This window comes from Mobula birostris, chromosome 19, assembly GCF_030028105.1.
Source record: "Mobula birostris isolate sMobBir1 chromosome 19, sMobBir1.hap1, whole genome shotgun sequence".
NCBI lineage: Eukaryota > Metazoa > Chordata > Chondrichthyes > Myliobatiformes > Myliobatidae > Mobula > Mobula birostris.
This window is the reverse complement of record NC_092388.1, coordinates 50,223,262-50,295,350: the sequence shown is the minus strand read 5'-3', so window position 1 is coordinate 50,295,350 and position 72,089 is coordinate 50,223,262. Positions and strand designations below refer to the sequence as shown.

General features: G+C 40.7%; 1 protein-coding gene across 1 annotated transcript; it reads left to right on the top strand.

Moving 5' to 3' along the window:
* Nucleotides 1–51,609: 51,609 nt before the first annotated feature.
* Nucleotides 51,610–54,115, top strand: id4 (inhibitor of DNA binding 4). The gene is made up of 3 exons (XM_072283565.1): nucleotides 51,610–52,170; nucleotides 53,080–53,143; nucleotides 53,429–54,115. Exons 1-2 carry the CDS (start codon nucleotides 51,823–51,825, stop codon nucleotides 53,125–53,127), a joined length of 396 nt encoding a protein of 131 aa, XP_072139666.1. The 5' UTR covers nucleotides 51,610–51,822; the 3' UTR covers nucleotides 53,128–53,143; nucleotides 53,429–54,115.
* The last annotated feature ends 17,974 nt before the right edge of the window (nucleotides 54,116–72,089 follow it).

Below are 72,089 nucleotides of genomic sequence, written 5' to 3'. Positions count from 1 at the left end.
CCCAGATCCTTCTGCTCTACCGCACTCCTCAGTGCCCTAGCATTCACCGTGCAAGACGTAACACCTAACACCTGTGACCCTAACACCTGTGTCACCACTTTCAAGGAATTATGGATCTAGATTCCCAGATCCTTCTGTTCTACTGCACTCCTCAGTGCCCTAGCATTCACCGTGCAAGACGTACGTACCTTGGCTGGTCCTTCCAAAGTGCAAAACCTCACACTGGTCTGCACTAAATTCTATCTGTCATTTTTCAGTTCATTTCACCTGCTGGTCCAGATCCCACTGCAAGCTTTGGCGGTCTTCTTTGCTGTCCACTACACCATCAATCTTTGGGTCATCCACAGGTTTGCTGATCCAGCTTACCACATCATCATCCAGATCATTGATATAGATGACAAACACTGATCCCTGTGGTACACCACTAGTCACAGGCCTCCAGTCACAGAGGGAGCCATCTATAACCATGTTCTGACTTCCGTGAAGCCAATGTCTAATTCTATTTACTACCTCATCTTGAATGGCAAACGATTGAACCTTCGTGACTAACCTTCCATGCGAGACCTTTCAAAGTCCTTGCTAAAATATATGTAAACAACATCCACTACCTTGCCTTAATCAACTTTCCTGGTAACTTCCTCCAAAGACTAAGACTGGTTAGACACAACTTAACACACACAAAACCATGCTGCCCATCCTTAATCAGTCCCTGTCTATTCAAATACTTGTATATCCAGTCCCCTAGAATATCTTCCAATAATCTTACCACTACCAATTTTAGGCTTACTGGCCCATAATTTCCCAGCTTATTCTTACAGCATCTCTTAAATAATGGAACAACATTAGCGATCCTCCAATTTACTAGCACCTAACATGTGGCTAAGGATGCTTTAAATATCTCTGCTCTGGCCTCCCACAGTGTCCAAAGGAACACACAAGGGCCTGGGGATTTATCCACCCTAATTTGCCCCAAGACAGCAAGCACCTTCTCCTCTGTAACCTGTACAAGGTCCATGATCTCACTGCTGTATTATGTCATATCTATAGTCTTTGTGTCCATCTTCCAAGTGAATACAAGATGCAGAAAAGATCTCTTTCACCTCCACACATAGACTTCCATTCTGATCTTATAGAGAACCAATTTTGTCCCTTGCTATCCTTTTGCTCTTAATACATCTGTAGAAGCCCTTAGGATTCACAATCACATTCTACTAGAGCAACCTCATGTCTTCCTCATTTCCTTCCGAAGTGTCCTCTTGCATTTCTTATATTCAATCAAATGCCTCATCTTTTCCTGCCTGGCTCTACCTGCTATGTACAAACGTTTGTACTTCCTTTCTCTTAACCAGGGCTTCAATATCTCACCAAAACCGAGGTTCACTCAACTTGTTATCCTTGCCTTTTATTCTGACAAGAACACACAAACTCTGTATTCGCAATATTTCACTTTTCAAGGCCTCTCACTTACCAAGGTAAACTTTTGCCAGAAACAACCTATCCCAATTCACACTTGCCAGATCCTTACTGATATCATCAAAATTGGCCCTTCTCCAATTTAGAATCTCAACCTGACAATCAGACCTATCCTTTTCCATAATTACCTTGTAACTAATAGTATTATGATTACAAGATGCAAAGTGTTTCCCTACACAACTTCTGTCACCTGTCCTGTCTCATTCCCTAGGTGGAGATCTAGTATCACTCTCTCTAGTGGGGACTTCTATGTACTGATTAAGGAAACTTTCTTAAACACACTTGACAAGCTCATTCCATCCAACTCTTTTACAGTATGGGAGCCCAGGTCAATAGTGGAATGTTAAAATCACATACCATCACAGCCTTACATTTCTTGCAACAGTCTGTGATCTCTCTACAAATTTGATCCTCTAAAATCCTGCCAACTGTTGTGCGGTCTACAATATAATCCTATTAACATGGTCATACCTTTCTTATTCCTCAGTTCTACCCATAAAGCCTCACTAGACGAGCTGTTCTGTTAGAGTACTGCCGTAACATTCTTCCTGCCTAGTAGTGCCACCCCTCCCCCTTTAGTCCCTCTCACTCTTTCATGTCTAAAATAAAGGAACCCCAGAACATGGGGCTGCTAGTCCTGCACCTTCTACAACAAAATCTCACTATTTGCTGCAATGTCAAATCCATGCCCTAAGCTTATCCCCCTTTCCTACAATACTCCTTGCATTGAAATAGACACAGCTCAGAACAGTACTCCCACCATGCTTGACCTTTTGATTCCTGACTTTGTACCCAGGCTTAGCAACATCTTTGTCCACTCCCTTGCTCCCCCCCACCCACCTACATGAAACGTTGTCGCAGGAAAGCAGCATCCATCATCAGGGACCCCACCACCAAGGACAAGCTCTCTTCCTGCTGCTGCCATCAGGAAGGAGGTACAGAAGTCTCAGGACTCACACCACTAGGCTCAGGTACAGTTACTACCCCCTCAACGATCAGGCTCACGAACCAAAGGGGATAACTTCACTTGCCCCGTCATTGAAATGTTCCCTCAACCAACTGACTGGCTATCTCACGTTCACAATAATTATTGCTCATTTATTATAGTCATTTCTTTCTTTCTGTATTTGCAGTTTGTTGTCTTCTGCACACTGATTGAACACCCAAGTTGGTGCAGCCTTTCATTGATTCTATTGAGGATTTATTGAATACTGCAGCAAGAAAATGACTCAGGGTTTTTATATGTGACATATCTACTTTGAGCTTTGAAAGGGCAAAAATGCCTAATCCAATCTTATTTGCCACATTATGGCCTTGCTCCATCAGAAATATTCCATTGTCCCACCCATCTTTCTTTACTACCAGATCCAATGAATGGTCAGACAAAATATTAACTGTTCCTTTTTCCATACCCGTTGCCTGACCTATGGTACTTTCTGGAATTTTCTTTTTATTATATTTCAGATTTCCAGTATATGTAGTTTTTTTTGTTATTTGCATAACTATTGGCTTCTCCCATTCAAACTTACATGAGGCTATTTTAAGCATCTTATTAAAGCAGATTTAGTGCATTATCATTCTCTAAAATCTAAGTTTTATCTGTTTAATAAATGAAAAATTTTAACATACCTCCCACTTACAATCTGCTCACCTTGTCACAATTTTAAGAATTACCAATTTTATAGTGAACATCCTATGCAGATACGTCACACTGCACTTACACTCTCTCACCATCTGTGGTGCTAAAGCCTGAATTTTTCATTGTACACTCCAGCAGTCTGTAAAATTTAAGCTCCTACACATCAGCTGCTCCTCCCCAACTGTCATAATTTGAAGTTATTTCATAATTTGATTTTAGAGGGACAAAACTTTAAATGAGGTACCAAATGACATGAGTCAGGCTTACTCCAATTATCCTATCCATTCAAAGGCCACTTCACAAAAACAGTTGGTTTGCTGCTTCACTGAATGATGAGAAATAATTAGCAGGTCATGCAGCACAAGATCAGTTAATATTTTGGGTTTAAAACCGTCAATCTCCTCAACAGTTGATGCCCAACTTTGAATGTTTCTAGCAATTTCAGTTTTGAAAGAAGATCTAGTGCTTTGTTTTGCTTTTATTTCTGATTTCCTGTATCTGCAGTATTTTATTTTTTAAGTTTCTTGTTTGCATGACTGGTTTGCGCAAAACTATTTCCACAAAGACATTTGGTAAATGATAAAGAGGCACAGTGAAATTTTGTTACATTTAATCTTTTTTATGGTAACTATTGTAGTAAATACATAAAGCCAGTGCTTTGTATTCTAGTCATTAACATTGATGTTATCAATATGGAGGCAAAAGCCTCAAGATCAAAGACTAAACGTGGAGACCCAAATGAGTCACAAAGGTCTGAAGGAGACACGAGACCTGTCCAAGTCCAGAAGTCAAAGCCTGAAAGTCAAATCCATGATTGGCATCCCAAGTTGAAGCCCAAAGTTGGAGGTGCGATGTCTGCATATTTGAGAATCTGGAACAAGGACTGGAGATCCAAGATAGCCTGGCCCGGGCTTGGAGGCCTGTCTGGGTGGAAGATGAGCTTGTTTTGCTGTGTGGAACAATGCGAGCATCGTATATTTGTGCCAGAAAGTGTTCCAACACTTGTGGGCAGCCACCACCTCATCCTCGAGTGTGCTGGTTGTTAACACAAATAATGCATTTTACCACATGCTTATATGTACATGTGATAAACCTGAATCCAAATTTATACTTGGGCTCAATTCAATTGAACAGCCTTAACAAATGAAAAACATATAACTCCTCCAAAATTGTTTCAGATCATACAAGTTTCAAGAATAGTTATTAGAAGAGAATAACTTCAGGTACCCCATTGAAATCTCAGAAGGACTTGGTTGGCTCCCACGTGGCTTAAGTCCATAAAAGAATGAAGTTTGTAAAACTTGGTGAGATGGAGAATGGCACGCTGACATGAAACTGCAGATCTGTATCTTTCAGTGAAGCAGATAAAGAATTTATGATGTTAATCAATTTTCAATAGTTTCAAAAGCTGCATTTTTAGGCCCAAAAATTTCCCCACCACCATTTTTTCTTTGCTCCTCCAAGCCCCGTCTCTTCTGCGCACAAGCCTCCCTTCTAGGTTTTGAGGGATTTTCTCCACACTCCCCCCCCCACCAATGAATGGGTGGCAGGCACTTGTGAGTTATGAATTTTAAAGTATTTATTTTATTTTCACCAGTGGTGGACAATGAAGGGAACTCTTTGACTCACTTTCACAGCTCCGTAAGGATCTCAGATCAGCACATTCCAAACAGATTGGAGTCTGATCACAGCAGTACAAGATTGTATCAGAGGCTCCCTCAGAAAGACAGGGAGCAGATGGCCAGTCTTTAGCACTCCTCCCCTCTCACTGTGCACTCTCTAGGTGATAGCCAGCAATGTGGGAATTGTACTCCCAAGCCCAGCGTATTGATTCCTGAATAGGACCACCACTTGCCACAATCCTGTAGGTATGAACCTCTGCAAACAGATGGTGAGATCATTATGAGCAATTAGTTCTTTTAATGTATCTGTGGGACATATTCACAGAATGTTATGAACATGTACTGAATGTGTTACAAACTAGCCCCTCCTCAGTATTAACACTCATTCAATGTTATATAACAGAAACTACCCTCTGCACATATCTCATTACTTTCTGCTTTCAGTTAGCATTTTATGATGCATTTTAAATTATTGAACTTTTCCTCCATTAGCTTTTAAGATCAGTGGCACAAAAAGCATTCCCCCACCCCGACTTTTATCCCTTTAACTATAATAGAACTCTAAATTTAAAAGATGACATTTGACACAATGTTCTGACCTGGCTCTCAAAACTTTCCTAAAATACTCCCAATTACTTACTTATTTGAAATGGGGCATGGTTGTCACAATATGACAATAGTGTCCAAAGAATGGCATCATGAATTTCAGGTTTTTGGATTTCTCATTTATCTCTTCCTCTCATAAAATGCCTCTGCATACCATCAGGACTTTCCTTTTGCTGTCCAAAATCAGTTGTGAAGGAGCACAAACTCCAGATTGTGACAATCAAAGCATTGATTATCTGAAGAGGATATCATCCCGCACATACCATTCCCAAAGATAAGCTAATGAGCATTCGAGTGAGATCATCATAAGCAGAAAAGCCAAATTAGCATGTGCAACATGGTGGACGTAGTTATATTTGTCACCTGGTCAGTAATCTTGTCAGCTGATTACTTCACTGTACATTGAGAAATTTTCATCTCACTAGCAAATAACTTGTCCACATTCTGCTAATGAGCTAACTGCATTTAATTCGTATTCTTCTTTAAATGGATTGACAAAGAAATTAGCTTTTTTTTACTTCCTGTGGCCAACTCTCAGCCCAGGATTTCTACAACCTCAAATTGCATCCTTTCTTTGTTTGACATCTGATCTTCCCCTGGCTCGCTATGTCTACTAACTGGCTATTTCTCAGTCTGGACTCTAGGCAGCTGAATTTGCCAGACTCACATAAATTAAACCATTCCAGCATATCATGTGAATACTTACTTGAACAAATCTCCAAGGTCTCAGGCTGATGCGCAAGCGCCTTTTGGGATGGAGCCTGCATATGTATTTAATTTGCATTCTGAACACACGGCTATTCTAGTGATAAAATCCTTTCTGCACTAAATTTGTTTAATCTAGTTTATTCGCAATTCATCTTTGTCTCAGAATAAATTTCTTTTCCCAAATCCGAAAACAATGCAGACATGCATCATGTTATAACGTTACTATACGCAACATAGCTACTGCAAAACAACTTTGACTTCACATTACAGAAAATTTCTTACACAAAGTTATAAAGGAGCAAATATTAATAAAGTTATTCTCTTAAGGCTCTGTCAGCTCCAGCTCACTCCAAACATGAAGTGATTGATTTAACAGTTGGAAGGACCCTAAAGTATCAGCATCATTCTCCACTGTTGTTGGACTTAGATTTTCTGTTGGACTGCAGAGGAGTGTTGATTAGTCACTCAGTATCCACGTCACAAAATGCTGACCAAAGGTCAGTACCAAATTTTACAGTTCAAATTATTCACTGTATTAAGATAATACTGCAACTTTCCCTCGCCCCCTCCCCCGTATGAACATATGAGTGACTCATGAATAAAGTGACCATTGTCCTTTCACACAAGTGACAAACAGGGACGCAACATAACAATCAGGAATCATTTCAGAATACAAGTTAAAGATGATATTTGCTTCTTAAAATAGGTGTGGGTCTCATTTTCCTTGGTTATGGATTTGGCAAGAAGCACTTTGTAAAGTTCTATATATGGTGGTAACATGCCAGATTGGAATGACATCTGTGAGCAATCTGGAGCTGTACTATTATCATTTTCTCAACAATGCCGCTTCTGAGTCAGAACAGCTGTGGATCCAGCAGCAGCTACTCAGGCTCAAAATATGTGAGTAAACTACAGATTGGCCATTGCTGCGTCGCAGGCAAAGATTAAAGATAGAAAGGAGAACATTGGAAGCCAATCTTTTTTTGCAACTCTTTAACCAACCCAAAAACATCTTTCTGAAAGAGGCTTTTTCTTCTCACAAACAGTACAATAAGGCAAAGATACCTCCTGCGTAATCAATTCCATGTGCACAAAGGCAACAACTGGTGAACAAAATGGCAATATTTTAGAAAAGTGCCAACATTTCATGCAAAAATGAATCCCTGTACTCACATAATGGCCAAGTTCAGAACTGAAAAGAAAAGCTTTGAACCATTCAGGTTTATTAAACTGCACAAAAACCCCCAAGGATGGTTTTGACTTTTTGTTAATATTGAAGGATACCCTGCGTATCCTGAGAAACTGGCATAAAGTTGAAAAAGATAGTTCAGTTGCTCAAGTGCTCAATACACATCAATGAATTTAAGGAAATGCAGTGACAAACAAGGACAGTCAGTCAAGGTAGTTCTCAATTCCAACAGAAGAGACCTGGTGTAGCATTTTAATATGTCCAGGGCCAGATTTAGTGGGGCCAGGGCCCCTGCCGACACCGTAAAATGCTGCTGTACCAAGCAAAAAAAAGGCAAGAACAAGAGCAAAGGTCTTACTGGTCTAAATATCACAGCTGTGGACCAATTCATTGGTTTAGTACAATACATAGGCTATAAACTTACAGCCCTTAAAAGGGAGGACAGAAAGTAATGCAAATTCTTAGTTTGAAGGACAGCCTCTAAAGCACTCAAAAATTGACCTAGGTTTAGTTGGCTTAGTAAAGTTATGAGGGAGATGGAGTATGATGTATCCAATCTTAAATCTTTATTTAGCTATTGTTGCACATACCATAGGCCTTATTTCTCAAACAATGCCAAGGCATTTTTATCTGGTATTTTTCTCAACTGTGTGTTCTGAGAAAGTAAAATGGAAATGAGAGACAAAAAGGCCAAGAGAGATGGCACTATGGCAAACTAGGAAACTTGACAATACTCCAACAATCTTTTTGAAAAATGAGATCTAGCACATACTAACCTATTGCTGTGCTGTGTGGCTTGCAGAGTAAAGACCACTTATTACTTACTAGGTTTGTAAACATTCAACTATTAACCCTTTGCCACAAAAACAGGAACAGCATTGACACACAAGCCTGGATATTTACAAAGTCAGATGCTTGTTTTTTAAAATTAAAGCCTAGTTCTTCTGGATTTCTTCGCAGCAAAGTCCTTGATCAGATCACTAAATCCAGTTTCCAAACAAGATCAGTTTCAAGTGACAGAGTAAGATGATTCAGCCTGTCCTGTCCCATTGTGGATCTGAGCCTATTCTTCACTAGTTTGAGCTTGGAGAAAGATCGTTTACCACTTGCATTTGTGACTGGGAGAGTCAGGTAAAGCCTCAAAGCAATGCTCACATTTGGGAAGATAACCTGCAAATTTTTTTCTCTGAGGAAGCATAAAAGCTCTGCTGAGGATGACATACCTTTGCCACTTACAAGTTCCCTGAAATGGACAATCTCCTCCACAACACAAAACACACCGCTGGTGGAAGGGGAATATAAGAGCCATTGCCTTAATATGTACTCACCATTTACGAGCTTGTGTTTGAAGTGAAATTTGGAGAAAAAAAACATCTCTGCTGTTTGTATACTTGTTCTGAAGCTTTGATATCCACATCCTTACTCTGGCAGGACTCCAGCCCTTTCTTAGCCCAGTAGGCTCGGACTGAATCATCTAACGTTTCCTTTACCCAGCGAGCAGGATCAGTGCTGTAAGGATCCTTAGTAGCGGTAACGTTAACATTAATGGCAATCCGACTTGGTTGTTCGGAGGCCTCTGTGGTTGGGAATCCCAAAGTCATGCTCTCTGCCTCTTCAACATTAGCTGCTGACTGTGGCAAGGACGGTGGTCCTGTGCTAATGCTGGTGCTAGTGCTAGCTGTTGAACAAGTCTCCATTTGTCCACCGGTCTCAGACTGTGACAAGAGCCATGGTACTGCTGCATCATTGAGAACAGGTTTAAAAAATTCTGTCAATTTCAATGTCTTTTTTAATGCTTCTTTCTCACGGTCCTCTTTTTCTTGTTTCTTTTTTCTTTTCTGTGCTCCACTCTCGTATTTTTTTTTGTCCGCCATGATGATAGTTACCTATTTTGGGCCCCTCTGCAGCTCTGACCCCTGGGCTGCAGCCTAGCCTAAAGTCTGGCCCTGAATATGTCCAATCCTCTATCTATGAAACATTTTTCAGAAGGCCTGAACTCTAGCTCCTGACCCATGTAGCAGCATAGCAAAATTTGTCAAATGTTTTTTCAACATTCATTTGCCTTGTCAGTCACATAGCTCTCCACTATACAGGAACAGCCATTTCAAAGATCAATGATCCATTATCTATATATCTACCTGTGTCCTCCCTCTCACCACAATTTAAAAAAGCAACTGTGATGTACTACAACAAAAAGGCCAATAATCCAGCACAATCAGAACTGGACTGGCAGATTTTGAGGACTAATGTACGTTATCTCTATTAATATCCCGAAACATTTTTAAAACCAACATTTTAGATGTTACAAGATATTATAATTTTTCCAGTGACCCAGTCAAGTTACAAGGGAGCACTGGCATCTGTACTTGGTGAGTGTGGAGCATGCAAGCATCACCTGGTGAACCAGATGGAGATTTTTTGAAAGTCGGGATCTCAGTCTCTGACGCTGATATGAGAGTATCCTTCAGAAAAGTAAATTCACTGAAAGCATTCGGTCCAAATGTGTGCTAATCAACTGAGTGTTTACGGACATCTTCAACCTCCTGCTACAGCAGTCTGAGGTACCACAAGGCATTAAATCATACCAGTGCCAAAGAGTATGGTAACTTGCCTCAACAACCATCATCCAGTACACTTACATCCACCGATTAAGTACTTAGGAGGTTGGTCATGAAGCATATTGATTCCTGCCTCAAGGAGTGATCTGGATCTGCTCCAATTTATCTACCGTTACAATTGGCAAACAGCAAATGCCACTGTATTGGTTCTTCACACAACCATGGAACACCTGCACATTGAAAATGCATACTGTACATCAGGACCCTCTTCATTGACAACAGCTCAGCATTGAACACCATCATTCTCCTAAAACATCACCGAGTTCAGGACCTGGGCCTCGGTAATTCCCTCACTGATAAACCCCAGTTAGTACCAACAGCTCATCCACGCTCACCATCAGCATAAGCGGGCCACAGGGCTACGTGCTTAGCCCACTGTGCTACTCACATTATATCTGTGATTGTGTAGTCAAGCACAGCGCCAATGTCCTAGTTAAGTTTGCTGGTGTTGGCCAAATCAAAGTTGGTGATGAATCAATACTTGGAGGGAGATTGAAAATCTGGTTGAATGGTGCAACAACAACATCCCACTCAACATCAAAACCAAAGAGCCGACTGTTGACTGGAAGAGGAAGAAGCTGGAGTTGGAGGTCCACAAAACAGTCCTCATTAGTGGAATGAAAGTGGAAAGGGTCAGTAGTTTTAAATTCCTTGTAATTAACATGTCAGATGATCTGTCCTGAGATCAGCACATAACTGTCATACAAAGAAAGCATGGAACTTCTGCTTTCTTAGAAGATAACATTGATTAAGTATTTCACCAAAAAGATTGATAAACTTCTACAGATACAGTGGCAAGTATTTTAACTGGTTGCATCACCAACTGGTATGCAAACATCAATGCTCAGGAATAAAAAAGGCTGCAGAAAGTGGTGAATACAGCCCAGTCCATCATAGGCAAAGCCTGCCCCATCACCAAGTACATTCACGTGGAATGCTGCCTCAGGAACACACATCAACCATTACAGACCCCACCATGCCCTCTTGTTACTACCTACAGGAAGGAGGTACAGAAATCTTAGGTCCCACTCCACCAGGTTCAGGAACAGTTATTACCCCGCAGCCATCAGGCTCCTGAAGCAGTGTGGATAACTTCATCCACCATCACTGATTCAATGACACACACAGTCATTTTACAGCTCAGTTCCTCCGTATTTTTATTTACAGCTTTTCTTCGATTGCACATTGATTTTACTTTGATTATATACGGCAATAAATCAGGAGTGAATTTGATCTGAAATCTCTAATCCTAACAATCCAAACTTCAGTTCTTGCTCCTATTTTTTGGTCCATTAAGCAAAAACTATTGCACCTAATTTAGCACCAAATATTCACTTTATTAATGAACATTTTTCCTCATTCTCAACAACTCTGGAAAGAGGTATGTTTTACTGAAGTGCTTTTAGAACAGAAAATGGAAAGGGCAACAGAGTGACACAGCTAATAAGAGCTGCTGCCTCATAGCTCCAGTTCCTTGGGTTTGATCAGGACTTCAGTTGCAGTCTGCATGGGTCTCTGCATGTTCCTGCTGTGACCATTGGAGTACCCTTAGGTGTTCTAGTTGAAATAGATCATGACTAGATGGAGCCAAAAGCACTGAACCTTTTAGTACCCTGCTAATTACAGCCTGCTAATCAGAAGAAATTCCTCCTCATCACATTGTGAAATGGATGACCCATTTATTCTTAAACTACGTCACAAGACCTAGACATGCAAACTAAGCTCCCATCTTGGCAATTCCCTTCAGAATCCTGAATATTTCAGAGAGATCATTCATTCAATACCCAATTATTAAAGACCTAATGTGCAAAAATCAGTAAGGAGGGCGTAAAAATTGATGAGGAAGGACAGCAGTAGGTAACAGCCACAGCAGCAGAGAAATAAAACCTGCACTTAGTCTTTTAAGCTTTTTACAAACCTGTAGCTTTAACCTAGAATCTGCAGCCTTTGAGACAGCATTCCACAGCAAAGACAGAAGGTACATAAACTATGCACGTGAAGACTGGCCTGGACAGCTACATGATGAGCACTTCCAAAGATACTGCAATATGATGTGTTAGTGCCAACTGGCACATCCCAGGTTGCAGTGCGTGCTGAGGGATGCACTGAGGCTTGGTGTAGCCACGTCAAAGGCTTAGAGGGAAAGACTTCTTCTGCTCCTGGAAGGCGAGGGGCTTTCAATCTGGCTCCTCCATTGTTGTATTAGTGTACCACTCCAGGGGTGGGGGGGAACCATGTGTTGGAACAGTCCTATTGGTTTTAAGGAATGCAATAAAATACAAGTACTTAACACACTGACTACAAATATAAAAATGAAAAGGCATTGGACAGTTTAGTCTAGTAAATGTTTTATTACAAATAAAGTTTATTTTGATATTAGAATACATGCATCAATAGCTAACTACACAGAAAGGTTGTGAAACAGCACAAGACAATACCCCAATATTTTAAATCATTTATTGTAGAAAAATGTCATACAACACACCTCACAAGATATTTGTCCCCAAATCAGAAGCATCCACTAATCAGTTTTCAAAATCCACTTTATTGTTGAATTAAGTAGATACACCCATGTCAGAAGCCAATCGTCTGAAATCAGTTGTGCAGGATACTCAATCTGTATTGCAAAAAGATGGTTTCAAGACACAAATACACTTGATTGGTGAGTGTACTTTCCTTGCAAACTTTTTGACAACATGGAAAAAAAATCACTGATGTTTGCATAAACAGCTTTAATTAACATTTGGAAAGTAGACACAGCTGCTGGGTTTGACTGAATGTACTTTTGTTCTGATAAAAACAAACTTTTCAAACACCTCAACAGCACTAAATAAACTTGCACTAGACTGAACAAACCAGAGTCTAAGTACAACAAAAGTGGCGACTGATTCCTGACACACTAAACTCATTTACAGTCAGTAAATCTTGTAAAACAAGTTCCAACAACTTGCTCCAATTATAAATTTTCATGGTATTTTGAAATGAGGAAACTATGAATATCAAAAATCACCACGAATTGCTACTTCAATTTATTTCCACTCAATTATTCAATAGATAAATTCAGTAGCCGGTGTGGTATTGAAGTCCGATTACCACAAGAGCACTGTCCCAAAGTGATTGAAAACTGAAATAGCCGAAGATGCTGAAAATCAAAGAAGCAGCAAGTGCTCGAAATACTCAGCCAATTAGTCAGCTTCTATGGAAAGAGATGCTGTCAATGTTTCAGATCTGTAACCCTTCATTAGAACTGGGAAAAAGCAATACAAGTTTGTGCTGAGTAGAGAGAAAATGGAGAGGGTCGTATTGAACAAAGAATGTCAGTGATAGGAAAATAAATGCTGGCAGGTAAAGTAGCATCTGTCAGGGGGAGGGGTTGACATTTTGAGTTGAGACCCAACATCAGGCTGGGATTAGAGCCTCTACATTTTCTGTGTCTATGTCTGTAATAAGATGAGCTGGAGTGGCTTAACAAAGGCAAGTTACCAGCACACTGAGATTCTTGGTCTCGGCAATATGTTCTTGCTATCTAAGTAAGAACCAATTTTTACCTGCCATTTTTCTCTCTTTTCTATAGTCTGACCTGATTGAATAGTATTGATAGAACTGAGCTGACAAAACTCATCAGGCCAAATGGCAGCCTCATCTTTCCAAGCAAATATATTATGAGCCCAACCTCGCTGGACCTTTTGGCTCCTATTTCTTTTGGCCAGTAATGGACAAAGTACTACGCACCTCATGGACCTCTCATAGAAAAAATTAATCTGTCCTCAACAAGATCTAACCAACCCCCTCTCTGAAGGCTCAAATGACAAGACTCAGTTTATCGTACTTTGGGCACATCATGTGAAGAAACAGCTCCCTGGAAAAGGACATCATGCTCAGCAAGGTGGAAGGACAACGGAAGAGAGGAAGGCCACCAACCAGATGGATGAAAAACACAGTAAGGACAGCTATGAACGCAACATTATCTACCATGAGCCCTCTTTGCAAGGATCAAAACTCATTAGGGCAGCTATCCACAGGGTTGCAATTAGACAACAAGTCAATGGCACTTAACAACAATTTATTGGATGTGCAAGGTGTTGAGGGGAACAGAAAATCTAGATTTTGCTTATATAGGGACTAACTAAATATATACCCCTAGTTATATATTTTAAGTAAAAGCTGGAATAACAACCACCAGCCAGCAAACCTGCAGGTAAGCATCAGTTAACAGGTCTAATGAACTGCCACCATAAATGGTGCATGCAAGAAGATTGGGTAAGTACATGAATGGGAGTATGAAAGACTATGGTCCAAATGCAGATTGATGGGACTAGACAGAATAACTGACTGCTATCTAAGCTGATGTTTCTATGCTGTATTGCTCTATGAGTAACAAAATGATTAAGAACATGACTCTGCAATTCCAAAGCCACTTCAACAATATCTGTACTGTATCAGAAAGAGGACTTTTTAAGTCTCCATTTTTTCTAGTGAGTTTAATGGGCAATATGCTACAAGGACATTCTTAAAAAAAGAGAATAACTGGATGGCTGGTGACAAGGGACACATATATAATCAAACAGCAAACTTCTCTTCTGAATCTGTTGGCTGATTTACACATCTGCGGCTTGTCCCATTTCTTGTCCCAAACTGCAAGGTCACCAGTCATATCGCATACCTCTTTGGCCAATAAGCAAGAATAGTTTAAACTGTTACATTATCTTTCCATAACCTCATACAAGGTTATCCATTTTCATTGGTCAAGAAAACTTTAAACAACACAATGAGACAGGAGATATATGAAAGCACTTCAGATTGCTTTGCTGAAAAACTTACTTATAAATTAGTCTGAGTGGCCCAAGAGAACACAAACACATCCTTTCTTCCTCAGATGTCATTTGATGGGTAATTATTAATTTCAAAACTTTAGATTTCTCTGGAGCAACTACCACGAAGTACTGATTGAGGCAAATGTCACCCATTGCAAACTGCCTACTGCCCAACTCAAAGCTGCTGTAGAACAATTAAATATTCTTTGTCGTTTAACAATAATGGATTCATCCCGTTTTAAATTATTCAGGTGATCAAGAAAGAAAACATAGCTTAAATGTACAGGCCCTCCCAGGTTATGAACATCAAGTTTTAAGTTAAACATAATAAAGTCTGCATATGCTGGAAATCCAAAGCAACACACATAAAATGATGGAAGAACTCAGCAAGTCAGGCAGCATCTGTGGAAATGAATAGCCAACATTTCAGGCAAAGACCCTTCTAAAAAAAATTGAGAAGGAAATGGGGGGGGGCTGAAGGAAGAGATCAAATTTATGTACAGCCTGTCTATATAAACAAGTATGTGTATTTGCTAGCTAGTGCACAGCTGCAAGTACATTCTGCCATGGGTGGGGGGAAAAGAACACCATCTCCATTCGCAGTTGCATTTCTAATTTGCAAATTGTTCAGTTACAAACCATTTAAACAAACAGAACCTTTTTGTAACCTGGGGAGGAGCCACACAAGATTTATCAGTCCAATAGCTTTCCTAGTCCCAAGATCTCCACGATATTTAAATGCCCAAGCATTTCATTTTAAAATATTCCAATACAGATAAAAACCACAAGATACAAGAGCAGAATTGGGCCATTCGGCACGATCGAGTCTGCTCCACTATTCCATCGTGGATGACCCATTTCCCTTTCAACTCCATTGTTTTAGAGCACTTACAAAAGTCTTCAAAGTTGTAAATTAGATATTCTTGGTTTTTTTTAAATATACAAAACATTCATCGACTTAATTCATCCCCCCCCCCCATCTATTGACTCCAAGCCTAACACTATGTGTAATGTGGCCCAAAGACAGCATTAGTTTTGTCAGATATTGTTAGAGGAAGACTACTGCACTGAAGCACCAGGGCCTATTATGGAGAAACTGAGTATGCTAGTAGTATCATCAGTATGCAACAGGGCATTACGTATTACACAGGCTGGATTTTTTCTGGGTGACCCAGTTTCTTTCCACATCACAAAGTGGTTTGGTAGGTTAAACTGGCCACTATAAATTGCCCCTTGTAAAGATTCAGAGTTGTACAACAAAAAAAAACAAGCCCCTTCAGACAGGTGCCAATCTAAGTGAATCCAATTTGCCTGCATTGAGCCCATAAATTCCTAACCCCCAACTCTGGAGAACTCCCATCCACTGCCACCAAACACGCAGCTCATTTACTCCCTTACTGCTACCTCCTACCCAAGATCCACAAACAAGACTGTCTGGGTAGGCCTACTGTCTCCGCCTGCTCCTGCCCCACAGAACTCGTGTACTCATTTCTCAATTCCATGCTATCTCCTTTGGTTCAGTCCTTTCCCACCTACATCCACCCTTCCCATGCCCTCCATCTAATCAATATCTTTCAATTCCCTGGCCCCATGACTGCCTCATTTTCACCATGGACATCCAGTCCTTACATACTTCTAAACCCTTCCTCGCCCCCCACTAAATAAAAACGGCCCCAGTTCTCCACTTCTTTCTTGACAAAAGAAAAGAACCAATTCCTGTCCACCAACACCCTCCTCAGTCTGGAAGAACTGATCCTCACCCCCAACAATTTTTCCTTCAGTTCCATTCACTTTCTCCAAACTCGAGGAGTAGCCATGGGCATCTACATGGGCCCCAACTATGTCTGCCTCCTCACTGTCTACATAGAACAGTCCACGTTCCAAGCCTTCCTCAGTGATACTCCCCAACTTTTCCTCCGCTACACTGATGACTGCTTCATGCACCCATGCTGAGCTCATCAATTTCATCTCTAACTTCTACCCTGCCTTAAATTTACTTGGTCCATCTGACACCTCCCTCCCCTTTCTCAGTCTCCAGAGACGGAGACAAACTGTCAACCAACTTTTATAAACCCGATTCCCATGGTTACCTTCACTATATCTCTTCCCACCCTATCCCCTGTAAAAATGCTATCTTTTCTCAGTTCGTTTGCCTCCCACACATCTGTTGGTAGGACGGAAACATCTGTTTCCGTTCATGGACATCCGAGCTGTCGTCCTCCTTCAAAGAGCAGGGTTTCCCTTCGCTCACCATTGATGCTGCCCACACCTGCATCTCCTCTAGTTCCCAAACATCCACACTCACCCCATCTTCCTGCCGCCTTAATGATAGGGCTTGTCTTGTCCTTACCTACCACCCCATCAGCATCTGCGTTTAACACATCACTCTGTGCAACTTCCATCTCCAAAGTGATCCTTCCATTGAACATTTTTACCTTCTCTCCCCCCCACCCCCACAGGAACTGCTCCCTCTGATTCCCTTGTCCATTTGTCCCTCCCCACTAATCTCCTTCCCAGCACTTAACCCTGCAAGCAGTCCAAGTGCTACACCTGCCTAACTATCTCCATTCAGGGCCCCAGAATGTCCTTCCAGGTGAGGCAACACTTCGCCTATTAATCTGCTAGGATCGTCTATTGTGCCTGGTACTTCCGATGCAGCCTCCTCAACATTGATGAGACCTTCATAAATTAGAGAACCGCTTCTTCAAGTGCCTCTATCCCACTCGTCAAAAGTAGAACTCTTCGGTGGCTAAACATCTTAACTTCAATTCCAATTCCCATTCCAACATGTCGGCCATGACCTGCCAGATTCTTACAAAACTTTTAACACTGTCAATCTGTGGGCACATATGCACCCTTCTCCTTCATTTCCCCCAAATGCGCATTTTTTGCTAAATTTAAAGAGAGCTTGAGGAAGGACAACCAGTGAAACTAATCCAAACCCAAGGATAAGGCAGGCAGAGCCAATACCAGAGAAATATTACACAATCATAACATCTCCAGAGCAGTGTTACAAGGTATTTAGAGGTGACAGAAATTTAATCCTGGGCAACAACAAAAAAGGGCTCAAATATGCAATAGCCCAAATTTAAGAACTACAGAGTAGAGAAATTTCAACCACAGTCCAATACCTTCCCAGGCCTTGGCTTAATTTGAGCAAAAACACTTGAACACCTCAAAGTTCCTCATTAAAGATGGTGAGTTGACACCCAGGCTAAGATCACAATCACAGCTGGATTGTACTAACCATGAAAATAAATTAAGACTGAGCAATGGGCAAGATGATGTGCTTTATGATTCACACTTTTAAAAAAAAACACAAAAGCATGATGTAGAACCAAGAAACCTTTAGATTTCTAGTGCATTCCCTTAGGAGAAAACCCCTGGTAAAAAGCAGCTGACCACGCTTTTTACTCAGTAGTAGTGGCTAGAAGGAATAAATTCACAAACCTCAAAATCAATGTAAATCTAAATAGCTTTATTAAAACAATAACTCTCGCTCTAGGTTATTTAAAAAATTTGTTAAACATCATTTGTTAAACCATCGTTAATCTACTTAGGAAGTGGCTTGTGGTGGCAAGTACAGTGGAATGTTACACTATCCCATTATCAAAACATAACTATCAGATCTGAAATTAGATACACTCTATTCAGTTTTTCCAAGTCTCTTGGAAAGTTAACTCAGCTGTCATTTAAATTTAGTTCTTTTAATATTTACTGCTGCAGGGAAAAAAAAACATGGTGAACACTGAAAATTCACTTTCAATCCTCAATATTTCTTAATTGCATAAAATGCTAGCAAGTAAAGAATCAGGTTATACATTCAGTACAGAAAATGGAAATACACAACTCCTTTCTTTGGTAAATCACCTAATTGGCATGGCTGCTCAATTTTCATTAGTGATATACACAAGTGGATACTGTGCATCTCTCTCTATACCTAGTTGTGTAGTTCAGAGTAGTACCTTATAGACTTACAAATCTAAACTCGATCGTTATTTCAACACACAATGTGAATAGGAATTTGGTAACTTCTGTCGGGCCAAATGGCCTGTTCTTGTCAAAACCTCTCTAATGTTCTCCCAGGAACACAATTCCAGAGTCACGCTACAGTTTTGACAGAAACATCTTTGTTGCTCTTCTACAAGCCAATAAATTCCGATTTCCTCTTGGCTCACATCTTACAACACAGCAAATGTACTCCTCCCCTGAAAGTAAAATAGCAATAATTATAGTCTGACATAAATTCAGTCAAGTTCCTTCCACATTCACCTACATTAATACAGGTGTATTGACTTTTTGCTGGATGATGAGTAAAAGAGCAGCCACGTCGTATCGAATGGCAGAAAACACACAAGAGTCTCCCACCTCCATTTCCTATGTTAATTTGAAAAACACTCTCCTCAATAAAGTTAATTTTTAAATTTTCCCCAAGCTGTTCCAAAATAGCTGCAGCAAATAGGACCTTGGACATTGGGTATTTGTCACTTCTGGCGACGCTGGAATCTGCAGCAACAAACAAATGCACTAGGTGAACTTAATGGGTCATGCAGCACCTGTGGGAGAAGAGAAATCATTGATGTTTTGAGTGGAAGCCCTGCATAATAGGATATGAATACAGTCCGCCCTCCATATCTGCGAGGGATTGCTTCCGGGACCCCACCCCCAACCCCGCGTATACCAAAATTCACAGATGCTCAAGTCCCTTATATAAAATGGCGTAGTATTTGCATATAACCTACACACATTCTCCCATATACTTTAAATCATCTCTAGATTACTTGTATTTTACCTAATACACTATAAATGCTATGTAAATAGTTGTTATACTGTATTGGTTAGGGAATAATGACAAGTAAAAAAAAATCTGTATGCAACCATCGTAGCTCTTCTGGGAACGCTGATGCTGCCTCAGCAAAAATAGCGTTCAGCGTCTGTTTTGCAGCGAGCCGTTATAGAGGCAGCGCACACGCCATAGCTTTGAACTGCATGAAATTTTCGCTACCATTGACAGTGCTGCAATGATTGCAGAAAAGTATGACTTTAATTTTGAAAGGGCACGTAGGTTTAGGGCAGGTTTGCAGGATGTTTTGAGTGCTTTCAAAGAACTGTAGGATATGCATGAAATGCGTGAACCTTCCAGTGTGCTTGCTGTCTTCCCGATTCTGGTAAGTGAAGCTACACTGTACTGTACATACATTATTTCTATTTTATATAGGCTGTGTACTTATCATATTCTTGCTTTTACTATATGTTAGTGTTATTTTAGGTTTTATGTGTTATTTGGTAGGTTATTTTTTGGGTCTGGGAATGCTCAAAATTTTTTCCCATATAAATTAATGGTAATTGCTTCTTCCCTTTACGCCATTTCTGCTTTACTTTTGGATAGCAGGAAAAACCCGTACAGTATTTTCAATCCGCGGTTGGTTGAATCCGCGGATACGGAGGGCTGACTGTACTGCCTTTTTTGTACACCACATGGAACAGTTATGCCAGAGTGATTTCTGCATTGTCACTTATGTGCCACCTGCCCCTACCTGGCCAAAATTCTTAGATTAACCTGGCCCAAGGTGCATTGAAGGCAAGTTTTCTTTTGCATTGGGTCATCTAGTTCCAAGTTTTCTTACATGGGCAGTTCCCAATAAGCAATGTTATGCAGCATGGCATCTCCACAGCAGCACAGGTAGAACGCCCACACAGAGTATGAAGCATTACATCAGTTGCACATGTTATGGAATTTAAAACACGTCTGATCTTCTCCCAACGGCATGTCAAAAGAACAGTTTAGGTTAATTCTCTTGCATTATGACCATTTTAAAAGAAAAGCAATTAAGAATGGAATCTCAAATGCAAAACACAATAAGAAAACATAGTACCACATGCTAATTTTCACTATGCGAAAGAACTTCTTCCTGCATTCAACTTGATGTGAAGTGTCACTTGTGATCAAATCAATGGCCTGTTTTGTAGAGCTTCCACAATGCTGGGGGATTATCAGAGCAAATCTTTCCAAAAAAAACCAGACACATCCCTAATGTTCTCAAGCTTTATAATCATGTTCTTCTGCCATATTCCCAGGAAGTGAGGGAGGGTGCAGGGAATTTAAAAATCAACCAAGAGCCAAACATAAACAAAATGCCAGCAGATAGTAAGGACATAAAAAAGGAAGAATTTTTTTCTAAAAAGAGTGTGAGGCTTGGTGGTGCAGAACGAAATGTCATCAAGGACATATGTCACAGGTAATAAGTGCAATACTGTTGTGGATAAAACAGAATTTTGAAAGGTGCCAATTAGAGATTTACAGTAAAAACTCAGCTAAAAGAAAATCACACTTGACTTAAATACAACTTTTATATTTAAAAAATGCAATTCCTTTGAAATGCAAAAGTGTCAGTTGCACATTTAACAGGCCTCTTGACTACAGTTTGTACTTCTGACAAAGATAATGTAAACCAAAAAAGATCAGTTTGTTAATGTAGATTAAGGATTTAAAAATAAACAGGTTAAGAGAAATAACAAATAACTCCATATGCTAAGAATAAAATAATAAATGCAGAAAATGTTTTAAATACCCGGGAGGTCAGACCACGTGTGAGGAAAGAGTAGATTAACATTTTAAATATTCTATTATTGCTTTTGTCTTGACTGACCTATATAGACAGCATGCAGAAAAAGATTTTCGCTGTACCCCAGTACATGTGATAATAATTAACCAATTTTTCTTTTGGAAGAGAGGTGATACACACAGTACTTTTTTCGCATTATAAATGAGAATGCAATTTTCTAACACTCGAGCGGATGCTTTTATGTAAATGACCAATACCACCGGGAAACAAGAATTATATGCACTTACATAAAAGACGCAAAGAAAAATCACTATACGTAGAGATCGCATTTCAAACACAAGGCAATTGATCGGAAAAGTAAAAGCCATGCAAAATTAACGGGTCTGCTGCCAAACTTAAAAAAAACGCAAGCCAAAACAGAATAATTAATGGATTATGTAAAAGTGCTTAGAACCATACTCTGCATTCTGTTGCAGAATAAGAGTGCTGAATGCACAGGTTCTTACTTACAACATAAAGTTAAAGACATTATCACGTTGGCTAACAAAGAAGCGCTGCAGTTTATTATACTTGACAGACAGGGGTTACAAGGAACCGATGTGGTGCTTTGCCCACTAGTTTCGTGGCCTCGATGATGTTAATAACCGAGGTTGATCAAGTGACCACCAGCAGGCTGTCGGCACAGTCATCTCCCACTCACCGTGCGACTGTGTCACGGTGCAGTTCAGCGTGTTATCGCCACACATAACACGGCCGCTCTCTTCAAGAATGCACGCCACGGAAAATCACATACGTACCGCATTAACTTCCGTTCATCGGACTTCAGCGTGCCAGTCACATTCAGCTGTAACAACGCGGCTATAGGTCAAAGGCTACCAATTAAGTATTTTTTTCGCAATGAAGCCGCGCTAAAAAAAAAACCGCCAAACGCAGAGTCAATCATTCAAACACAGGAATGGAGCGGAATAAAATAAGATTGCGCCACTTATTTAAACTAAACAGTGTGTTTAAGTAATTTCTTGGTATTAACCGATTAACTAAAACTTAAGCAGTGTGCAGCTGCAGCAGCTTTGTTTCCTATATATAAAATGATGTTGGCAGCAATGAGTGAAAATGCAAATGCACAGGTGTGCATTTCCCCCCTCCACCCCTCGCTATTTAAGGTTAGGGTGCAGAATTAAACGGCAATTCATCAGAGCGCGCGCAGAGGTCCCGGCTTCAGCAGCTGGATTGGATTGTGCCCGGGCTGTGATTGGCGTGCGTGTTGTCATAGCAGCCGCCGAGCCGGCGCCAGCTGGAGCGCTGTGTGAATGGGTGACGTCACGCGGCTGGCGCCGGCCAGTCTGGTCGCGCGCTCTGTGCGATCCTGCTGCCAATGAATCAGTTGTCAGCGAGCAAACCAGCGCTGACCTCAGGAATGTACACACAAACTCGCTGCAAAGACAACACAGCTGGGCAGCCAGGGGCAAGTCAGTGGGGGGAAAAGTACGCTAGATGCAGTTTCCCATCCCCCCTCCCAAGGACTATTCCTATTTCGCATCAACAAACCCAAGTGTTTTATTGCAATGTGATGGGTTCTATCAGCTTGAGCTCTAAATAAGTCCCAGACCGTTAGACACTATCTGCACATCATACCTTTATGTGTCACATCACATTGGGTTTTACCTGTACTAGCAAAGTAGAAAGATACGTAGTTACTCTAACATCAACAAAGCTTTGAGGTGTTCGCTTCATGTACGACTAGATACTGAACCAGGCTTCTAGAGATTATATCAGGTATTCCACAATTTGTACAACCTGCACAGAATGTGCTTTTCCTTGTTTATATTTCATGTCGACTTAATGCCAGGTAGAGCCCTGTGCATCCCTCCTACATCAGAATTATTATCCCTGTCGTGAAATGTTCCCCCTTCTTTTCCAGTCTTGTTGGAGGGTCTCATTTCCATAGAAGCTGCCTGACCTGAGCTCCTCCAGCATTTTGGGTGTGTTGCTCTGGATTTCCAGCATCTGCAGATTCTTTTGTGTCCTGAGATTTGTTGTTTTGCTGCAGAAGCAGCATAGTGTAATACATAAAAGTACTATAAGTTACAATAAGAAATATAGAAAAATAGGTATTGCTATAAGAAAGTGAAATAGAGTTCATTGGTTCATGAACAGTTCAGAAATCTGATGGTGGAGGGGAAGAAGCTGTTCTTAAAGTGCTGAGTGTATATCTTCAAGCTCCTGTATTGGTCACTTTTTATATACTTTTATTGTGATGCTTAGTTTTCATCCATTAATTTTTGCCATCAAAATAAAGATAAAATCCTGCATGTCCGCACAGAGTTAAAGATATTTATATTGTCCTGGGGGATAAAAGCATGAAAGTGAGAACGCATTTAAAGAAACCAATAAAAAAAAGCTGAAATGTGTACAAAATAACCTCCAAGGAAAGTGACAATCTGTTACTTTTTGCAGATGTTGAAAAACTCAGCAGTTAATGTCAGGCATATTGTCTTTGACTTACTGCAATATTGATGCCAATTTTAATATAGGGTGAAGTGTGACTATGCAAGGACACTGGTATGGGAATAATATCTTACAGAATCTAGTTTATCTAAAACTACTGCTTCTCAATACTTACAATTTGTCTTCATTGCTAGATTTGAAATTCTTCTGGGATTGACATGCATTAAAGGGAGTAGGTATAACAACAACCAGAGTAGAAATCATAATCTGAGATATTAGGAATTTCAACACATTGTTGAATAATAATCTTTGAATGTAACTCTCTGTATATGTGCACAGAGTACAAGATTTAGTGAATATTCACACTGATCCACAACTAAATAGGTAATGTAAGTCAAAAATATCTGCATTTTTCATTAATGAACAAAGTTTTCCAGCTTGATGTCAGGTAGCAAATACTGTAGTCATTCAAATGAAGTGCAGCATTTTCTAAACAGAATAAATGGATTTCCAAATCTGTGCCAGTATGGATTGTAAAATACAACGGTTTCAATTTTAGATTTGCTGCTGATTTAGATGACCAGAATTGATGTCGAGGACATTTTGCCTCTTTCACGTTGTCATAGCCTTACATCCTGAAATCTTAAAAACACGATAAAATAGATGAAGTCATCGTTTTGAAATGTGAGGTTCAAGGATAGTTCCTTGTATTTCAGGGTGATGAGCTATTTAATAAAACAGTTTATAGCACAGGTAATCTACACCACTTCCTCAATTTTAACCAGTGGAAGGCAATGGACTGTAATGAAGTTAAATCTTATAGGCATTTTGGATAAAATTACTTAACACGAGACAGATGTAAATATTAAATAAAGGTCATGAATATTTAGCATATCCCAGATAACTAATTTACAGTAGGATAATCAATATTTGTTCTCCCCTTCTCTCTGTTTTCTTTGCAACTTAAAATCTGTTTATTACAAGCTATTCACAAGTGGACATTAGCCTTGAATGTTACTTGTTTTTCATTTCACAGATGTTTCTTGATTCATTGTGTACTCTCATAGATTTCTGACTTTATTTCCGATGTCCAAAATTCTATGGTATGGTTACTAATTCAACTTTTCATTACAAATCGTAACCAATCCCGAAGTTTAGATTGGAGCTCTGCTCTGTTAATTGGCACTCTGATTACCATGGTAGCGTACGGTTAGCGTAACACTATTACAGCATCATCAATCACCAACCGGGGTTCAATTCCTACTGCTGCCTGTAAGGTGTTTGTACATTCTTCCCATGAGAGAATGGGTTTCCTCCAGGTCCTCCCACTTTCCAAAGACATACGTGTTGGGGTTAGTGAGTTGTGGCCTCTTCTGGTGACAGAAACATAGCGGCACTTGCCCAGCACAGTCCTCACTGATTTGGATCGACGCCAACGACGCATTTTCACGGTATGCTTCGGCGTACTGTACATGTAGCAAATGAACCTCATCTTCATATTCTTTCATCACCTGCACCCAGGCTGCATTGTAACGAGCACACAGTGTCTGTCAAACTGTTCAAAGCTTTCTGTGACTGAGGGACGCTGCAAAGAGTGGCAGGTAAAGTGGGTGTGGGAATTCTTGCTATAGATTTTAATTTATTTAATTAGAACGTAGAATATTACAGTATAGGTCATTTGGCCCACAATGTTGTGTTGAACATTTAATCTACTCTAAGATTAATCTAACCCTTCCCTCTTACATAGCCCTAATAGGCCTCTACCACCAGACTTGCCAGCATGTTCCATGCACCCACCACTCTCTGTGTAAAATACTTAACTCTGATGTCACCCCTATTCTTTCTTCCAAACACCTTAATATTAAGCCCCTTCATATTAGCCATTTCTGCCCTGGGAAAAAGTCTCTGGCTATCCACTCAACTTATGCCTCTTATCATTTTATCCATCTTTATTAAGGCATCCCTCATCCTCCTTCAGTCAATCCAAAAAGCCCCGGCTTGCTCAATCTACTCTCGTAAGACATGCTCTCCAGCCCAGGCAGCATCCTGGCAAATCTCCTCTGCATCCTCTCTAAAGCTTCTACATCCTTCTTATAATGAGATGACCAGAGCTGAACAGAAGATAGCAAGTGTGATCTAACCAGGATTTTATACACTTAGTGCCCACTTTATTAGCTACACCTGTACAGCTGCTCGTTTATGCAAGTATCACGTGGCAGCAACTCAATGCGTAAAAGCTTGCAGACATTAGATTAGATTAGATTAGATTCAACTTTATTGTCATTGTGCCAAGTACAGATACAAAGCCAATGAAATGCAGTTAGCATCTGACCAGAATTGCAAAGAATAGTGTTACGGTATTTACAGAATAACTGTGAATAAAAAGTAAGTGCTACCACACACAAATATAAAAGTACTGAGACAGAACAATATGGGTGCAATACTGCTTAGCGCTGTGATGAGAGGTTCAGCAGGGTCACAGCCTCAGGGAAGAAGCTCTTCCTATACCTGCTGGTGCGGGAGCGGAGGCTCCTGTAGCACCTACCAGATGGGAGGAGAGTAAAGAGTCCATGGTTAGGGTGAGATGCATCCTTGATAATGCTTTTCGCCCTGCCCAGGCAGCATTTATGGTAGATGTTCTCAATGGTGGGCAATTGGGTGCCGATAATCCGCTGGGCAGTTGGACATAGTCAAGCTATTCAATTGTTGTTCAGACCAAACATCAGAATGGGGAGTAAATATGATCTAAGTGACTTTGACCATGGAATCATTGTTGTTGCCAGACAGGGTGGTTTGAGTATCTTAGAAACTGCTGGTCTCCTGGGATTTTCACGCACATCAGTCTCTGGAGTTTACAGGGAAAACATCCAGTGAGTGGAAATTCTGTAGGTGAAGACACCTTGTTGATGTGAGAGGTCAGAGGAACATGGCCAGACTGGTTCAAGCTGACAGGAAGGTGACAATAACTCAAATAACTACATGTTACAACAGTGGTGTGCAGAAGAGCATCTCTGAATGCACAGCACTTCGAACCTTCAAGCAATAAACTACAGCAGTAGAAGACTATGAAGACCACAGAAGTTAGCTAATAAAGTGGCGCTGAGTGTAGAGCTGCAACTACTCTCGGCTCTCGAACTGAATCTAATAAATTGACTCCTAAAAACTATATACTCCACACCCACTGCTCCACCTTCTTCAATGTACCCTATCACATCCTCAAAGGATTGAATCAAGCTTGTGAGGCGTGACCTGTCTCTCACAAAGCCATGCTGATTATCCCTAATCAAACTATGCTTCTCCAAATGCTCATGCATCCTGCCTCTAAGAATCTTCTCCAATACTTTGCCCATCACTGAACTAATTCTCATTGGTCTATGATTCCTAGGCTAACCCATAATCCCTTCCTTGAACAAAGCAACACTTGCCAGTCCCTAAACATCTGAAACTACTCCTGTGGCCATTGAAGATGCAAAGATCATTGCCAACGGTACAGCAATCTCTTCCCTCACTTCCCATAATTACCTGAGGTATATCCCAACCGGCCCCCGAGACTTATCTATCCTAATGTTTTACAAACTAAAGTTTCAGCACATCCTCTTGTTAACTCAACATGTTCTAGCGTATCAGCATGTTTTATGTGTCCTCACAAAACCTTCTCTCAAGGTTCCTCTCACTGGTGAATACTTAAGGAAAGTATTCATTAAGGACCTTTCCAACATATTCCAATTCCAGGCATGCTTCCTCTTCTATTCTTGATTGGTCCTATCCTCACTCCAGTCATCCTCCTGCTCTTCACATATGTGTAGAGTGCCTTGGGGTTTTCCTTAATCCTACTCACCAACACCTTCTCATGCCCCCTTCCTGGGTGCCATGTAACTCTTTAGAGCCCTGTCTGACCCTTAATTCTGAAACCTTATAACCTTCTTCCTTCCTTTTGACTGAATGTTCCACATCTTTAGTCAATCGTCATTCCTTCACCCTACTAATCTTAGCCTATCTCAATGGAACAAATTGATACAGAACTCCATGCCCCCATGCAAGTATTCCCTAAACAAACTTCACATTTCCATTGTGCATTTCCCTGAATGTATCCATTCACAATTTTTGCTCCCAAGTTCCTGCCTAATAGCATCAAAATTCCCTCTTCTACAATTAACTACTTCCCCATTCTCTCTGCTACTATCTCTTTTCAAGGCTATGATAAAGGTCAGAGAATCATGGACACTCTTTCTGAAATGCTAACCCACTGAGAGATCTGACAGATGTTCAACCCACTGAGAGTCTTGGTTCATTGATTAGTACCAGATCTACTATGGCCTCTCCTCAAGTTGGCATGTGTGTCAGGAATACTACTTTTTGTACAAAGGATTACTAAGGATAATCAATATCAGAGAAGTTGAAATCACCCATGACAACAACACTGTTATTTTTGCATCTTTCCAAAATCTACCTCCTGATCTGCTATTGGGGTGTCTAAAAAATACTCCCAATACTTCCTGTTTCTGACTTCCACCCAAATTGACTCAAAGACATCCCTTCCATAATTTCCTCCCTTTCTGAAGCTGTGATACTATCCCTGATTAGCAGTGCCGCTCCCCTGCCAAGCCAGTTTAAACCCTCCCCAACAGCTCTAGCAAATCAGTCCACAGGGATATTGGTCCCCCTTAAATTCAGATATAACTTGTCCTCTTTCCCCAGAAGAGATCCTAATGATCTGAAACCTTGCCCTCTGAACCATCCTATTCTTAGCTTCACTGCTGTGTGACACAAGCTGCAATCCAGAGGTGACTACCTTTGAGGTCCTGCTTTTCAGCTTCTTACCTAGATCCAGATATTCTGTCTTCAGTTCCTCATCCTTTTTCCTACCTTTGTCATTGTTATCAAAATACTTTATACTTTATTGTCGCCAAACAATTGATACTAGAATGTACAATCATCACAGCGATATTTGATTCTGCGCTTCCCGCTCCCTGGATTACAAATCGATAGTAAATATTAAAAATTTAAATTATAAATCATAAATAGAAAATAGAAAAATGGAAAGTAAGGTAGTGCAAAAAAAACGAGAGGCAGGTCCGGATATTTGGAGGGTACGGCCCAGATCCGGGTCAGGATCCGTTCAGCAGTCTTATCAGAGTTGGAAAGAAGCTGTTCCCAAATCTGGCTGTACGAATATTCAAGCTCCTGAGCCTTCTCCCGGAGGGAAGAGGGACAAAAAGTGTGTTGGCTGGGTGGGTCGTGTTCTTGATTATCCTGGCAGCACTGCTCCGACAGCATGCGGTGTAAAGTGAGTCCAAGGACGGAAGATTGGTTTGTGTGAACTGCTGCGCCATGTTCACGATCTTCTGCAGCTTCTTTCGGTCTTGGGCAGGACAACTTCCATACCAGGTTGTGATGCACCCTAGAAGAATGCTTTCTACGGTGCATCTATAAAAATTAGTGAGGATTTTAGGGGACAGGCCAAATTTCTTTAGTTTTCTCAGGAAGTAAAGGCACTAGTGGGCCTTCTTGTCAGTGGACTCTGCTTGGTTGGACCAAGTCAGGTCATTGGTGATATTGACCCCAAGGAACTTAAAGCTTTTGACCTGTTCCACTTGCGCATCACCGATGTAAATTGGGTCATGCGGTCCACTACTCCTTCTGAAGTCAACAACCAATTCCTTCAGCTTGCTGATGTTGAGGGATAGGTTATTGTCTTTGCACCATACCACCAGGTTCTTAACTTCCTCTCTGTACTCAAACTCATCATTACCTGAGATATGGCCTACAATTGTTGTGTCATCAGCAAACTTATATATTGAGTTCAATGGGAACTTAGCTACACAATCATGGGTGTACAGTGAGTACAGCAGGGGGCTGAGTACACAGCCTTGTGGGGCACAGAGCGATTGTGGAGTGATTGTAAATGTACCACGGCTTCTGATTACTCACCCAACCTTTTAGAAAGCTGTGGACCTGATCTGAGAAATCCCTGACCCCGGCAGCTGGGAGGCAACACACCTTGCAGGAGTCTCTTTCATGTCCACAGAATCTCCTGTCTGCTCCCATAACTATTGAATCCTCTGTCACCATTGCTCTCCTCTTCTTCCCCCTTCCCTTCTGAGCCACAGAGCCAGGTTCAGTGCAAGAGACCTGGTCATTGTGGCTATCCCCTTTAGGTCATCTCACCCACCACCCCCCAACAACAGTATCCAAAGCAGTATACCTGTTATTCAGGGGAAAGGCCCCAGCTCTATTCTGCACTTTCCCTGTCCTGACAGTCATTCAGCTCGCTGCCCTCAGTAACTTAGGGTGACTACCTCCCTGTAGTTCCTATCTATAACCTCCTCATTGTCCTGTAGGAGCCAAAGGTCATCCAGCTGCAGCTCCAGTTCCCTAATATGGCTTGTGGGGAGCTGCACCTGTATGCACTTCATGTAGATATGGTGCCCAGGACTGAAGGTGTCCCAGATCACCCACATCTGACATGATTAACATAACACTGACTCTGGATCCACTCTTAGTACTCTAGCTAGGCAATAAAAGACAAAGAAAGAAAGAAACTTACTTAAGAAGCTTACCTGAGCCCCGCCTCTTCTTGCTAAAGCTTCTTGAAACAAAGCCATAAATTATCCACTCTTGCACTAGCCCACTCCAACAATGACCACTCCACCTAAAACTCACTTAATTTTATGGGTCTTGCCGTGACTAATAAAACTGCAATATCTTGAGCCCACCAAAAATTTCCACAGAACTCAGCTCACTTTTTAAATATCGCCCTTTAATTTTGCCCTTTTTTCACCAAAAGAGGCAGATAAAAAGCCAGAATGCTGATGAGTTTAGTATCATATGAAGCAATGAATCATGTTAATAACATACTGAAGTTAAATGGTAAATTTGAAAAAAAAAGAAGGTATCTACTTCAAGATTAAAGATTGTTTATTGTTATTCTTCAGTACACAAAGTGTAAAGGAGAACAAAATGATTGTTACTCGGGGTCTGATACAGCATAAAAAACACAATCAGCATAAAGAATACAATAAAAACACAATAAATATACCCAGTAAATACATAAGATTTGCTTATGTACATAGACTGAATATATGTAGATAAAGCAGTACTACGTACAGGAGTATCTGTACATAAGGTGACTCCGACAGGAAATGGTAAAGGAGTAGTGGTTGGGGATGGAGGTATAGTGAGTGGATTAATGGGGAAAAGCATTGATCAGCCTGATGGCTTGGGGGAAGTAACTATTTTTGGGTCTGGTGGTCTTGGCATGGATGCTGCGTAGCCTCGTCCCTGATAGGAGTGGGACAAACTGTCCATGAGCAGGGTGGGTGGGATACTTCATGACATTGCTGGCTTTCTTCTAGCACCCTTTTATACAGATGTCCTTGATGGTGAGTAGGCTGTGCCAGTGATGTTCTACATTTATCAGCATTTGTAGTTAATAAACCACTTACGCATTGCACCCCAGAAAAATGCATTAAGTCTTCCGTGGTATGTTCCTGTACTTACGAAACAGTAGTGTATTCTTTAGTATACTATAAAATGTAACAAAAGACTTTCAACATGGTAAAATACGAAGTGTACCAAGAAATTCCTCTTAGTCACACTTCTTCAACAGGCTTCAATGTCAAGGCAAGATTTATGTGCCCCTTGTTAAACAAAAACATTGAAAAAAACCTCAGCAAAATACTAAAGAGGATTCAACATCAAAAGTATCTAGTCTCTTAATTCACCTTTCTTTCAATCACCCTCCATTTATTTAGCAACAGATGACATTGTTACACTCATAAGAACACACACCAATGTTTCAGCAGAATTAGAAGTATTGCACAGAAATTGAAATAAGATTGTTCTTTTGGCAAGCATTTTAAAAACTTACTAATTATATTCAGGATATTTGTCAGTCCTTAATGACTAGATTATTTTAAAGTCTGTCACGAGCCATGTGGCCCATCAGGCTGGCACTTATGCCAATTTCTGTGGCATGAAGCGACTGAGAGTACAAGGCTGCCGCCCCCCCCCCCCCAGATAGGACGCCAGTCTGTTGCGAGGTTAACCCCCAGCATTTTTACCGGTACCCGTTCTCAGCTGTGTAGACTGCTCAAGGACACACACGCTGCCCCGGCCGAGGCTTGAACCCAAATGAGTTGAATGGTTACTTGGGTATCAATGCTGGCCCACTGTACTATGCATTTCACAGTCCCTTCTATATGGACTTGAGAGGAAGGTCCAGTGCTAACCGGAGAGGATCTGAAAGGTTGCATGGCTTAGAACAAATCAACTCACCTATTACCTGCCACCTTGTACTCCTTTCCTTTCACCTTACTCTGTCTTCTCCCCTTCCTTTCCAGGCCTAAAGAAAGGACACAGTCCAAATTGTTTCCATAGATACTGCCTGACCTGCTAAGTTCCTCCAGCATTTTGTGTGTGTTGCTTCAAATGAACTCAGGCCTCTCAAACATAGGAAAGAGCATTAATGCCCAGAGATCTCACATCCCTAGCTTTGCTGAAGAGTAAGACTATTAAAGCTTTCAATGACCTTGAATGCTTTTGAAAGACAGAAACGTTCAAAAGTCATTAAAAGGAATAAAATATTTATTAGGAGCAACACACAAAATGGTGGAAGAGCTAAGCAGATCAGGCAGCATTCATGGAGGGAAATGGACAGCTGACGTTTGTGTTGAGAGCCTTCATCAGGAATGGAAAGATGGAGAGTTCCAGTCCTAATCTTCCTGGTCTTGACAAGGAGACTTGACAGTAACAGTATGTGCAGTCTTTGTTGTGGCTCCATGTAAATACTTGTTACATTTTGAAATGTTTGAAAAATATAAATTAAAAACACGTGGGTAAACTGCCCTTCTTGGGTCTCAACACCTCTCTCTAACTGGATCCTGGACTTCCTTGACAGAAAGGCCACAGTCATTCCAGGTTGGTGGAAGCATAGCTAGTTCCATCACGCTGAGCACTGGCCGTTCATACTGCTGATGTATGACTGCATTGCTAGAACCAGATCAAACCAAATCATCACTTTTGCTGATACACAACAGTGGTTGGCCTCATCAACACCAAAGACAAGCCGGCATACAGAGAGGAGGTGGAGAGGTTAGTAAAATGGCGCGAACACAACAACTTGCGTCTCAATGTGGAAAAGAGATGATTGTGGATTTTAGAAGGTCCCGGCTGACCACTCCTCACTGCTCATACACAGTTCCTCTGTGGAGGGAGTTAGAGGCACCAAGCACCATGGGCGATCTCTTTGGTCAAGAAAGCACAGCAGTGTCTCCAGTTTCTGAGAAGATTGAGGCGAGCGAAGCTACTCCCCCCTCCCCGATTCTAACTAATTTTTACAGGAGCACCATCAGGAGTATTCTGACCAGCTGCATTGCCATCTGGTGCGGGAATTGCAAGGCATCTGACCGCAAGTCCCTAGAAAAGATTGCGAGGCCTGCTGAGAGGGTCATCGGGGTCTCTCTTCCACCCATTAGAGATATTTATCAGGAGCACTGCATATGCAGAGCCCTTAACACTGTCAGTGAATCCTCCCGTTTGTCCAACAACCTCTTTGACACTCTACCATCAGGTGGGAAGTACCATAGTATTTAAACAAGAACTTTTAGGATAGAAACATCTTTGTCCCCCAGGCCGGAAGACTACCGAACTCCCTGCCACCACCCATGTCTCATCACATATGAAGTGCCAGTAGTGTTATACTGTTTACTTTTTTAACTTGTATCGTATATGCACCTTATTATTTGTTAATTTATTCATGATAATATTACTTTATGTTTGACCTGTGTGAGTTATACATACTGTGTTGTGCACCTTGGTCCGGAGGAACATTGTCTCATTTGGCAATATTCATGTGTATGGTTGAATGACAATAATCCTGAACTTCAACACTTAAAACACTCTTAACTAATTAAAAACATTAAGGCAAATTTAGGTAATTGAAATAATATAGCTTTTCTTATGTCGTGTTTTTGTCTTGAAGATATTCCTCCCTATTGAAGTGAATGGACTCACAGTCTGGGCCAGACCATAGTGGTTTAACCTAGTATAGATTCTGTTAATGTTGAGGGACTTTGTAGTCTATTCCTGGCCTCCCTGTGGAGCCCGGCATCAGAACACAGGTGGGAAATCGCCAACAGAGCCTAGGCAGCAAGTTATAGTGTTCCATTTTCATGCTGTTCTTCCACACTTCCTGATATTTGCATTGGATAAATGTGAGCATTTTGCTTTATTACTGCCAATCCTTCCCAGGAAGTTTTCCAATCAATTATTTTAAAGCAATAAATTAGTAAAGTTTTTATAAAACAGAATATTTCTGAGCTTTTCATAACTTTAAGCATAGTGGAATTACACGTGTATTTAGATTTAGATTTAGTAAAATCAATGACTCTCAATTTCAAAGTCCTCTGCCCACACTAACAATAGAAGCTCCATATGAAGTTGTCACGCTGCAGTTACACCCTCCTGTCAATGGTGGCACTGTGGCTAATCTCCTGGCCACACAGAGCAATTATAACATTCCAAGATTACTCAGACAGATTTCATCACAAATTTAGTTTACAGACTTTATAATGAAAGTGTCGACACACAGTATATATTGATCTAACTGTACTGAAGAGAGGTTAAAAAGTAAGGAATACACACAAGAGATTTTGTAGATGCTGAAAATCCAGAGTAACACACACAAAATGCTGGAGGAACTCAGCAGGTCAGGCAGCATCTGTGGAGGAAAATAAACTATCGGCGTTTCAGGTTGAGATCCTTCATCAGGACTGGAAAGGAAAAGGGAAGATGCCAGAATAAGGAAGTCGGGGGGGGGGCGTAGGGAAAGGAGAGCAAGCTAGAAGGTGATGGGTGATGGGGAATTTGTGCCAAGAATACACAGGCATACTTCAGCCCAAATGTTACTGTTCTCATTTATAGTAAAATTTGTATATTTTACTTTAATTTAAAGACATAATTTGTTTAGAATTAGTCTTTTTTTATTTTAAGGTTATAAACGCATATTATTATTTATATTAGAAGCTTCCCATCCAAACATATCATAATGTAACCATAACCACAATGATTTATTGCATCAATACTTAGGCGAAAAGGCTACTTGAATGGTTAGCCCAATAGTTCAACCTAAACACGGATTTTCAAAAATGAACTTCATTCACAATACAGCTGATAAAATACTCTTTCTCTACATTCATTGTCCATCAATTCGGTAGATTTTCTGACAATTAGTCGACACCACTCAGGTTTCCTCCTTAAAAGGTGTACCCATGCAGCATTTGAGAGGCTGTTATGCAGGTCCCAGGCCCTCATTGTTCACCAGCCCTGACCTGTGGTTCTTACCCAAAGAGCCTTTTGCAATGCTTGCACCAGACTTCAGTGTGACCCTCAGCAGGTACACTCAGTGGCCGCTTTACTAGGTACACCTGTACACCTGCTCGTTAATGCAAATATCTAATCAGCCAGCCCATTGTGCAGCAGTAGTTCAATGCATAAAAGCATTGTCAAGAGGTTCAGTTGTTGTTCGAAGCAAACATGAGAATAGGGAAGAAATGTGATCTAAGTGACTTTGAACGTTTGTGCCAGAAGGAGTGGTCTGAGTATCTCAGAAACTGCTGATCTCCTGAGATTTTCATGCACCATAGTCTCTAGAGTTGATACAGAATGGTGCGAAAAACAAGAAGACATCCAGTGAGCGGCAGTACTGCCAGTGCAAATGTCTTGTTATTGATTGCGTTCGGAGGAGAATGGCCAGACTGGTTCAAGTTGACGGGAAGGTGACAGTAACTAAAATAACCATGCGTTATAACAGTGGTGTGCAGAACAGCAGCTCTGAACACACAATGCATCGAAACTTAAAGTGGATGGACTCCAACAGCAGAGAATCATGAACATACACTCATTGACCACTCTACAATAAAGTGACCACTGAATCTGAATGTACTTCTGGAATGTGCCAGTTGGCATTTTACACCAAGTTAACAATTTTTCAGCATCATTTAATGCTAGTCTTGTTAAGTGTCCCTGGGAACAACAGAAATCAGTGTCCTCTTGCTCAGCTGCTCTGGTGACAAGGCCCATTGTATCCTATTCCAGACTTTTTTTTTAGCAAGTGTACAGTCCAGGAGGTATCATTCGAACCAGAACCATCTAGAGGGCAGTTTGAGGCAGAAATGAGGCTCTGGTTGTGCCGGCAAGATCTAACCAGAAGTCCCACCCCCAACCCTAACTGAGGTCCTTGGTGCTTTGTTTGTGGTTTCTAGCAATGACAGTCTTCCTGGAGAACCATTCCACAAGACCCACCATGTCCTTTCCCTGCAGGGGCTCCAAGACATTCTGTGTTGGCACTGGCTGGTGGACTTGTGATCATAGGTGTGAACACGGATTGAATTATTTATTAGTTGATTTCTCAGGGAAAAATGTATTGTTCATACACTTACGAATCAGATGCACATTAACTGCAGTCAAGCACATTTAAAAGGACATCTATCTTTACATAATGACTTTCACCATCTCAGGATAGCTCTAAGAGCTTTACAGTTGACGAGGAGCTTTTCAAAAGTAATTGCTGTGGTAACGTGGAAAGGTACACCCATGGACTCAAGTTGACTAATATGTTTGCATAATGCTGCAGAGAAAATTCTTAAGTGAATTTTTGGAATTCCCTGCCAAAGTGAGCTGTGGAGTCTCAATTGCTGAATATACTCAAGGCACATATTGATATATTTTTAGATATTAAGGAATCAAGGGATGTGTGGTTAGTGCAGGATTGTGGTGTTAAAGTTAAAAGATCCACATAAAAAGGAGGACTCGGCCAAATAGCTCTTCAGTCTTGCTCTTCTGTTTTATAAAATTATGGTTGATCTCCTACATATTAGATATGCACTAACCCCACTTCTGATTCCCCTAAATATATATAAAAGCAGATTTACTCCCTTGACCGGGAATTGAACCTGTACACAGCAGGGAAAATGCCAAATCCTTACCACTAGACCACCATGGAATATAATGAAACAGATCTATGGAGGAGTATCATTTGACTCCTCCACAGTAAATTATGATTTAGATACAGGAGAGATAATGAAGGAACAAAGTGATAGAAGAGCCTCCTTGGGATTTGTTAAAAAGCTGTCTTGATTGTGGGCCTTGACTTCGCTGACTGACAGACAGGCAAGGAAGCCAAGTGAAATAAGAAAGCTTAGATAACGGAAATCCATGGTCAAAGCATTTACCCAGTTTATGGCACAGGAGCAGTCACAGCCAGGTGCCACCGATTATTATGTGTACACACACAACATCAATCGCTCAATTGTTAAACGGTACTATGTTTGTGTAGTGCTTTACCAGGTGTGTGCACATGCAACTTAATGTCTGTTAATTACTCACAGTGAGGAGTTCACTGTGTAGTTGGTTAAACAAAGCTTTGCACAGCACCTGAGCAAAGCCTCCAAATCATCTCCTCCTGTATTTTAAAGACTTCTCAAGGACAGAATTTGATTTTATTAAAAAGAGATTTTTTTTAGGACACTTAATGTGAAATGCAGCGCCAACTGCTAACACCCTGTAAGATCTTGGATACAATCGCAGTATGTGGTGAATTATCTAATATTAGGCTGCAACGATTCACTTTGCATACAGACACGTAATGTCACTTGGCCTCAGTACCATGGTTATGAAGCAGACAAGGCTTCTGGCTTTGCAGTGACCTCTGCTGGAAGTTGTGGTTAAGAGGCCAATCAACAAGAACAAGATGAAGTCCACCTTGATACCCCTGATAGTAAAACAGCCTGTTATATTTCTCTTTTATGCTCTAACGTTATGTTGTTTGACAGGGGCGCCATGATAGCATAGCAGTTAGAGTGACGCTATTACAGCTCGAGGCATCAAGAGATCAGGATTCAATCCCAGCATCCTTTGTAAGGAGACTCTGTATCTCTTCATAAAAACATGGGTTATCTCTGGGTGCTCTGGCTTCCTTCCGCAGTCCAAAGACATAATGGGTAGGTTAATTGGTCATTGTAAACTGTCTTGTGATGAGGTTAGGGATAAATCAGGGGTTGCTGGGCACCGCGGCTCGGAAGGCCGGAAGGGCCTATTCCACGCTGTATCTCTAAAAAAATAATTTTCTTTTGCCTGAAAATTGTTCTGAGAAACATCTTGGGATATTTTCTTCCAGAGGTAGGAGAGGAAAGAGCATTCAAGTATAAAGCACCTGGATGACTAAAGACAACAAAAACTTGTTATTTATATGTGACCTTCAACACAAACAAATGCCCCTCGATTCTTCTCAGGACTGGTTTCGAACTAAGTCTGATACCAAGCTTCGTGTCAAGGATGAGCTTGGAAACACGTTTTAATGAAAATAGGGGAGGGAATTCCAGTGCTTAGGACTTGTCAGCTGGAGGAAGAGCACCCAATGGTGGAGTGTTTCATTTTGGAATGATCAAGGGGCCAGAATTGAAGGGGCAGTTATCTCAAGGGGATTATAATGTTGGAAGAAATTTCAGGGGTTGAAAGGGTGAATCCCTGAAGGGATTTAAAAATAATAATGAGAATGTACAATTAAGTCATTGCTCAACCAGACATTAATACAGGACAGCATACACGGAGCAGCAAATCACAAACAAAAGTGATTCTGCAAATACTAGAAATCCAGAGTAACACACACAAAATGCTGCTGGAACTCAGCAGGTCAGGCAGCATTTATGAAGAATAAGCAGTCGACGTTTTAGCCCAAGACCCTTCATCATGAGTCCTGATGACAAAGGGTCTTAGCCCGAAATGTCAACTGTTTAGTCCTCTCCGTAGCCTGACCTGCTGAGTGCCTCCAGCAATTTTTGTGCATGTTAAACATGGAGCTGATGAGTAAAAGGATTTGATGCATGTCAGAAGTCGGGACAGCACAGTTTTGAATAGTTTTAAGCTCATCCAGCTTAGAAAAAGGGGAACTGCTAAGGTTTATTTGTGAGTATTGTAATCAAATTTGGAAGTAACAAAGCCTTGAATGAGTATTCTAGCAGTGGAAAAATGCGGATTTACCATATTAAAGCCACTAAAATAATTACAAATAATTTCACAATTATTACAATAGTATAAGACCATTGTGAAATGGCCTTATACCAGTTGTCATTCCCCAGCTATGGGTAAATAGCCCCAATGCCTTGTGGGCATCCTCGGGAGAGACAAAGGCTACGGGAGTAAACCCAGACAGAAAATCCAGAGTGGAGCCCCGAAGGCAGCTGGACGTCACTGAACATCCTTCCGGCAGCTCCTGCAGCCAAGCTGGTGACAAACGTGTAGGTTCGCCTTCCTTTGGACTACACCAGTGAGGCTGACGGGGGGATCTTGGCAATGAGTATCTCAGGATCTCTAAACTTTCCACCCAAGCTTGTGTCCATCCCAGTGCCACTATCCATCGCCCTTTCAGACAGAAGGATGCCATCGCCATCACCGTCACTTTGAAATTGAGAAGCCATCTTAAAAAAACAAGAAAGTAAACATGCTTTTCCAATGTTTGAACTGAATACAGCACTTGTCTCTTCTTCATTCTGTCCTTTCTTCATTGAAGATCTGTCAATACCCTTACTTTTCCAAAATCACTGAAGCAATATTATGCACATTATCTGAAAGCACTGCTTATTTTACTGGTCACATGAACCAACAATATGAATTGTAATTCCAGAACTACAGCTGTGAAATTTATATTGAGTTAATTAAATAAAATGTTATTATCAACAATTCTGACCCTAAAATTGTCAGATTCCCCTTCAAAACCAATGTGATTCATTAATTTTCTACAGTCATTGAAAAAGATGACTAAAACTTCCAATATGAAGTCTGCTTAAACCAGTTAGTAATAGAAACGAGACAGTTTCAAGAAAAAAAACTGAGAGTGAGGACTTAGGAAACAGGTGATACTTCAAAATGCTGGAGTTGCAGTTCATATATTCTTCCACCACTCTTAACATGTTCATGCATTTGAATCAATCACTGCTCTGTTTTTACATGAGTGCATATCAGCCAATAAGATGCCAACGTCCACCTCCTGGATTTTTCCTGCTTTAATAATTTCAAACATAATAATAGGATATATTTGTGCATATCAAATTACCCAATGTAGACAAGCAGAGGAAAATAAGGTCATGCAAATGTTTAAAAATATAATTTAAATTATTTGACTAGAGCTGTAAATTCATTTTCCATGATTTATTTCCTAATTCAGAAAATCTGCAAGGTTTCTCTGGGGATACAATCTTTTATTTTCCTTCACTAAATCAATGAGTGAACAAGCCATGTAACTATACATGGAACCCAAAGTGAAAAAATTTAATTCAAGCAGAATTGTACCAGGAAATGGGTGATACAATTGGAACGCATTCACAAAAATTGCATACTGAAGGCCAATTGAAATTTGAACCTCAGCTTCACTTACGAGGGTGTCAATGATGCCCTACCATTTACAGGCAGTCCTGCAACACGGCAAACTGCTCCAAAGTAGTACTTAACATGAAAATGCTGGAAAAAAATACTAGTCGTTTTCTGGACAATCCTCTTAAGGTTGCTGTTTACCAGGAAAACAGGGCAGAAGATACACATGACACAAGCTTTGTCCAATTTGCAGACCAATATTGCTTGAGGTCCCAAAATCAAAATCATAATCAGGTTTATTATCACTGTCTTATATGATGTGAAATTTGTTGTTTTGTGAGAACAGTACAGTGAAAATGCATAACTACTTCATAAATGAACACCACAAATAAAAAGGGCTAATCTGTGGTGTTGATCTATGGCTTCCTCTTGTGCCAAGATGAGGCCATGAGGAGCAATTCCAAATATTCTGTCTGAGTTTCCTCAAATTTGATGATGTGAATATCAATTTCTCCTTCTGGTGAACAAATTTCCCCTTCCCCCCTCTATTCCCCATTCTGACCTTTTGCTTCTTCTCCCTGCCTATTACTTCCCCCAAGGTCCCCTCTTCCTTCCTTTTCTCCTATTGTCCACTCTCCTCTCCTATCAGATTCTTTCTTCTCCAGCCCTTGACCTTTCCTATCCACCTGGCTTCACCTATCACCTTCCAGCCAGTCTCTTACCCCTCCCCTGACCTTTTTATTCATGCATCTTCCCCCTTTCCAGTCCCAAAGAAGGGTCTCAGCCCCAAATATTGACTGTTTGCTCTTTTCCATAGATGCTGCCTGATCTTTTGAGCTCCTCCAGCATTTTATGTGTGTTAATCTTTAGAGTTCATGGGGTCATTGTTTAGAAATCTGATGACAGAGGGGAAGAAGCTGTTTCTGAATCATTGAATGTAGGCCTTCAGGCTCCTGTACCTCCTCACTGATGTGAGGTCATGTCCTAGATGATGGATGTTAGCAACAGGATCCCAGGCTTATTGGTCCATTCAATCTGTTTCAACGTTCAGATATGGCCCAAATGTAGAGAGAGAGACACTGAAGCAGCTCGATACTTCACAGACTTTAATGCAGACAGGATTTTAAGGGAAAAGAAAACAACAAATGCTAGGCCAAACAGAGTCGTTAACTAAAACTCTCAAACGGAAAACTATATGCCAACACCTTGGCTTAAAGGAATACCTAAATATAAGACAAATAACGCTAGTCTCCAGCGTCAGTTGACTTGATAGTCCACTTTCTCAGGCAAGGCCGAATGCAAGCAGGCGGCGTAAATTTGCTGTGCTTTGCTCAAGTCTCGATAAGTGCTACGGTGAAAAGAAGGGAGCTAAGTACCACCATAATGAAACTGTAATTAGTTGACACATGCATATTCACGAGCACAATTGCCTGTGGGGATGCGTTGACCTGTAGCAGAGTTCGTGGTTGTGACACTATCTTCACCAACTAGGCACCCATTAACATGAATACTCCACTATTCCCATTTAATCTTCTGACATTTCATCAACTCGCCTCAGATTCTGCACAGTGGCCAACTGACCAACCACTTAGAAGAAAACAGAATCACCCAAAGGAAACCCACAAGATCAGAGGAAGAACATGCAAACTCCACACAGACAGCTTTCAGGTCTGGATTGAACGCAGGTTATAAGAGCAGGCAACAACAGCCTGCCTAGCACAATAGGTAGCGATTTAAACAGAGAGAGGAGAAATGGGTTAAAAATTCTATATCTGAATGCACGAAGTGTCAGAAGTAAGGCGGATGAGCTTGAAGCTCAGGTGTGAATGGGTAACTATGATGTTGTAGGGATAACGGAGACATGGCTGCAGGGGGATCAGACCTGGGAATTGAATGTACAAGGGTATACGTGCTATCAAAGGGACAGAAAGGTGGGCAGAGGGGGTGGGGTGGCCCTGTTGGTGAGGAATGAGATTCAGTCCCTTGCAAGGGGGGATATAGAATCAGGAGAAGTGGAGTCAGTGTGGATAGAACTGAGGAACAGTAAGGGCAAAAAGACCCTAATAGGTGTTATCTACAGGCCCCCAAACAGTAGCATGGATATTGGGTGCAAGTTGAATAGGGAGTTAACAATGGCATGTGGCAAAGGAAATGTCACAGTAGTTATGGGGGATTTCAACATGCAGGTGAACTGGGAAAATCAGGTTGGTACTGGACCCCAGGATAGGGAGTCTGTAGAGTGCCTACGGGATGCATTTTTGGAGCAGCTTGTACGAGAGCCGAGCAGGGATAAGGCTATTCTGGATTTAGTGTTGTGCAATGATAAGTGATCTTGAAGTAAAGGAGCCATTAGGAGGTAGTGACCATAATATGATAAGTTTTTGTCTGCAAGTTGAGAGGGATAAGGGCAGATCAGAAGTGTCAGTATTGCTGTTGAACAAAGGAGACTATGGAGCCATGAGGGAGGAGCTGGCCAAAGTTGACTGGTTGGATATCCTAGCAGAAAAGACAGTGGAACAGCAATGGCAGGTATTCTTGGGAATAATGCACAAGGTGCAAAATCAGTTCATCCCCGGAGAAGGAAGGATTCAAAGGGGGGAAAGTGGCCACAGTGGTTGACAAAGGAAGTCAGAGATAGCATAGCATTAAAAAAGAAGAAGTATAACAGAGCTAAGGTGAGTGGGAAAACGGATGATTGGGAAATTTTTAAGGAGCAACAGAACTTAACTAAAAAGGCAATACGGGGAGAAAAAATGAGGTATGAACGCAAGCTAGCTAGGAATATAAAGGAGGATAGCAAAAGTTTCTTTAGGTATGTGAAGAGAAGGAAGATAGTTAAGAACAATGTTGGGCCCTTGAAGAATGAATTGGGAGAAATTGTTAGGGGAAATTGAAATGGCAGACGAAATTAATAAGTACTTTGGATCTGTCTTCACTAGGGAAGACACAAGCAATCTCCCAGATGTATGGATGGGCCAAGGACATAGGGTAACAGAGGAACTGAAACAGATTGACATTAGGAAGGAAACGGTGATGAGTAGACTGATGGGACTGAAGGCTAACAAATCCCAAGGTCCAGATGGTCTGCATCCTAGGGTACTAAAGGAGGTGGCTCTGGAAATTGCAGATGCATTGGTGATCATTTTCCAAGGTTCCTTAGATTCAGAATCAGTTCCTGAGGATTGGCGAATGGCTAATGTTATCCCACTTTTTAAAAAGGAGGGAGGGAGAAAACAGAGAACTATCGCCCTGTTAGCCTAACATCAGTAGTGAGGAAGATGCTAGAGTCCATTATTAAAGATGAAATAGCGGCATATCTTGATAGCAGTGATAGGATTGGGCCGAGCCAGCATGGATTTACCAAGGGCAAATCATGCTTGACTAATCTATTGGAGTTTTTCGAGGATGTAACCAGGAAGATAGACGCGGGAGATCCAGTGGATGTGGTGTACCTTGACTTTCAGAAGGCACATAGGAGATTGGTGGGTAAAATCAGAGCTCATTGCATTGGGGGGAGGATATTGACATGGATAGAAAACTGGTTGGCAGATAGAAAGCAAAGGGTAGCAGTAAATGGGTGTTTCTCGGAATGGCAGGTGGTGACTAGTGGGGTGCCACAGGGCTCGGCATTGGGACCACAGATGTTTACGATTTACGTCAATGATTTAGAGGAAGGCATTGTGAATAACATCAGCAAGTTTCCTGATGATACTAAGCTGGGTGGCAGTGTGACATGTGATGAGGATGTTAGGAGAATTCAAGGTGACTTGAATAGGCTGGGTGAGTGGGCAGAAACTTGGCAGATGGCGTTTAATGTGAATAAGTGTGAGGTTATTTACTTTGGGAGCAAGAACAGGAAGGCAGATTATTATCTGAACGGTGTGGAGTTAGGTAAGGGAGAAATACAAAGAGATCTAGGAGTACTTGCTCATCAGTCTCTGAAGGTGAATGAGCAAGTGCAGCAGGCAGTGAAGAAGGCTAATGGAATGTTGGCCTTTATTACAAAGGGAATTGAGTACAAAAGCAAGGAAATCCTTTTGCATTTGTACAGGGCCCTGGTGAGACCACACCTGGAGTATTGTGTGCAGTTTTGGTCTCCAGGGTTAAGGAAGGACATCCTGGCTGTGGAGGAGGTGCAGCGTAGGTTCACTAGGTTTATTCCTGGGATGTCCGGACTGTCTTACGCAGAGAGGTTAGAGAGACTGGGCTTGTACATGCTGGAATTAAGGAGATTGAGGGGGGAATCTGATTGAGACATATCAGATTATTAAGGGATTAGACAAGATAGAGGCAGGAAATATGTTCCAGATGCTGGGAGAGTCCAGTACCAGAGGGCATGGTTTAAGAATAAGGGGTAGGTCATTTAGGACGGAGTTGAGGAGGAACTTCTTCTCCCAAAGGGTTGTGAAGGTGTGGAACGCGCTGCCTCAGAAGGCAGTGGAGGCCAATTCTCTGGATGCTTTCAAGAAGGAGCTAGATGGGTATCTTATGGATAGGAGAATCAAGGGTTATGGGGACAAGGCAGGAACCGGGTATTGATAGTAGATGATCAGCCATGATCTCAGAATGGCGGTGCAGGCTCGAAGGGCCAAATGGTCTATTTCTGCACCTATTGTCTATTGTCTATAGCTGCATTGTGGTCTCACCCATTGTGTCCTGTACATCTTGTGCTCTGGTCTTCCTGTGTACATCAAGGGAAAGAGGTTGTAATCTCCAACTGGTTTCTTCAGCCTTCATTTAATGCCTGCCCTAAATCACCAAATTTCTTTCTGAAAAGGTTGCAATGGAAACTGAGCTAAAGGAATTGAATACTGAACTAAAACTGGCTAATTACAGTAGTGTGTTATGCTGAAAAACCTCCGTACAACTGATTAATCAACAAATTGACTAACTTCCTCTTAACTTTTTCTCCTGATGAATCAGCTACCAAGAAAATCGGACAGTAATACTTGCCAGCGGTCAATCTATGCATATAGAGTATTGTTTTTCTACGGACAAACATTCCACAATATTGGATTGGCTGGTGGGTATCCAAGTTTTCCTTTCATGGACATCAACTGAATGTTTAACTCAAATGGGACATACAATAGCTATTAATTTGATATTCCCAATACACTACATTCCTGGGCAAGTTAAAATGACATCCATGATATCAGAAGAACAGAATTACAAATCAAACACTTTTAAGGGAAAACTAATTCAGTCATCCGTTATGGAAACAGCGATGAAGAATCATTCCATATCTGCGTGCAATGGCATTCCTGAGTCTCCACCTGGGACTTGCATGACTGACAGTAAACCCAGAGGAAGCCACTGATATGCTGAAGGATGCTGTGAACGCCACCAGAGATGGAGAGCTTTCACTGCTGCCATAAGGACCAGCCAAGTAACGGGCAAAAGAAGAATTCAGTTATCACCTGCAAAAAAATTTTGCTTCCTACCTAACAAACACTAAGATTTTACTGTACACGTTTCTGGCATCTCCGTACTGTATAAGCATCATACCAGCTTCGAGATGGGGGTCTGACAATTTCATGATCACTTCTTCAATTCTGAGTTTCAATTATCTTGAGAAGTGCTAACATTCCATTAGCTGTTCGATTGCTTTGTGTAGCTGCACAGATGTATTACATTCATTCATTTGGATACATAAATCTCTTTGCTACCCTAAAATCATTAAAAGTTTAAAGTAAATTTATTACTAAAGTATATACAGTATATGTCACCCTGAGATCCATTTTCTTGTGGGCATTCACAGTAAATCCAAGAAACACAATAGAATCAATGAAACTCTGTGCCGAGCAAAACGGCCACACAGCCTCCGGGCAAAAGACAACAATCTGCAAATATGCACAAAAAGAAATAATAATAATAAATAAATAAGCAATAAATATGAAGAACTTACCATGAAGAGTCCTTCAAAGTGAGCCCATAGGTTGTGGGAATAGTTTATTGATGGGGTGAGTGAAGTTGCGTGAAATTATCTCCGCTGGTTCAAGAACCTGATGGATGAGGGATTTAATAGCTGTTCTTGAGCATGCTGGCTTGGGTCCTGAAGCTCCTGTACCTTCTTCCTGATGGCAGCAATGAGAAGAGAGCCCGAATGTTTGGGGTCTTTGACAATGGATGCTGCTTTCCTACGACAGTGTTCTGAGTAGATATGCTCAATGGTGGGGAGGGCTTTACCCATGATATACTGGGCTGTATCCACTACTTTGTGTAGACTTTCCTGTTCAAGGCATTGATGTTTCCATACCAGGCTGTGATGCAAACAGTCAGAGTACTCTCCACAACAAATTTGTCAAATTTTAAGGCTGGATCTTTGTAGACTTCTAAGGAAGTAGAGGTATTGTCATGCTTTCTTCTTAATTTTTATTTATTTATTGGAATTCAGTGCAGAACAGCCACTTCCAGCCATGCCAGCCAACAATCCCCCGATTTAATCTGAGCCTAATCACGGGATAATTTACAATCATCAATTAACCTACCAACCAGTATGGCTTTGGACTGTGGGAGGAAACTGGAGCACCTGGAGGAAACTTACACAGTCACAGGGAGAACATACAAACTCTTTACAGGCAGCAGTGGGAACTGACCTGGTCACCCGTATTGTAAAGTGCTGTGCTAACCTCTATGCTACTGCGTTGCCCTGTAATGGCACTTACACCCCTCTGAAATTATAACACCAAAGGATTTAAATTTGCTGACCCTCTTCACCTCTGATTTCCCGATGAGGACTGGCTCATGAACATAAGGTTTCCCCCTCCTGAGGTCAATAATCAGCTCCTTGGTCTTGCTGACGTTGAGTGAGAGGTTGTTGTTGTGGCACCACTCAGCCAAATTTTCTGTCTCACTTCTATGTGCTGATTCATCACCACCTTTGATTCAGCGAATGACAGTGATGTCATCAGAGAACTTAAATATGGCATTGGAGCTGTGCTTAGCCTCACAGACATAAATATAAAGCGAGTAAAGCAGGGAGCTAAGCACACAGCCTTGATCTGACAGGGATCTGCAAGTGAGGAAAACGAGGATCCAATTGCACAAGGAGGTTTTGAGGCTTATTGATTAGTTTTGAGGGGATGATAGTATTGAATGCCGAGCTGTAGTCAATGAAGAGTATCCTCATGTATGGATCTTCGCCATCCAGATGTTTCAGGGTTGAGTGAAGGGCAAGTGAGATGGCATCTGCTGTGGACCTGTTGTGACAGCAGGGAAATTGGAGCAGATCCAAGTTGTTTCTCAGGCATGAGTTGATACATTTCATCACCAGCCTCTCAAAGCGCTTCATCACAGTGATGGGGTGGACAATAGTCATTGAGGCAGATTATCACATTCTTCTTAGGCACCAGTTGAAGCCTGCTTCAAGCAGGTACCCGCTTCACACTAGGTTAAAGATATTGGTGAACACTCCAGCTACTTGATCAGCACCAGTCTGAAAGAAAATATTCCAATAAAAAGAAAACACTTAAATTTCATTTTGCACGTCCTAAGTGAATGATCTCATGCTTCATATTATTTACATTTTAAAAAGATCACATCCCTTTTTATCAAAATAAATCCAAATAGTTTTGAAACTAGTTTGTAATGACAGCTTTAAGGCTGAGATAATGTTACCATCTACTTCGGGACTTGGGTGGGGATAACAGGTTATGAGATATGGGTGTGAGGCATACACACAGATCCCAAAAAGGTGTACAGTCAAATCTTAATCAATCTCTCCTCATTAAGATGACATATTCATCACAAGAATCAAATCTAAGTTCAAAGATTTGCTTACTCAGGAGCCAATGTAGGATAGCAAGCATATTCATTCCAAGGGCTGACTGGAACTTGGACATGGACAGCAAAACTTTAGATAGACTCAAGGACAGAACAAGGGGCACCAGTAGATATATATGAAAACATTAAGTCCGAACGTAAGAGGAACATGATTCAGTACTTCACCTGTAAGTGACCTGAGCCAAGACTAGAATCAGCAATTTTATGTAGATGTAAGAAAAGGCATTCTTACCGATATGTATGGGTGTGTTGTCAAACCTATCCTGGGGTGAAATATCATAGTACGTTTATGAATAGATTGGTTCAGTTTCTGAGAAATGCCAGCAAAGTGGATGGAGTTAGTAGCTACATAATGCTGTTTGTGATGGAAACCAAAGACAATGAATTCAGTCTAAGTGGTATAGTTTTTTTACATCCATATCATTTCAGTCAAACAGATAACCAAATAAAAGCTTGCATAATTCACGTTACAGATTTCAATGGCACAATTAAAAGGTGGCTGAAAAATAGTCTATAAGAACTTTTAATAACTCTTAACTCTTATCTTTCTTTTAAAAACTATTTAATGCGAATCTCCTGCTGATTGATTTTGTTTTTGTATAAATTTACAACTTAAAATATGTACGTTCTGTTTAATGGTTTAGGGCTGAGCTTGATGTTATAACAGTGAGGACTATACAGTGGAAAACCTGCACTATTTTTGTTATAGCACAGTAGCAGAGGGTAGGTTATTTGCTCTGAGGGCATTCTACATCTCATTTACTATTCTCATTAAGATGCAGTTAATAGGCAACACAGAACTGCACAATGAGCTGTCTTTTGCAGCAAGAAAAAGTGTTAGAAGAGGGATCCAATTCAGGTGACCAATTAATCCCAAAGAATCCACACTGATGGTATTAATAAAACATGAATTGTTCATTTAAGCATATGATGTAGCAGTATAAAGCTAATGGTTAAGGTCGGTACAAGGACTTTGTTAAGATTACATGGTAGCTGAGAGACAGAATTGTGCCAATTTCTTAAATTTAGATCAGAATTGGTAAGAGGAGTTATTTATAGAGACCACTAATGAAATAATTCTAAGAAATATTGACAGTAGGATATTTCAGTAAAATAAAGGTAGTTATTTACAATTGAACTTATAACGTAAATATAACAATTGTTAGTATTCAGACTACCTATCCTTCACTATTTCTGATTATTTATTGTGGATGAAAGTTATGGGATGCAGAGTTGTGGAGGGAGAAGCAGAATTAAAGTTCTAGCTTGATGATATTTTGTGTGAACTGGAAGAGTTTCAGTCCCTCTCTCTCTCTCTCTCTCTCTCACTCCCCCCCCCCCCCACCCTCCCTCTCTCTCATATATTGGTCTGGCTCTTTATTTGTTTTTTTTCTGTCTTTGGTTTTGACTAGCTGACATCTTGAGTGATTTATTTTTATTTATTGAGATACAGTGCAGAGAAGGTCCTCCGGGCCCTTCAAGCCACATTGCCCAACAATTCCCCAGTTTAATCCATGCCTAATCACGGGACAATTTACAATGACCAATTAACCTACCAACCAGCACATCTTTGGACTGTGGGAGGAAACCGGGGCACCCAGAGGAAATCGATGTGGTCACGGAGAGAACGTACAAACTCCTTACAGACAGTGGCAGGAATAGAACTTGGGTCGCTGGTACTGTAAAGCACTGTGCTAACCACTGCACTATCGTGCCTAAATTAATCTAAACAACTGCTCCAGTTTTGTTTTTGTGATTTACTGGTTAACCTAGAACTGAAATCAGGTTGTATTGTTCATTATTCTAAAGTCTCACTGTTGCCTGGATTATGACCATTTTGTAACAGTGTTTATGGTTAACTATGATTTCCACATCCATCACATGGAAACCAACATACATACTGCAGGAGCATGTCGATATACACCCAAGCCTGAGAAGAAATAAACTCACAGTCATTCTCATTCACAGGACAAATGCGAGACCATGTTATAACCCATTTGAGCTGAAATATATTCTCCAGACAACAGAAGTAACCAATTTGCATGGCAGAGTCATTGTTATTCAAATAAGGGAAAATCAAGAGGCTATAGATGATGGAATCTGGGGCAACTAACAACTTGCCAGAGGAACTCAGTAGGCTGAGCAGCATATGTGGGAGGAAAGGAAACGTTGACATTTCAGGTTGAAACCCTGCATGTTGCATGACCCACAGACTTCCTCCATCAGATTATTTGTTACTCAAATGATAATGAGGCCTGTCAATTGCTCGTTATTCAAATGACAATGGGGGTACTGTAAATGGAATCCACAGGGTGGGTAATTTAAGGGAAAGGTGCTGAGAAGGAGGGGTGAGTGATAGGGAGGGAGTTGAGGGAATGAAGAAGGCAGTTGAGAGGTGAGTCTGAAGGGTTAAAAGAGAAACAAGGGGGGGGGTCTCTGAAGAAGAGGATATGGAAAGAGAATTTGGTATTGTGTGAGAGAGACTATGTGCACATATATTCTAGGTTTCTGCATGAACTATTGTCTCCAATCATCTCAGAATTCCTTGCCTTTTGACCCAAGACATCAGTCTGTGGTGACCGGTGTGAAACAGCCACCCCACATTACAAAAAAATTGTATGCACCATCTTCCACTTCACAGAGCTAGAGTAATCAGAAGACATCCTCAACTCTGAGGGATTGCCTGTGAAGGAGAAAAGTTCTCCAAGTGGATAGCCTGCACCATAATTATAATAAATAATGCACAGATTTGATTAAAATTGGTCGTTTCCAGATTACTGTTTTCAACATTTTAGCACAGCCTTCACTCGGAAAATATGTGTAAGTAACACTGCAATGAGAGGTTTGAGAGGTATTTATAATGAGCACAGGTTAAATGCAATTAGTTTAATTAACACGTGAGCAGGAAAAATCGCCACCTCCCGTTTAAATGTCTGTACAGTGTAAGGAACACGAGAGAAAAGTATTTACAGCCACAATATCACAGCAAATGTGAAGCAACTTTATGTAATCCATGTGTACAGTGTCTGCAATAATACAAGAATGAAGAAGTTCAGTGAAAACTCCAAATGAATACCTGTTGTTTTGCACAGAAGACATAGTGGGGCACAAATATAAAATACAAGCCCTTGACTTTCGGTTTGAGAACGTCTTCCGAGGCGATGCTTGGAAATATACATTAGATGAGAGGAAATTAATCAAACATAAATGGAAAGAAATCCTTATGACTAATCGTAAAATGCATATTCTACACCCACATATTTTTGAGAAATGCATCAAACAATAGAATTTCGTTTCTGGGTGGAATATTTTATTACTTTAAACAATTGTTTTGGATTTGGTGGTCGTGGATTGTGGACATGAGGCAGTGTTCCGACTGAGGTGTGGAGCAGTCAACGCCCCTCAGGTACAGAAAGTACAATCGCTTTGGCTTTCAGTACAATATGTCCTTGTGACACCGCGCAGTGAACGCTATACAAAAGACTGCCGTTATCTGAAATGCAATGCGATCAATTAGCAGACCTTGTAAAGAATTCCTGCGCTCTCTCCCGCTCTCGCACCACCTCTGCAGCTTCAATTCCCACATCCTCGCTGACACTTGCACTTCCCAGCCCCGCCCACTTGGACCAACCGCAGGCATTGGGAGCTGGCTCGTGAAACTGAATTTCCATTGGCTCATTGAGCTCGGTCGGCTTCCATTGCCGAACGATTATTGGCTGAAAATCTTGCCAATCATCTCTGGTCGGGCCCCCCGCTCTTGCTGTTATAAATCGTTGCGATCCGCAGAGTTCGGGCGATTTTGCACTTCTAGAGACAAGTATTGGAATCTTGAAGATATATATTATCCAAAAATAGAGCACAAGGCTTTATATTCCTGACCCTTCGAGGCATTAATCAATCTTAATTATTGCAACTATAAGCATCATACTTGCAGAATTGTCTGCATTTTTTTATTTGCAGTAAAATAGGGAATATTATTTAGAGGTGCAATGAAAGCAGTGAATGATGTTCCTTCCCTGAAGAAGGCAGGCTGCGGTGAGATGGCATTACATTGCTTGTCAGAGCACAGTCTCAGTATCGCCCGCTGCAAAATGGAAGAGGAATCACTAGACCTGCAGTACGACATGAAGGATTGCTACTCTAAGCTCAAGCAGTTGGTCCCCACCATCCCTCCAAACAAGAAGGTGAGCAAAGTAGAAATCCTGCAGCATGTAATCGATTACATCCTGGACCTGCAGCTGGCTCTGGAGACGCACCCGGCTCTGGTGAGAACGCAGCCGACGGCGAGCTGCCCCTCGGCGCCCAGGACTCCTCTGACAGCCCTCAACACCGAGCAGGTAAAATGAAAGGGAAGCCGGCGCTGTCACCAAACTTCGTCCGTACACTGCATTCCTTTAAAAGAAACCTCTACCCCTGTACCTCACAACATCACCTCTTGCATTTTAAACAGTTTTAAAGCAGTTTTATTAAGTGCATTTTTAATAAGATTTCTTCCTAATATGTCAAGTAGCGTTGGTGTTAATATTTCCCTCCGTATTTTGTTTTATCCTCATTGTATAGGAGAGGAATTTACGCTTATCGTGTCCCATTGTCTATTCTCTACATCACCACTGGCAACTCATGCAGGGTTATAAACATGTGACACCATATATATTGATGGCATATTCCTGGTGAAACGGTAATTGCAGTGATTGTTGGATGAATTCTGTACATCCAACATAATTGTCACTCCTGCACAAAACCCTACAGAATAGGAAATCGCGATTTAAACAGCGTAGTTTCATTCTGAACATTTGTAGAAGTGAACACTTGAGCTCATTGTACATTGGAACACATTTCCGTTTACTGCGGGGATGTCACAAGGCAGTTTCCTTTTTCTCCCTTTGCTAAATGTAATTCCGATCAATGCGGTAAGAACGACAACGGATGCGTTTTGTTCTTTATCAAAAGTACACTGGGTTGGCGAGGGAGGATGAAAACATCCCGCTTGCGTGGAGGTGATGCCTTTTATTTTCGGGTGATTTTAAATCCCACCTCTGGTTTCATTTCCACGCACCGTGCAGATAAAGCGGCAGTGATCCCGAGGTGATGGTGCACGGTGGGTGTAAATGTCACAAAATAATATCTGATGAGAACAAAACGGTAAACGTAGCTTTTTTTAAACTAACACCGAAGTGTTGTTCAAACCCCGTCTTCTTGTTAGTGCGAGGTTTACCGAAATCGTTTTCCCCCTTTGTGTGTTACAGAGTGGGTCTAAAGTCAGGAGACAAGAGGACAGTATTTTGTGCCGCTGATGGGATGCTGTGTGAGGTGAGCTTCTGTGCAGTTTTTCACTCAACGTTCACTCTTAGTTTAAACACGGGGGTGAATGTCCAGTGTTAAAAGTAAACTTTACCGCTGTGTAATTTTTCAATCAGAAACTGAGCGAGTAGCGTGCAGCTGCCAGTGTTTGAAGTTAGTGCTGGTGGAGTTGGAACTGCTGTTTGACCCTGGTTTGTTTTGGGCTACTGATCATGCATTCCGTGTGTTGCGTTGATGGCGCCAGCCAGTCTGAGCTGTGTTTCACACATCCCCCCAATTCATTTTCTTTTACAGGTGTGCCCGACGAATCACTCACACACATACATACACAACCGGAGAGGAGGAGGAGAGGGAGAGAAAGAGAGTGAGAGAGAGAGAGAGAGAGAGAAAGAGAGAAAAGAAGACAAACTAATCCCAGCGTTCAACGCCAGGAACCTGTCCAACGGATTTCATTCTGAGAAGGGGTTTTTTGCCAAATCACGTCTCATCTCTATGCTGCTCATAGCGTTTTAACCACTGACTTATAAAAAAAACCCAGAACTATGATCTTTGAAAGCCTGTGGGGAGGGCGGGAGGGAGGGGAGAAACTGAGGGTGGGCTGTAAACTGAGTGACTTCCCAGGCTGGTCGACGCCTCATCGTGAGCATTAAGAGGTCCCTGAAATCCCTTTAGGAGAGTAGAAATTTTCACCGACTAAAAAGAACTGATTCCCGACGCTCTTACTAATCTGGCAGACTCTTCCAGATGTTCTGTCATCTGTTTCAAATAGACGACTGGCTCGGGCCAAGGGGAGTGTCGATTCCCTGTTTAAAATAAAACCTAAAAACTATGTATAGAAGTACAAAGTGGGGTTGTGGCAAATCTTACCTGCTGTACATAGACAAGATGTTCTTTATTCAGTGTACGTGGAAATGTATATCCTTTAATAGATCATTGTAATTATAAAATATTTTTTATTAAAAAAAGAATTTTTGTACAGTTTTACAGAGTTTCCTTCGTTCCTCTTCCCCGCCTCCTTCATTACAACTGATTCATGGATGAGAATTTTGTCCAGAATAGAATACAGCCAGCCGGCAAGTTATTTGCTGAAAAAGGACTCAGAAATTTAAAAAGACGCGAAATAGGCAAAAATTAGGTGTCCATAATGTTTGGTAATCGTTGAAATGCGATCACTGTTCTTAACTTACAACTAAAATGGTTTTACTTATTTCAGCCCTACTTTGTAGGTAAACTTGCAGATTACTTTGAGTCATGGAAAACTACAGCACAATACAGGCCTTTCGGCCCACAAAGTTGTGCCGAATATGTCCCTGCCTTAGAAATTACTAGACTTCCCCATAGCCCTCTATTTTTCTAAGCTCCATGTACCTGTCCAAAAGTCTCTTAAAAAACCCTATCGTATCCGCTTCCACCACCGTTGCTGGTAGCCCATTCCACGCACTCACCACTCTCTGAGTAAAAAACTTACCCCTGACATCCCCAGCACCTTAAACCTGTGTCCTCTTGTGGCAACCATTTCAGCCTTGGGACTCTTGACTATCCGCACGATCAATGCCTCTCATCTGGTGGGCTGAATAAGGATATTTAAAAAAATAATTACTATTTCTCGCATTGCCTCCTCAGAAACGGTTCATTTAAGACAAATTTATAATTTAAAATAGTTCAGAAAGTATTACAAGGTGCACCATACATTGATTCATTTCTTAATACTACTAGTCTAGGATAGATCTGTTAAAGAATTAATTAGTAGCAGATTGTATTCAGAAACAGTTGCCCCTGTTTTCCCGTCGAAAAAATTACCCGGCACAGCCTGTGAACAATATCAGAACACTGACATTTCGGACTTCTTCAGTTATACTGGCCGTGTTAATTCCTGGACCAATAAGTTGCCATTTGAGTTAAAAGAATCATTTAACTGAACAATGCTGTCCAATCTCTGAAATTGATCTGTCACTTGCAATCCTCAATTTATGGACACGATTTTCAGTGAGGCTGGACCCAGAGATCATTTCAAATGCTGCTTCGGCGGCGTTCAGTTTAATAATCTTCTGTCTCTGCAAGTTACTGTAGTTCACCCTCAAGTTAATTCCGATACTTAACGTGCTTCTGATCTGTCACAAGAAAGAACGACTGAATTGAACATTTAATGGCACATTGTATGTTAAGAGTCTTAGCAAGAATTAAATTCTCATTATTTTATAAAAATACGGGATTTTTAATAGCCTGGTGATGGCTTAATCAGGATGCATGGAGAATGGTGTAAAGAGTTACTGATAGCTGGTTTTGATACTAAGGAATATTGTATCCAAAGTGTTAGGGTATTTGGAATCATTAACTCCTGATTAGAAGTTCAAGGCTTTGTTCACACAGGGCAATAGGAATATATTTTGAATGGTTTTCTTTTAGCTTAATGAAGGATCAATGGGATTTGAAGCCGAGACTTCTAAATAAACAAAAATGCAGTATTAATTGTCTTATGCTTAATATGTTATAAACCAGATGAATTCGGGCAACATTAACGGACAGTAGGAAAGTTATATATGGTGTTTCAAAAAATGTGCACTGGATTTCTTCCTGTGTTTAAGATTATTTACAAATTGAAATGTACCATTGAGTTAGAAATTACCTGTGATGGTATTGTAAATTTTGGAGTGGTGGGGGTGAAAGTATCTTCAAATTGCATTGAGGTTACAGGAGAAGAAAGGATGAAAGACTCTACATATATTGTCCTGTGGATTATGTCTTGATGCTGCAGTATTCGGATGCATGCATTGTCTCACTGAATAGCAGACCAGGGGAGAGCAGACCCAGCCTATCAGTAACTGCCATGGAGCTTTTATCTCTGTCTTGTGTCTGTGAAGTGCTGCAAAAATGGGAGTTAAACAGGATGTTTTCATTAATTCCAAACGATCTGATCTGGTGTGTAGTCTGACTTGGTCTGATGTCTGGGTTCAGCGTGTGAAGCTAGGCACAAAGAAACATTTAGATTTAATGTAATGGTTTGATTAGGTTCTTAAAATCAGTGAGAATATCATTTAGAGACGATTTAAGAGAAAGTCAGATCTTGACACACTTCTGCATATGATTAATGTATCTTGTTACAGCTGGACCATGTAGTTGATGATATTTTCTCGCAGACTGTGAACAACAGAACAGTTGTTGCATTAATTTATTGAGCTCTGTTTTATAATAGCTGATAGATTTAGGTGTTCACAAATGCCACATGCCATTCTAGCTTTCATCCAGATGTTCACAGGTACCAGTCTAACTGATGGATAATTATGTCCTTTATACATTTAATACACCCAGACAAACTCAGGAAACAAGACTAGAAATTAAAATAAGAACATTTGAAATTAGGGCTCTGCAACAAAATAATTAATTATATTTAGATTTCAACAAAGCATTGTTATAAATTTTAAACCTTTGAGCAATCTTATGTGCATTTTCTCCCGTGTTTTTTTTTAAAGATTGGCTTTTTGACTAATGTATGAAGCGGCTTTGTTTTCTGTGTACAGACATCTGGATGGATTTGACAGTCAATGTTTTCACACGCCCACAGAGAAACAATTATAGATTGGCTGGTAATTTATGAATTTTAAATACACCACTGGGAGTCTCCAAATGGGTAATATCCCAAACCCAACACTAACGGAAGGCTGCAACAGAAATACACTAAAAGTTAAACTGAGCAGGTGAAGAATTTTACGTCCAATTTTGCCCCCTACAGGCAAGTGACGTCCAAGAAAAAATATGACCGTTACTGACCATTTCACCATCTCCTGCTGGTCGTTGAAAACAAAATGGATTGATAACACAGACCCATCAACAATAAATAACCAAAATGCGTTTTTGTTAAAATAATTTGTGTGCAAGTCATATTAGATTTGTTTTCCTGTTGTAACGTTTGAGATAACCTAGAAATTAAAAGTCTGGATCCAATTTTATTTAATAAAATTATTTTTTTTTGTTTCAAAGTCAGTATACATTTAAAGTACAGATTTAATCTCTGTGAAGCGAGGAAACTGTTTCCTTGGTGCAGACAGGGCGTTACCCTGCTGCAGTGAAATTAAGTGTTAACAAAAAATAATTATTTTGAAAAGCAGTTGCAATGTTAGGTTTGATGTTTTATACACAATTAGGCAGACAAATTTTCAAGTTGTTTAATTTACAGAAGCAATTTTGTGTATTAGTGAAATTCTAAATGAGGAAACTTTCTTCATCTTCAGCATGTATGAGAATCTTAATAAAATTATTTGCCTTTATGTTGTAAATAATTACAAATTTGTATCATTCTATGGATCACTTTGTATTTCCGAGAATTTATTTCACTTAGGATATCATTCTCCTTTCATTGATAATAACGTCCCATTTTTTCCTGGTTAAATAGGTCATTTCCTCAAAATAACAGAAGGATCCATAATACAATTAAATGAATTATACAATCTTCTGGTTTCAATTGTTAAATTTTGGCTCTGTTAAACCTGTCAGGCTGATTTATAAAACATCCTTTGATACTATATTTGAAAAAGTAAGAGAGTTTGCGAACACTAATAGTGATACTTCAATCACCATACCTAAAAGCTGTATATGTCACTTAAAATTCACCTTTCACTTACACTGTGCTGAAGAAAAAATTACTGCTCAATTTCCCTGGATCTTTGCAGTCACTGCAGTAGCAAATTACCACATAATGTGTGCAACATCTTAAGTCACCTTCAGGTTTAGAAGCTCATAAATAAATGATTTTTAAAATATATACAGTGCAAGTACATTATATTTTAAGAATGTTAAAAGATAATATAATTTGTAACATTTGTGTTCTGTGCTATGTTGTACAAAATATCCTCACAAAAGTTTCGATTATTCAGTTATTTTCCCTTCAGTTTGGAATCCTTTTAGGTTATTAACATTGTTTGGCAAAGCCAGGAAAGTTATGTTGTTTTGAAAAATAATGTTTTTTGGCTATATACTGTTTCCATAATAATTTGCAATAAAATTGATATTGAAAATGATACTGCTCTTTCAAAGTCATCCAACTGTGTATCTTTTTACTCTTCTGGGATCTGTCTGCCCCTGCTTATCCCAGTCAAATCGCTGACTTGCATGCCTGTGATTTATCCACATACAAATATGATTGATCGGTAGTCTGCAGTGTATCTACTTTTTGAAAGATGTATTCTTAAAGCAGGATGCACAGCTGGCACTATAACATATATGTATTGCCAATGTACAGTTTTATGTGTAAACAAAATCAAAATTTCTGAGTAAACCTACAAAGGTACTTCTCTACTTATTATTTGCTAAAACCCTCAAAATTTCATGTTATAGCTGTGAAAATAGATTGAAATGGAGCATAAGGTTTCAAGAAAGAGATTAAGCAAGAAAATATCCATGGTTTAAAATATACATCACTTTTAGAAACATAGAGACATAGAAAACCTGCAGCACAATACAGGTCCTTCGGCCACAAAGCTGTGCCGAACATGTACTTACTTTAGAAATTACCTCGGGTTACCCATAGCCCTCAATTTTTCTAAGCTCCGTGTACCTATCCAGGAGCCCCTTAAAAGACCCTATCGTATTCGCCTCCACCACTGTCGCCAGCAGCCCATTCCAGGCACTCTCCACTCTCCGCGTAAAAAATTTACCTCTGACATCTCCTCTGTACCAACTTCCAAGCTCCTTAAAATGGTGTCCTCTTGTGTTAGCCATTTCAGCCCTGGGAAAAAGCCTCTTGACTATCCACACTATCAATGCCTCTCATCATCTTATGCACCACGCCACGTTCACCCAAACTATTCTCATAAGGCATGCTTGCCAATCCAGGCAAGTTTTAAGTAAAACTTATGATAAATATAGTTGAAGCCTTACGCATCAACCACAGCCTACCAGTCAATCTCAACGCTTTGCAATTCGCCTACCGGAGCAACAGGTCAACAGCAGGTGCCATCTCTCTGGCCCTACATTCCTCCTTAGAACACCTGGAGAATAAAGACGCATACGTAAGGCTCCTTTTGGTTGACTGCAGCTCTGCCTTTAATACCATCATTCCAAATAAACTGATTCCTAAGCTCCGGAATCTGGGCCTTAGCACTCAGATCTGCAGCTGGATCTTCAACTTCCTCACAGACAGGACCCAGGCTGTAAAAATAGGGGACAAGCTCTCCTCTACAATCACTCTGAGCACCGGTGCCCCACAAGGCTGTGTACTCTGCCCCCTGCTGTACTCACTGTACACCCACGATTGTATAGCCAAGTTTCCATCAAACTCAATATATAAGTTTGCTGATGACACAACAATTGTAGGCCGTATCTCGGGTAATGATGAGTTTGAGTACAGAGAGGAAATTAAGAACCTGGTGGCATGGTGCGAAGACAATAACCTATCCCTCAACGTCAGCAAGACAAAGGAATTGATTGTTGACTTCAGAAGGAGTAGCGGACCGCATGACCCAATTTACATTGGTGGTGTGCAAGTGGAATAGGTCAAAAGCTTTAAGTTCCTCGGGGTCAATATCACAAATGGCCTGACTTGGTCCAACCAAGCAGATTTCACTGCCAAGAAGGCCCACCAGCGCCTTTACTTCCTGAGAAAACTAAAGAAATTTTGGCCTGTCCCCTCACTAATTTTCATAGATGCACTGTAGGAAGCATTCTTCTAGGGTGCATCACAACCTGGTATTGAAGTTGTCCTGTCCAAGACCGACAGAAGCTGCAGAAGATCGTGAACACGGCGCAGCACATCACACAAACCAGTCTCCCATCCTTGGACTCACTTTACACCGCATGCTGTCGGACCAGTGCTGCCAGGATAATCAAGAACACGACCCACCCAGCCAACACACTTTTCGTCCCTCTTCCCTCCGGGAGAAGGCTCAGGAGCTTGAAGACTCGTACAGCCAGATTTGGGAACAGCTTCTTTCCAACTGTGATAAGACTGCTGAACGGATCCTGACCCGGATCTGGGCTGTACCCTCCAGATATCCGGACCTGCCTCTCGGTTTTTTTTGCACTACCTTACTTCCCATTTTTCTATTTTCTATTTATGATTTATAATTTAAATTTTTAATATTATAGATTTGTAATTCAGGGAGCGGGAAGCGCAGAATCAAATATCGCTATGATGATTGTACATTCTAGTATCAATTGTTTGGTGCCAATAAAGTATAAAGTATAAAGGATAATGCTGAACAAGATACTTAAAATGTTGATAAGCAACAAGATTATTTGCCTCTATGTTGTAAATGATCACAAATCCAAATCATAAAAATGATTATTTTTTGATGTTAATATGTAGGCAAGTATTGCAACCAGTGAAAAAATAATCAGTTAATCTGTTTTTTGGTTTCTGTGGTTGGTTGTGAAAGTAATATTCGAGAGGATATCACGAGAATTCTCGGAATGAGATTTTTGTGTAAAGTTTAATTTGTAAGATGGCATCAATAAACTGCAACATTTCCCTATCGCTGTGCTGAGGCATCAAGCTTTCCTTAGTGTTTAAGGCTGTGATTCATTGAATGTGACATTACATCCAAACACGCACCAAATGAATCTTTATTATTTTGGAATTCCCTTCATTGTTTAGAATTTCATAAGTAGCAACACTGAAAACATATGGAAGAGTAATTTATGTCTTAATGAAAATAGTTTGTACATACTCCCTATTGTTGAAAACTGACAACTTTTAAATAGGAATACTCCACAGAACATTGCTGATCCATACGTGTACACAAATGGAATAGTGGTAGAAACTTTACGTTAAAAAATCCTCTTTCTGAAACAACGCTTCTTCAAAATATTACAGGAAAGGTTCCAGGCTATTTGTCACAAGTAGTCTATACTGATATTTCTGCTCCACAGGCACCTCTATTCACCTTTCTTCATCCATCCATCCTATTTGCTCATCCTATTCCCTCAACCTATTCCCATCTCCTCCTTGTTATGATCTAGCTTCTCTTAAATTTAGTGAGCTACTTTCTTTCTGGAATCAGGTTGCACTTTTCTGACAAATGTTTGGGTGATGTCATTTCTTCGAAATTTTTTTTGGATTTATTATGATTACCTTACATTTGACCCTTCCTTCTGATCTTGCCTGCAAGTAGGAAGCTTTCCTTCTTGCAATCGTTATATTAAATATTTTATTAACACTCCAAATCTCAGGCTTTATCTTGTGAAATATCATCCAATTTAGTCCCTTCTGCTGAAAAAACTATAGTTATTATAGATTCAAGCAGATAAACAAGAACAAAAAGAAGGAGCAAATATGCATGGAGAAATATGACAAGATCAATACGGCTAAAATCATAATAGCTTCAGTACTCGGGGCCTCTGGAACAGATGCACAGTCGGCGCAAGATGAATACTGCAGCCTTTCTGCCTCCACATTGTAAAGCACTGAAGTATGAAGACTGATTTGCACAAGAATTAGAGGAACTTGGAGCTCTGCAACAAATGCATGCTTAAGTAATAAAGTTTCCAATTCTGATATAAATGCAGAAATTGTTCTGAAGTACTATTAACTGCACATCTTTCATCGTTTGCAATCTCAAACTTTGCCAACTATATTTCTGTTTGCATAATATCAACTTCCATATTCCTAATTAAGTCCTGCAATGGAATCCCGCAAGGCACTTCAGTGTAAAAATGTTTGATTTTATGATTAAACAACTGAACTCATGACTTTAGTTTCTGAAAGTTTGTGATTTCTGACTGAGATGAAGCATTGCAGGGAACTTTTGTCTTGGTTCCATACTGCCGGGAACTTCTTTCTTACATTTGTTTGTAGACATACCAAAAAAAAAACCATACGGAAAATATTGTAAAATTAATTTACACTAACATGTTAGTAAATTCAGAAATCTGATAGAGTCTCAAATTCCAAGAAAACAGAGTCACCAGTTTAAAAACTTATGGATCACAGTACAATCCCACAACAATGTTTAAAGTTCCTCGGCAGTGCAACAACTGAGTTTTCACACAGCACTATTTACCTGGAAAATTGGCCTTGTCTATGGATTAACAATGGTTTTATACCCTTACCCATCCATTGAGTACAATGGTGAGTGATACTGAGTGGGAAGAATAACAGGAGTCCCAGACTGCTCTGTGCATTGTCCAGCACCAGGTGAGGTTAACCCTGACCACAATGTTTTCATCTTATTTGGTTGAACTCTGAGTATTTTTCTGTTCATCTTAAGTAGTGTTGCTATGAAAAAGGATCAGGTGTAGATCTTTGAAAAGCTCCCTGTGGTTTTGATGCTAAAGGCAACCTAGAATGATTTGATGATTGGCCATGATCTTCCCTGAACATCAAAGGTGCAGGTGAATTAATTCAAGGAAACCAAGATCATTGTCCCTTTGATGGCAGGTTGTGATAATTTAAATTTTAAAAATGATCCAAAGCTCAAACTGAAGTGAAATATGATCGCTATCAGTTAGTTAGTTAAAAGAAGGTGAAATATGCTGGTTTATTTTGCCATTGTGGGCAATTAGATAGCAACAGATATCTAGTACAGGCCAAATAAACAAACTCACAGCATTACATGGAATTTTTTGTTTTGCAAACATCCTGTAGCTGTTTTTTTTTTCTTTTATAAAGTAATTTTATAAAATCGATATGTGTGAAAGCATTCATGCTAGAATATCAGCAATGATTATGGGAAATTATGGCAGCAATTCTGCCTACTGAAGACCAGGAGAATAGCCTATAACGTTCATATAGTTCTCATTGAAAATCACAAATGATTGGTTAGTGCCAAGATCTGCAGTTGCGACAGCATGATGGAAAACGAATAATTCCAAGGATGGAACAACACATCTGTCAGCAGCAGCTTTTACCCTGAGTCAAGAGGCTATGCGTTGAAGTCCCTGCTGGAGCCAGTGGTTAGATTGCTGCACCTAGTGCAGGGCTGAGGAAGTCCTGCACTGAAGTAGCACTGGATGAGGTTCTCACAGAGGTTCTTCTTCAAATTGTCAGTTGTGCAAAAAAAAAGTTTCTATGAAGGTGAGCAGGTGAGTTTAGTTTGTTGACAAACAGCAAAATTGGACAAGTTGTTCATTAAAAAGTAAATTAGTGCAGGTATAAATCTGAAATGAAAACTGAAAATGCTGGAATTATTCAGTTGATCAAGCACCTGTGGAGAGAAATTTTTCAGGTTCTGATGATGTGTCATTGAAATGAATCATTGAACCTGTTTCTCCACTGGTGCTACCTGACCTGCGGACTTCCAATAACTAATTCATTGCTGCTTGTGGGCCATGCTTATGCATATTGCCAGTGCATTTTCTGTATTACCACAGTGATTATGCCTCACTAGATATAAAATGCCAAAATCCTAAGGTCATGATCAGAGCTATAAACATGTAGTTTCATTCTTTTATTTTAGTTATTTGGAAAAAGATTAATTCCTTAAAATGAGCAATCCACTCACCAACCTCCCTGCTTGCAGAATTCCCAACATAACTTTGGAATAGAACAGATACCATTGATAGGGTCAGCATATTAGACAAAGCTTCTCCGTAGCTACGCACTGTTGATGATCGAGTACATGCTTGAATTCAGGCTTCTTAAATACAGAGTAATAACTACTGCCAATCAAAATTACTTAGGCTAATTAAAAATATGAATGTAAGGGACCCTGAGATGTACTAATGAACTACATAAGACAGTAGTTGTTGGATTATTTTCACTGATCTGTTGATAGACTTGACACAGGTTAATTTTGTAGGCCGAATGGCCTGTTCTTGTGGAGTACGATACTATCTTCTAAAGGAACGATTTAGTCTCAAGAATGCAGCAAAATTGCTGAGATCACATGCCTATTTGCTGATTTTCCCTATTTGCTCATAACATTCTGGCCCATTGGTCCAAATCTGCTCAAAAACAAACCCTTACTAACTTTCCCTGTAACTCATTTTACCAACAGTCCGATCCTCTCCCCCAGATTCCACCATCCACTTACACGAGGGGCAATCTACTGTGGACAATTACACTTGACAACTGTCATGCCTTTGAAACAAGTGTATTCAGGGGAAAAGAAACCTTTCAAGACAATGAGAAGAATTTTGAAATTCTGTATAGATGACAGTGGAGACCAGGAAGAGCTATTTCATCTCAGCAATTTTTCCTTGTTTGCAATTGATAAATTGATAACTAGGAGGAGAAGATGGTGACGCGACGCAGCACGTGCGACCGCTCCGAAGTGATATCATATTTTTAAGTAGGATGCCGTGCACAATCCTGATTTGATGGAGGCAGCTATGAGAAGCACAGAGGAGCATCTGGAGAAACTTCTGAAATACCGGCTTCGCTGCCGCTGCTACTGTGCGATCGAGAATCTCTGGAGGGGAAGGCCCCAGATCCTTGTCTTTGCCTATTGCCTGTTGCCGGGGCTGGGGTTGAAGTGCTTGGCAGAGATGGTGCTCAGTGCTCGGTGTTGGAGGGCTGGTCGGAGGCTCGAAGTTTTCGGATGGACTCAAGAGTCGGCTGTGGTCGGGTGCTTCCAGGGTGCTGCATCGGCAAGTTTGCGGCGCTGGAAGCTCATAGCAGGGAGAGTTTTTCTTCCTTCTCCATCTGCGTGAGATGGTGGGACTTTCGAGAGACTTTGAGACTTTTTTTTACCATGCCCATGGTCTGTTCTTATCAAATTATGGTACTTCTTTGCACTGTTGCAACTATATGTTATAATTATGTGGTTGTCAGTTTTTCAGTCTTGTTTGTCTTGTGTTTCTGTGATATCATCCTGGAGGAACATTGTATCATTTCTTAATGCATGCATTACTAAATGACAATAAAAGAGGACTGCGTGTCCTCATAATCTAAAAAAAAAATGCTTCATTCTATTCAATTTCCCTGTCTCTATTCTCACCTCTAATCCCATGAACCAGGTCATTCAGGTCTTTTCATCAGTTATCATAAGTGCTAGTCAGAGCACTACAAATCTTCCTGCCCTTAAATCAATGATCTGGGATCTATTGCATCTACATGAGAGCAGATATGACCTCAGGTTTATTGTTGTGCAAACTTTGTCATCTGAAGAGAAAAGAGTGCATGAAAATCTATTAGTACTCAGCCCAAGGACTATTGCTGAAAGTTTCCTGTAACTGGACTGATCCATCATCATCCTGACAAAAGGGTATTGTGCCAGATGTGAAGCCTTAATTTCTTAGGGAATAAAATATTAACAAGAACGCATTGTTTGGATATCATTTTAAACTAATAGATATCTGCTACCACAAATTTGTGTCATGACACCTGTCTATAAATTTTGAAGATTACTCTGAAAGATTAACCAGGCCCCCACAATTTGAGTAGAAATCGATAGATTTTTTTTTAGCTATGAAGGGATGAGTTAACATAGGTAAGTCAGACTGAAGTAAAAAGTAAGTAATGGAATTTCAATACTTTGATTCATGCTGCTTAACTTGGTATTGCTATGGTTTAATGTCCCATCTAATAAAGCAGAAGACATTGCATAAATCTCATCATGGTAGTTTGGAGATTTGATTACACTTTCAGAAAATCTAGAAAAGATTTCTTTATCAGAAAAGTCATTGGGTTATTGTAAATCATAACCAATTAATTGACAGGATGCTTTGCTTCTCTGGCTGAAGCATAGAATAAATATAAAAGAGAATCATGTCATAACTAGATAGAATCCTAGGCCACAGCTATCTCCACTTCCGGTCACCACAGTACAGCAAAGAAATACTTACACTGGAGGGAGTGCAGAGGAAACTTCGGAGAATGTTGCCAGGAATGAAAAATTTCAACTATGAGGAATGACTAGATAAGCTACCAAAAAGAGGAAAATTTAGTTGAGGTGAAAAAATAATGAGGGGCAATGAACCAAGGAAGATTTAGCCGAGGTGAAAAAAAGTATGACGGTAAGGTAAATCAAAAAAAAACACAATTCCTCTCAGGGCATCATCTCTCAAACTACCTGTCCACCTCTACTATGAAGTGCCTCCTGCCCCAAATGTAGCAGCTTCTGCAGGTCCCACTCTGACTTTGCTAGCTGGACATTCAGTATGGAATCACTGTCATCCTCAATCCCAAGGGTTGAATAAGGAGATTCCATGTAGAGAGGCAGTGGAGAGACAGAGGAGAAAATAAAAAGTGGTCAACTCATCAGAGGCAATAAAGTGATAAAGGAGAAAAAAATGAATTGCAGAGTTGGGAAACACTGGAATCAGATCAGAAGGCTTTGAACAATGACAGGTAGGAAAGCAAATTTGGAATCTTGCTTGACTATTTGCTGCAGCAGTGAGGAAGTGCAGCACTGCCACAGGTGCCATTACTGAATCATAGAGAGAGTCACACAGAACAGAAACAGGTCTTTCAGCTCATTCTATCCACACTGACAATCTAATTATACTATTCAGAATCCAATGTAGATGAAACATATATCTATGGGTTTCTCAGTCCTCTCAGAAGGGGCAATAAACACACGATGTAATTCAAAGGATAGGGGAGTTCTTCCCAGTTTCCTGGCCTGTATTTATTCTTCAAAATGCATCTCCACGGCAAATTATCTAAGCAATAATCCTGTTTGTGTTTGTGGACGCTTACTATTACACGTTCACTCTCATATTTCCCACATTGCTATAGTCATTTCTAAAGCAACTTATTGCCTGCTGAGCACCTTGGGGTACCTGACGTTACGGAAAGTGCTTCGTGGTATTCTTTCTTTTATTATTGTAGTGTGACATGTTCCAGGGTGAAAAGAAGTAATGGGCACTGGAAAGCAGTTAAATAAAATGAAGGAGGTGTAAGTGCGTTATAGGATTAGAAGCAATTAAAGGAAAGTTTCACCACCTTTAGTCCATAGTAAATTGGCTCAAAAATTCTGAATAAATATTGAAGCAAATTTGAAAATTAAGCACTATTTTCAAATATTGTGAAACCCTGCAACTCTGCATTTAATTTAAGCTATCTTTAGCCCCATTTTGAACACCTTGAAGTAAATCATACTGTATCTTAGCAACATATTGGAAATCTTGCAAATGAGAGATATCTGGAAGTCATTATGGAACAATTGTGAATCACAATTTTACTTTTTTAGATCGATTTTTCTCCCTGCACGGCGCACACGGCGGATGCAAACTTTTAAAAATAAGCAGCAGAGTCAATGTTTACAGGTCGAGTTTTCAATGCATGTTCACATTTTGTTGCAAAACAAACAGCACTTGTCATTTATTGTGGAAATGTGTGATAGAATACTGAGTAACACCTGCGACAGTCAAAGGATTAGCAATCAGTCTGTGCCACCCATAGCTAGCGCAAAGCTATCTGGTTTAGCATCAGTCTTTGGTAAACAACAGATATGTTATTGACAGCAACAAGACAAAGCAGCATATAATGTGTTTTCTGAAAAACATTATGTTAAAACAGTACTGTAGTCCAGCAGCTGATGTTGATATACAAAGTGAAATGGTGAAGCTGGTATTAATAGGAGTGTACAGTGATATTGTTTGAACAGGTGTGTGGGGAGTTGCTATGATATGAAATGAATAGCAGGAGTGTTGTTTCCAGTCAATAATACCACAACGATCAAGTAATGAAAACCTTCATTGTCACAACAATCTTCATCTTGGGAACTTGTTTCTCAGTTGGGAATGGAACCACTTCCTATTTCAGGACCCCAGTATAACCAGCCAGTCTCTGCAGGGTGTTAAACCAGAGTGCTGAAGCTACTGCTGCAGTTCACGGCTGTCCGGGCATTGTTTTTACACATTTCTGATAAATATTAACAACTTTTACATGGGAGGGGTGGGTGAAGAGTAACATTTCCAGACTCTAAAATTTATTGGAGTCCTGCCAAGGTTGGAACTTTTTTTCATTGGACTGTTGGAGATCTTATGCAGGTGTATACAATTATGAGGGGCGTAGATAGAGTGATTATGCAGCCTTTTTCTCTAGCGTTGAGGAGTTGAGGACATAGAGAGGGGAGAGATTTAGCAGGAACCAAAGGAGTAACTTTTCACCCAGAGAGTCATTGGTAGATAGAAACATAGAAAATAGGTGCAGGAGTAGGCCATTCGGCCCTTCCAGCCTGCACCGCCATTTATTATGATCATGGCTGATCATCCAACTCAGAACCCTGCACCAGCCTTCCCTCCATACCCCCTGATCCCCGTAGCCACAAGGGCCATATCTAACTCCCTCTTAAATATAGCCAATGAACTGGCCTCAACTGCTTCCTGTGGCAGAGAATTCCACAGATTCACCACTCTCTGTGTGAAGAAGTTTTTCCTAATCTCGGTCCTAAAAGGCTTCCCCTTTATCCTCAAACTGTGACCCCTTGTTCTGGACTTCCCCAACATCGGCTGCCAGAGGAAGTGGTTGAGGCAGGCATGATTAGCAATAATTAGAAGATAATTGGATAGGTATATGGATAAGAAAGGATTACTGCAGGACTCCCAACCTTTTTCATGCCAGGGATCCCTGCCATTAACTAAGGAGTCTGTGGACCCTGGGCTGGGAACCACTGAGGTGCTGTAAAGTCAAAATGGTCAATATCGACAGGGAGTGCAGGAATAGAGTATCCGAGATGTCTCTCTGCTTATTTCTGCAGGTAGATCAAGCAATATTGGGTCACTTACAAAGCACATGGTCAGTAAAGAATCAGTAAACGGGATCCTGGGCTTCATAAATGGAGATGCAGCTTGAGAGAACCAAAAACAGGTAGATAATGCTTAGCTTCAATAGAACACTGGCAGTTCCACAACAAACATTTCACATTACTGCACTTTAGAAAAAGTTGCAGAGAGGGGACACAAAAAGTTGATAGCCTTTTCTCAAAGGTTTATGGTTAGCTGCATTGTAGAAAGGATGTGCAGATTTTCAGGAAGCTATAGAAGAGGTTCACCAGGATATTGTCTGGATTGACCTGTATTAGCTAGAAGAAGAAGCTGGACAAATTGGGATCGTTCTCCTTAAAGCATCAGGGACTGATAAAATCAGATAAAGTTATGAGAAGTATAAATGGGGTAGACTTGTTAAATACAGGTTAGGGTGCATTATCCAGTTACCTTATAAGGTAACCGTAGCCTTCAGCCAGGAGCAGATGTCATCAGGTGGTTCCCAACCTTCAAAGAGTGTTTCGACCCTTAACCACGACACTCTCCAGTTGGTGGGCTGGCAGTGGTGGCCAAATCACTGCCCACCTGCTCCTGGCTTCCAGCTCCCCTCCTCTCGCCTACTCCAAATCCAACGAGAAGCTCGTTCTGCCTCTTCCCCCATCCTACGAGCTGCTTGTTTTTTGCTCCTTTCATCCAGGCCCAGAGATAACAACAATCGCCATGCTGATTTGGCTGGAAAAACCTCTGCAGCTGATCTCCACAGGGAACAACCATGCCTGCCATCCCTTGTCTTTACACTCCTGCACTAGGGGCTGGTACTTCAAGGCCTTTCTCTTGTGGGCCTCTTCCCATCCCTCCTCCCATGGCACAGTCAGCTCAACCAGAATTATTTTCTCGTCTTCGGTTGACCACAGTACAATGTCCGGGCGTGGGGTTGTGTGCACCACATCCGGGAACTGCAACCTTCTTCCCACATCGAACCTCATCTCCCAGGACCTAGATAGTCAGATTCTCAAAGTTCAAAGTAAATTTTATTATCAAAGTACATATACAGTATGTCACCATATACAATCCTAAGATTCATTTTCCTGTATAGATGGGGTAACTAATCAGAGTCTCTTTCCTAGTGTGGAAGTATCAAATACTAGAGGCTATAGATTTAAGGTGAGTGAGGGAAAGTTTAAAGGGGAAGCTTTTTACACAGATTGGCAAGTGCCTGGAATGCACAGCCAGGAAGGAGGTGGAAGCAGATATAACAGTAATTTTCAAGAGGAATTTAGACAGACACATGAATCCAACTGCAGACAGATGGATTAGTTGGATTGACATCATGGCCTTTGCAGACATGGTGGGCTTCTTCCTGTGCCACACAGTTCTATGTTCTAAGCTTTACTTTCTGCTTTTGCTATGAATAAGGATGAAAGGGGTTGCTTTCTTTAAGGCAGACAAGCATGGGAGCAAATTTGATAGGGATGCACAAAAAGATGATGCACTTAGATATTGTAAGTACAGGGAAACTGTTCTCTTCCTCAGATGTGCAGATTTCAACTGACTGGCAATAGCTCTGGGGATAAAGTTGGAATTATGCAGCTGGGTTATTGTGATCTGAACTCACAGGCTGAAAAATGGATAAATTGTTGAGAATGATGGTCAGCAGGGTAGCACGGAGAGGGAGTGGATCAAAGCTACAAAAGGTCACCATGCATTTGACAGACCAAGTGGCTTTTTTCAGCGCTGGAGTGATTCATTGAGAGACACGGTCTTCACTGACAAGACCAGCACTTCTGGCTCATTCATAGTTGTCCACTCATCAAGAGCTGAACAGAGATTCCATATCCTCCAGGCCAGCATGGTTTCTTCCCTAATAGACATGTTAATTATTGATATTTACAAATAAGAGTTTTTTATTTTAATATTTCATTAACTAAATTCAGCTTATCAAACTGTTTTGCTGGAATATGAAGTGAATTCACGGTTTCTATCTTTGGTAGGTCAGGCCTTTATGTTGCTCGTTCATTGACAAAACCTCTACACCAGCACAGCCACCTGCATCCTTCCTGAGTCAGGCCACAATGTCCATGCTGATTATCACGTACCCATCAATACTAATCCCATTTACCAGGGCTTAGTCCACAGCCTATTATGCTTTGTTTAAGCAGATGTTTGTTCAGATGTTTCTTGAATATTACGAGAGCATCTGACATCTGATGTTTGGAAAGGGTATTGAACCCATGAACACTGCTTCACTACTTAATTATTTGTATTTTTTACACTACTGTTTAATTTAACTATTTAATATACATACTTATTTTGATTTTAATTTTTCTCTCTATTATTGTATATCGCATTGTATTGCTGCCGTAAAGTTAACAAATTTCATGGCATATGTTGGTGATATTAAACCTGATTCGGATTCACAACCTTCTCAGCCAGTATGTTCCAGGGATTCTTCTTCGGGTCCTTTGAATTCTCAACCTTGCACTCGGTGTCAGTAAGTCCAAAGAATTGATGGTAAACTTCAGGAAGTGAAAGACAAAGGAACACACACCAGTCCTCATCAAGGGATCAGAAGTGGAAAGGGTGAGCAATTTCAAGTTGGTGGGTGACAACATCTCTGAGGATCTGTCTCGGACCCAACATATTGACGCAGCTGCAAATAAGGCACGGCAGTAGCTGTACTTCATTAAGAATTTGAGGAGATTTGGTAGGTCACCAAAGACGTGCACAAATTTCTACAGATATACCATGGAGAGAATTCTAACTGGTTGCATCTCTATTTAGTATGAGGGGGTTACTGCACAGGATCAAAATAAGCTACAGAGAGTTGTAAACTTAGTCAGCTCCATCATGGGCACTAGCCTCTGTAGTATCCAGGACATCTTCAAGGAATGATGCCTCAGAAAGGTGGTATCCATCATTAAGGACCCCAGTCACCCAGGTCATTGTTACCATCAGGAGGGAGGAACAGAAGCCTGTAGGCACACACTAGGCAATTCAGGAACAGCTTCTTTCCCTCTGCCATTTGATTTCTGAATGGACATTGAACCCATAAACACTAACTCACCACTTCTTTATTTCTATTTTTTGCACTGCTTATTCATTTTAACTATTATATATATATTTCCAGTGATTAGGCTAGGGTTAAATTAGGGGATTGCTGGGCAGTGCAATTCAGAGGGCCAGAAGGGTATATTCCACGCTGTATCTCAATAAAAGGGGCTGCAGGAGAAAGATATTGAGACAGATACAATCTAAGCAGCTCTTGGATAGGTAGATTGAGTGGGTGGCGGATGGGAAGAGAGCTTAGTAAGATATGAATGCAGGAAATTGAGAGTAGCTGAGAGGCTGCTGTGCTCAGTATGAACTTGTG

What these genes read in the sequence shown, in the direction of transcription:
- id4 (XM_072283565.1), top strand. Translation starts at nt 51,823, where the DNA reads ATGAAAGCAGTGAATGATGTTCCTTCCCTGAAGAAGGCAGGCTGCGGT. An exon ending in CAGCCCTCAACACCGAGCAG is followed by an intron (nt 52,171 to 53,079) that starts GTAAAATGAAAG and finishes TGTGTGTTACAG; the next exon opens with AGTGGGTCTAAAGTCAGGAG.